General features: G+C 42.3%; 1 protein-coding gene across 2 annotated transcripts; it reads right to left on the bottom strand.

Moving 5' to 3' along the window:
• Positions 1-9,898: 9,898 nt before the first annotated feature.
• SLC18A1 (solute carrier family 18 member A1) lies at positions 9,899-52,968 on the bottom strand. Of its 2 annotated transcripts, XM_040239155.1 has the most exons (15): positions 52,623-52,968; positions 49,811-50,171; positions 49,162-49,220; positions 43,800-43,883; positions 42,840-42,932; positions 40,513-40,602; positions 40,226-40,269; positions 35,790-35,850; positions 35,613-35,708; positions 16,053-16,131; positions 15,028-15,079; positions 12,424-12,487; positions 12,026-12,145; positions 11,702-11,835; positions 9,899-10,435 (listed from the first exon to the last, which is right to left on the bottom strand). In XM_040239155.1, the coding sequence occupies exons 1-15, from the start codon at positions 52,744-52,746 to the stop codon at positions 10,322-10,324; spliced, it is 1,575 nt and encodes a 524-aa protein (XP_040095089.1). In that variant the 5' UTR covers positions 52,747-52,968; the 3' UTR covers positions 9,899-10,321. The 2 variants fall into 2 exon arrangements, with proteins under 2 accessions (XP_040095089.1, XP_040095094.1); XM_040239160.1 differs by lacking the exon at positions 12,026-12,145.
• Between the last annotated feature and the right edge of the window lie 19,121 nt (positions 52,969-72,089).

The following is a 72,089-nucleotide window of genomic DNA, read 5'->3' on the forward strand; positions in this document are numbered from 1 at the left end:
AAGTCTGACACTGATTCCACAGTTTCCCCATCTATTTTCCATGGAGTGATGGAACCAGATGCCATGATCTTCGTTTTCTGAATGTTGAGCTTTAAGCCAACTTTTCCACTCTCCTCTTTCACTTTCCTCAAGCGGTGTTTTAGTTCCTCTTCACTTTCTGCCACAAGGGTGATGTCATCTGCATATCTGAGGTTATTGATATTTCTCCCAGCAGTCTTGATTCCAGCATGTGCTTCTTCCAGCCAAGCATTTCTCATGATGTATTCTGCATATAAGATAAATAAGCAGGGTGACAATATACAGCCTTGATATACTCCTTTTCCTATTTGGAACCAGTCTGTTGTTCCATGTCCAGTTCTAACTGTTGCTTCCTGACCTGCACACAGATTTCTCAAGAGGCAGGTCAGGTGGTCTGGTATTCCCATCTCTTTCAGAATTTTCCACAGTTTCTTGTGATCCACACAGTCAAAGGCTTTGGCATAGTCAATCAAGCAGAAATAGATGTTTTTCTGGAACTCTCTTGCTTTTTCCATGATCCAGCGGATGTTTGGACACAACGGAGCGACTTCACTTTCACTTTTCACTTTCATGCATTGAAGAAGGAAATGGCAACTCACTCCAGTGTTCTTGGGTGGGCTGCCATCTATGAGGTCGCCCAGAGTTGGACATGACTGAAGCGACTTAGCAGCAGCAGCAGCAGCGGATGTTGGCAATTTGATCTCTGGTTCCTCTGCCTTTTCTAAAACCAGTTTGAACATCTGGAAGTTCACGGTTCATGTATCGCTGAAGCCTGGCTTGGAGAATTTTGAGCATTACTTTACTAGCATGTGAGATGAGTGCAATTGTGCGGTAGTTTGAGCAATCTTTGGCATTGTCTTTGGGATTGGAATGAAAACTGAACTTTTCCAGTCCTGTGGCCACTGCTGAGTTTTCCAAATTTGCTGGCATATTGAGTGCAGCACGTTCACAACATCATCTTTCAGGATTTGAAATAGCTCAGCTGGCATTCCATCACCTCCTCTAGCTTTGTTCATAGTGATGCTTTCTAAGGTCCACTTGACTTCACATTCCAGGATGTCTGGCTCTAGGTGAGTGATCACACCATCGTGATTATCTTGGTTGTGAAGTTCTTTTTTGTACAATTCTTCTGTGTATTCTTGCCATCTCTTCTTAATATCTTCTGCTTCTGTTAGGTCCATACCATTTCCATCCTTTATCGAACCCATCTTTGCATGAAATGTTCCCTTGGTATCTCTAATTTTCTTGAAGAGATCTCTAGTCTTTCCATTCTGTTCCTTTCCTCTATTTCTTTGCATTGATCACTGAGGAAGGCTTTCTTATCTCTTCTTGCCTTTCTTTGGAACTCTGCATTCAGATGCTTATGTCTTTCCTTTTCTCCTTTGCTTTTCAACTTCTCTTCTTTTCACAGCTATTTGTAAGGCCTCCCCAGACAGCCATTTTGGTTTTTTGCATTTCTTTTCCATGGGGATGGTCTTGATCCCTGTTTCCTGTACAATGTCACAAACCTCCATCCATAGTTCATCAAGCACTCTGTCTATCAGATCTAGTCCCTTAAATCTATTTCTCACTTCCACTGTATAATCATAAGGGATTTGATTTAGGTCATACCTGAATGGTCTAGTGGTTTTCCTTACTTTCTTCAATTTGAGTCTGAATTTGGTAATAAGGAGTTCATGATCTGAGCCACAGTCAGCTCCTGGTCTTGTTTTTGATAACTGTATAGAGCTTCTCCATCTTTGGCTGTAAAGAATATAATCAATCTGATTTCGATGTTGACCATCTGATGATGTCCATGTGTAGAGTCTTCTCTTGTGTTGTTGGAAGAGGGTATTTGCTATGACCAGTGCATTCTCTTGGCAAAACTCTATTAGCCTTTGCCCTGCTTCATTCCGTATTCCAAGGCCAAATTTGCCTGTTACTCCAGGTGTTTCTTGACTTCCTACTTTTGCATTCCAGTCCCCTATAATGAAAAGGACATCTTTTTGGGGTGTTAGTTCTAAAAGGTGTTGTAGGTCTTCATAGAACCGTTCAACTTCAGCTTCTTCAGTGTTACTGAATGGGGCATAGACTTGGATTACTGTGATATTGAATGGTTTGCCTTGGAAGTGAACAGAGATCATTCTGTCTTTTTTGAGATTGCATCCAAGTACTGCATTTCAGACTCTTTTGTTGACCATGATGGCTACTCCATTTCTTCTGAGGGATTCCTGCCCGCAGTAGTAGATATAATGGTCATCTGAGTTAAATTCACCCATTCCAGTCCATTTTAGTTCACTGATTCCTAGAGTGTCAACGTTCACTCTTGCCATGAAGAGATACCTCATGTCCAAGGTAAGAGATAGTGATATAAGCGCTTTTAACTCTACCCCACCCTACCCCTCATCCATGGCCCTCCAGACATGACTGGGCAACTGAAAAACAACAACATCCCTCTCTTCCTAAGGGCTCATTAAATGGCCTGTATCAGTCTGGAACCAATGGGAAGAGACGATGAGGAATTTCTGCTGATATGGTGTAAGGAGACAGCAACAGTAGACTGGCCTATGAATCACCCAGGTGAAGGGAAAGCCTGTGCAGTGTGCAGGAAAGTGATTTCTGTAAGAAACTCCTTGGCTTGTGATGGCCGGGACTGGAGGCCAAGGTAGACCAAGAGGCCAGAGTAGAGTTGGGTATGTAAAACTGGCTGCTACCACAAGTTCTGGGGGCTTCCCCGGCACTAGTGGTAAAGAACCCACTGGCCAATGCAAGAGACATGAGATGCAGGTTCTATCCTTTGGTCAGGAGAGTCCTCTGGAGAAGGGCATGGCAACCCACTCCAGTATTCTTACCTGGAGATTCCCATGGACAGAGGAGCCTGGCGGGCTACATACAGTTCAGGGGAGTCACGAAGAGTCAGACACCACTGAAGCGACTGAGCACACATGCATAACTTCTGGAAAGTGCTCAGGATGCAGGGGTCAACACAGTCATTCACCCACAGCCTTGTGTCAACTACAGCTTGGCACTTAGTCAGAGCATTGCCAACAACTGAACAATGAAGGCATTTGCCATCTGCCTCTATGGAGATCGAGCCCCATGCTGCTACAGCTGTTGACCTTCAACAACCTCTGAGGGAGTTCAGGGTAGAATGAGGCACCCTGTGCTCCAAGGAATCTGGTGGGACGGGTCTTTAGATAGCTGGATATTTTTAGGAACAGATTTTGTGATCTCCATCCTTGCATCTCCTCATATCTACAAAAGCACTAAATCCCTTCATGGTGATATCAGATCCTCATGACTAACAAAAAAAAAACCTTTTGTAAAGTGAGTACTTCATGATATTGAACTCCCCCTTCACCAAAACCTTATATATTGGCCTTCCCCAACTGCCGCTTTGGAGCAGTCTCTCAGAGCTATCTGAGATACTGCCTCCTGGGCTGCAGTCCTCATTTTGCCCCAAATAAAACTTCACTCAAAACTCTCAAGTTGTACATCTTTTTTTAGTCAACACTTGCATGCCAAAAACAAGTTCTACTGTGGTCCTGCCCCAGCTAATTGCTAACAAGAACAATCAGGCCAATTACAAAAAAAGGCTTAACTTCAGACTACTCCAGCAAATGTGAAAAACAAGTTCAGGCACAGACCAAACTCTCTTCCAAACTTTCTCAACTCTGGCTCTTTTCAATGTCTTTATAAGCAAACTGAAGCTATGAGCAATTTTTTCCTCCATCTTTCTTTAAATGAGCTAGAAAGATTTTAATTCACATAAGCTTCTATAGCTACCCGATGAAAGGATTCAGAAGAAAGATTTGGGGAAAGTAGATGAAACTACATGAAATAGTAAGAAATTTTTGGAAATCATTGGGATGAAAATGTTGGATAAATAAATACAGGTGGTAAACAGGCACATGAAAAGATGCTCAGCATCACTGATCATCAGAGAAATGCAAATCAAAATCATAATGAGATGTCATCTCACACCTGTCATAATGGCTAATATTAAAAAGACCACAATGTTGGCGAAGATGTGGAGAAACGGGATTCCTTTTACACTGTTGGTGAGAATGTAAATTGATGCAGCCACCATGGAAAATAGTATAGAAGTTCCTCAAAAAACCTAAAAATAAAACTACTATTGATACAGTAAATTCATTCCTGGTTATATATCTAAAGCAAATGAAAACTCTAATTGGAAAAGATAAATCCACCTCAATGTTCATAGCAGCATTATTTACCATAGTGAAGATATGAAAGTAATTTAAGTGTCCATCAATAGATGAATGGATAAAGAAGACATAGCATTAATACATGGTGGAATACTAGTCAGCCATAAAAAGTGAAGTTGTACCATTTGTAATGACATGGATAGACCTGAAAGGTATTACACTTAATGAAATGAGTTATACAGGATAGATAAATACTGCGTGGTATCACTTAATACGGGAAATCTAAAAAATAAAACACAGGAATGAATATAACAAAAAAGAGACAGACTCACAGATATAGAGAACAAACTGGTGGTAACCAGTGGGGAGAGGGGAGGAGGGAGGGGCAATATAGGGGTGAGTGACTAAGCAGTAGCAACTACTATGTATAAAATAAACAGGCAACAAGAATATGTCATATAGCACAGGGGATTTAGCCAATATTTTATAATAACTGTAACTGGGGTATAATCTATAAAAATATTGAATCAGTATGACGTACATTTGAAACTAACGTAATATTGTATATCAACTATACCTCAGTTTTTAAAATCTCAATTAATGTTGACAGAGACCACCTTACCCAAGTGATCAAGGTTAAAATTGCCAATAATAAGAGATATTATGTATCCCTTGATGTGATGCATTGGGAAGAGTTGATCATCTCTGTAGTGCATGTCTCAAAAATGCAAACCTCAATCTAATCATAAGAAGACATCAGAAAAACACAGATTAAAGGATATGATACTAGTGACAAAGGACCCACCTGCGAATGCAGGAGACATAAGAGACATAGGTTCAGTCTCTGGGTTGGGAAGATCCCCCAGAGGAGGGCATGGTAACCCACTCCGGTATTCCTGCCTGGAGAATCCCATGGACAGAGGAGCCTGGGGGGCTACCGTTCAAGGACTTGGTGATTGATAAAGTGTATTCCTATTTCATGTATTATTATCTCATTTAATCTTCATCACACACAATAATAGTATTGCTATTATTTTCACTTTACAAATAAGGGCTTTTTTCTTGTCACATTGGTTCTATGCGGTGGAGTTCTGCCACCAGCTTTCTGCCCTGTCTCCAGATCCCCGACACTCCACTCTTCCATGGTTGATCTCGGGTGAGCGCCAGACCACCTGCACACTGGCACGTCACTCTATTATACTGCACCGGTACACACGGAGCTTCTTGCTTTCCCACGAGGATTTGCTCAGCAATCAGTTGTGACATCCACCCTGTCTGGCTGGCCCTTCAACACCCAGGACCATGCAGTTCTCCCTTTAAGAATAATTGTCAGGGGACTTCCCTGGAGGTCTGGTAGTTAAGACTCCACTTCCAGTGCAGGCAGCACAGATTTAATCCCCAGTTGAGGAGCTAAAGATCCAGTATTTCACTTGGCACAGCCCAAAATAAATAAAATAAAACTTAAAATAATAATTAAAAAAAAGAATAGTTGTCAGTCACTGACCTGGACCAAGAGTCTGAGTAGCCAAAACAAGCAAGATTTGACCCAACAATCTCAATCTTCTTCCTTGTGACTTCGGGAGACTGTGTATTGACTCAGTTAGGAGGATGAATGCAGACCTTGATCAGGCCTCTTGCCTCTGCTTACCCTATGCCCTTCACCCTTCAAAGAAGAACAAAGAAGAAAGGGGGAAAGGGGAGGAAGAACAGGTGGGTGAGGAGGATGGGGAAGAAAAAAAGAGGAGGAGGAGGAGGGAACATGTTCTATTTCCCATAATCTCCTGGATCCAGGAACTGAAGCCTCAAGTCACATTTGTATTTCTGAGGTGCTGCTGGAGTGATGGATGGACTGAGTCTCTGACTCCGGCCCTTCACACGGGCCCCGCTCCTGGCACTCACTGCAGATGGCCCCCAAAATAAGCCAGTGGTGAGATGGAACCACAGAAAGCCAGATTTGCAGGGTGAGGGCATTCTAGAGCCCAGAGGTGTGAAATGACCCATCCCAGGACACATAGCTGGCTAGTGGCCAAGCAGGACTAGGATCAGGTCTGTTTACTCTTGATCTGGTCTTCCTTCTATCACCTTATGACCTCAGCATTCCTCTCTCAAGACCCTCACAGCAAGGGAGGGGGGGTGCTGTGTGCCAAAACCACTTGTTTCAATACTCCCTTTTTTCCAGAGAAAGTTGTGCTCCTCCCAAGATCACTGTACAAGTGAACTCAGCATGACTAATTGGTGTGACACAGCTACCCTGATGCATCAGCCATAAAGCTCAGTCTACAGGGGAAGGACAAACAGGTATTGGATGACAGAGACAGATTCAGGCCACCCAGGAATGCTGTATGCAAGGACTATGGTGCCCTTTCTTCAGGTCAGCCTCAGAGAACTGACTCACATGAGTATTATAGGTTTGCCTCCAGAAACACTTAAATTTTCCTAGAAAATATATTGTTTTCAGTTTGGGCTATGTCTTGGAGTTATGATACTCCATAAAGTAAAACAACCCAGTGGGGATAATATTCTCCAATATTAACTCTTGCCTTGAGCTCTGTAGTGCTTTTTTTAAAATAATTTTTATTTATTTATGTAGTTATTTTTGGCTGCTCTGGGTCTTTGTGGCTGTGAAGGGGTTATTCTCCAGTTGTGACGCACAGGCCTTTCGTTGCAGTGTTTTCTCTTGTTTCCGAGCACAGGCTCTAGGCTGGGGGGCTCAGTCACTGTGGCACTTGGGCCTAGTTGCTTCTCAGTATGTGGGATCTTCCTGGACCGGGAACTGAAAGGGTGTCCTCTGCATTGCAAGCTGAACTCTTAACCACTGGACCACCAGAGAAGCCCTCCATAGTGTATTTGAAATAGCCCCTTGTAGAAGTGTTCTGAGGCTCAATGGCCACCGAGATGGTGTCTCTCTTAAAAGTTTTAGCTGTTTCACTGACTACCCTTTGGGTTTGGTCCCTCCCCAGAAGAATCTCCCTGTCTGTCTTCACACCACTCTCCCTGCCACTCATTTATCCTCTCATGGGCCTCTTCTGTATTTTCTCTCACTCCACAGGTACTGCCTTAATTTGTGGAGCTCTGGCTTCCACTCGGTTTTTGTACTTTGGAAATAAAATATCACCTGACTTGTTTCCAACACTCTGAGAAACCCAGTATTTTTCTGGCCTGTTGGTGATTGGATAGCATCACTGATTCAATGGACATGAATTTAAGCAAACTCTGGGAGACAGTGAAGGACAGGGAAGCCTGGCTTGCTACAGTCCATGGGATTGCAAAGAGTCAGACATGACTTAGTGACTAAAAAACAAATTGAGCACAATAGTTTGAGTTCCACTGTCTCCTTCGTTGCATCTAATTGTTAGTTTGAGCTTCTCACCCTATAAATATGTTTATAGTCTCTGCCTCTGCAGCTCCTCTTTTTCATAAGACTCTTCAACCTTGCCATGGTAGAGGCCATCTAAACTTTATGCTACTTTCACACACACACACACACACACACACACACACAACCACCCCAAACTAAAAACCAAACAAAAAGAAACTTTTTATTGCTCATTTTTGTTGGGTTGGTATTTTCATTTTTAAAAGAATTTAACGTCACCTATGAATGTGAATGTTTACCATGAATTCTTTTCCTAATATCATTTGTAAAAGCATTAATAAAGACTAATTCATTTCCTATTTTTATAGGATTCTCTTTCTTTAAATAATCTTCCATATATAGGCTATATTTTTACCTATTTCTGACCTATAATTGTTTTAAAAAATGTGTCCTGACTTACTTTGTAGTGTTTGGTGTTGACTGTTATCAACATTATTTTGAAAGCCTGACTAAATTGCATCCATTGGTTTTCCTTAAATGTGTTTTAAATTGCTGAATGTTAACTGGCAAGTTAAAGATGGATTACTCCTTCAAAAACTCTATTTCTTTTTTTTCTTCTTGTTCTTTTTTTTTCTTCTTCTTTCTTTTTTTTCTTCCTATTTCTTTAATGTGTGAACAATTTCTGTAACAAGCCTGCCCTTTATAATAAATTGTCCTCCTTGTGGATGTGAGAGTCAGCAGTGTATTGTTGTCATGCTTCCCTGGTGGCTCAGATGATAAAGAATCTGCTTGCAATGCAGGAGACCTGAGTTCGACCCCTGGGTCTGGAAGATCCCCTGGAGGAGGGCATGGCAACCCACTTCAGTATTCTTGCCTGGAGAATCCCACAGACAGAGGAGTCTGGTGGGCTACAGTCCATGAGGTCACAGAGTCGGATGTGACTGAAGCAACTTAGCACACACGCACACGTACACCATCGTCAGTGCCCCTGATGCCTCCACACCCTACCCTGTTCCACTCCCACCTTGTATAAGAATCACAGTGGCCATACACTCAGTCTAAATTTGCAGTCTCCAATTCCATATTTTGAAGAATTATTTCCTAATCCTATCTTTGAGCTCCTTCAAAATCTGAGATAATATTATCCTGACTAAATGGTGATATAAGTATGATGATGTAAGTCGTGTTTTGCAAATCAAGTCAGTCTAGTTAATGCCAACTCCCTAAAAACACATCCATAAATCACATACCCATTATCCAAGTGGTACAAATTCACTGAGGTTCAGCTAGAGTGTGTTCTGATGATTCAGGGCTTGCACTAAACTCACCGAACTCTTGCAGAGGAGTTCCGTCATCAGAGCCAGGCATCATTCCAGAGTAACGCCCGACCACCCCCAATCTAACATCCAGGAACCCCAAGTCTGTGCTTGTGGGTCTTTCCATTCCTGCCTCTGCCTCCACCTCCACCTGAACATGAGCATCCCTGCCTCTTTATTCTGGAATATAAAGTATATACAAACTTGCAGCACTGATCATTTTTATTCGGTGTATACCCACTTTGGAGCTTCCCAAGTGGCACTAGTGGCAAAGAGTCTGCCTGCCAATGCAGGAGACAGACATAAGAGATGTGGGTTTGATCCCTGGGTCAGGAGGATCCTGTGGTGGAGAAAAGGCAACCCGCTCTAGTATTCTTGCTTAGGAAATCCCAAGGACCGAGGAGCCTGGCGGGCTTCAGTCCACGGGGTTGCAAAGAGTTGAGCACAATTGAGCGACTGAGCATGAACGCATATATCCAGTTTGCCTGAAGGGATAGGAAGCTACTTGAAGGTAACTGCTGTGTCTCCCATCTCTTTGAAATCTTGTTTTAGCAACTATTTCAAAAAAAATTTTTGGTAAATGTCAAAATATTTATAGGACCTACTATATTTCCATCCACACTCTCCTATGCTATAAAAGTTTGCCATGTCTGCATTAGGGAACAATTTAGTCGTTAGCAAATGTGAACAATGCCTCATTATAACCCTCGTGTTAGGAAACCCACCGTTGGAAGGGATTTTAGCACAGCTGCTTTACTTCTTCCCATGAAACTGCATTTTCTCTCCTCTTATATTTATTTCTCAGAATCTAAGAAATTTAAGGTAAGGCACAAAAAGCCCACAGGGGACATCATGAGAATGTCAGTAACTCAAGCATAAGAGAAGCAGATTTTTTCTAGTTCCCCTTGGTAATGAGGAATATAGGAGCCCTCCTGTCACTGAAGACAGACTCATTTCAGCAGCTGTAGGTCTGGCCACACAGAAAACACTCAGCTTAGAAACAAACAGCCAAAGGATGTCCCAAGTTGGCCACGTAGCAGCAGTACAGGATTGAGGACGCTTTAATTCATCTAGGGAAACTCAGGGAAGACCACGTCGAGGAACAGAGAACAAAACTCTTATAGACTGTTGGGAAGTTGCCAGAGAAAATCAGATAACAGATGAAATGAGGTTTGTCAGCCACCCCGCTGGTTTCAGGGAACACAGTGCTCACTGCCGCCTCCATGAAATGAGTCACTCCTTGCAGAACCCATCACAGCCTGACAGAAGCCGAGGAAGAAACAGCACTCTGTCCTCCCACCACAGGTGGGCCAGCTGAGGCATCAAAGCTTAGAGGGAGAGCTGTGAGTGACAAAGAAGAGGAGAGAACCTGGGGGCAGCACCCATGGGAGGGGAGGAAAGGAGACACCAGGGGAGATAGAAGTGAAGCTTATTGAACAGTCCGTGGTGATCTAGGTCTAGGAACAAAGTGGTCACTGAAGTCTGAGCTTCATGTGACGAGGTCCAGGGGCCGGTTTCTGCAGCTACTCCTCACAGCCAGGCTCCTCATCGCTGTCCTCCCCCAGAGGAAACTGCCTTGTGTGCTTCTCGGCTGCATACACCCAGGTCTCCATGGGGCAGTCCTGGCTCAGAACTGCCTGCAGCAAGAAGCAGGAAGAGAAATCACTGCCCGTCTCTCACCAGCTTCCCATTCCTCCTCCCACACTAGCTCATCCAAGTCTAGGGCTGCTCAGAAAAGACTCAAGGAACCAGAAAAGGACCCTCGTTCTGCTTCATATACGTGCACAGTCCACCCAAAGCACCAGATGGAGCCATGCTGGTTAGGACAATCATGTGATAAACTTTTCATTGAATCCTAATAGCAGTAGCACAGGCTATAGGAGCCAGCTGAAATGGGCATCACCCCTCATCGGACTTTCCTGTCTTTTTCTGTTCCTTTAAGCAGCCTCCACATCCACACCCTTGGGCTTACCAGGTGGCATTAGTGATAAAGAACCCGCCTGCCAATGCAGGAGATTAAGAGACACGGGTTCAATCCTTGGGTCAGGAAGGTCCCCTGGAGGAGGGGATGGCAACACACTCCAGTATTCTTGCCTGGAGAATCCCATGGACAGAGGAGCCTGGCGGGCTACAGTCCACGGGTTGCAAAGAATCAGACATGACTGAAGTGACTTAGCATGCAGCACACACACCTGCCCCCAACCCACCCAGACCCTCAAGGTGCTCCTGCTGCAGTAAGAAGAAAGTATCTGTTAACTAAAATAATCTGTTGTGGTTCTCTCCCCTGGGCTGTTGGTACTTTAGGAAAAGACCTGATAAGGATAATGACAGATGTGAGTGAATGAATGAATGCATGAATGTGCCCAGTGCGATTCTGTCCACGTTGTGGGCATCATTTGGCAGTTCACACTTTGCTATAAGTACTGCAAGTACATGATGCCTTTGATGGTCCTTGACCCCAATGCATTACAAGCCTCCCATTTTCCTTCTGTACTTAGGACCCTTTCTAACTGACCAGTGTAAGAGAGAAAGTGGTTGTGTAGAGAAGGAAAAAGTAAGGAAGGGGACAAAGGAAAGATGGAGATGAAAGGGGAATCAGAAAACATGACAGAGCAGAAAGCCTATCAAAAAGGGAGGAAATAGGAGCACAAGATAGGGATTTCCCAGGGGGTCCAGTGGTTAAGACTTGGCGCTCCAAAAGCTGGGGGCCTGGGTTTGATCCCTGGTCATGGAACTGGATTCCATATGCCACAACTAAGGTCCCGCATGGCACAACTAAGACCTAGCACAGTCAAATAAATAAATAAAAACAGATATATAAAAAAAGAAGCACAGAATTAAAAGGAACGAGAGAGACATGAAAGAAACAAATTATTTCTTGAGCAGTAGTTAGAGCCCCTTACGAGCTTCTCCTCCTTGGCAGGGGGGCTCCTCAAGTAGTAGCAGAGGGGAGCGTAGATGATGTTCGCGACCCCAATGATGACCATGAGCCAGGGGAAGCCAATGGCCCGCACAATGGCACCCCCGGTGGATGGACCTGTGAGAAATAAAGCAAATCTGCAAGCACCTATTGGTTCTTGATCACTTGGAGGACACCATGCTAGGGGCTAAAGGTGACCCAGAGGATGCCCCAGGGCCAAATATCTCACTTTCGGCAGGTAAACAGTCCATAAAGGGAGATTTGGGTTACCAGGTCCTGGTGTTCTCCTGTCTCTCTGCCAACATACCTATTGCAAAGCCCATGCAAAAAGCCACATCAGCGATGGCATAGACACTGCCATAGACCGGGGCATGGCGCAGGTCCACCAAGTGTCCCATGATGGGCATCATAGAGGAATCCACCATGCCTGTGGTCACAGCAAGTAGGGCACAGCCGTCAGTCCTACACACACCCCCCACCCTGTCTGTAACATCCCTTCCTCCCCTCCCGCTTTACTCCACCGTCTCTGCCTGCCGTCTGTCCTCCCTCTTCACTGACACCCGTTCCCCCCAGGAGTCATGAACCTGTCTCTCGACATCCCTGCCGGCTGCTCTCCTATCCCCCCTGCCTTTCCATGTAACCCCTCTGATCTGACCCCGAGCCAACATTCAGGGGCTTCCGGTCTCCTTTAAGGGTACTTCTTACCTATGGAAATGCCAAGCCCTGCATTGGGGCCAATGAGACCAAAAATATCATGAGCCAAAGGAACCTGCAGGAGAAAAGGAGGAAGAATTATCAGGAATCCAGTGGGGGGTGGGGGTGTGTGTCAGGTAGGACAGCACAAAAACAAAGGGTTTTCCTACAAAATGCATTTATCAACCAGGTACTATGTGCCACATGTGTTATCTCTTGATTCTTACACCTCTGATGAAAAAGAATCTTTACCTCCATTTACAGCGATGAAATCTAAACTGGTGCCATTTGGGTTCAATGTCCCATCAACAGTTTCAGAACATAAGCAGTGGATCAAGTGTGAACCTCGGGTTTGACTCTGGAGTCACAGCAATGAATGGCCCATGGACTCTCCCTCCCCTTCCTCTACCCCCTCCACCCAGACACACACTTCTGTCCTCATTATACCTAGAGTGGAGTTTCCTCTCTTTTCTATCTGCAATATCATCCACAGGTGTTGTTGTTGTTATTTTTTTATTTTTTATATCTTTTTAAAAATTGATGTATACTTGCTTTACAATGTTATGTTAGATTCTGCTGTACAATGAACTGGATCAACCATATGCATGCATACATCCTCTCTCTCTTGCCCCTCCCTCCCCCCTCCTCCCCATCCCACCCCTCTAGATCATCATAGAGCACCCAGCTGAGCTCCCTGTGCTATACAGGAGCTTCTCACTAGCTAGCTATTTTACACACAGTAGTGTATATATGTCAATTCCAATCTCCTAATTCATCCCACCTTCCCTTCCCCCCACCCCCAGCCCTGTCTGTGTCTGCATCTCTGGACCTAGAGTCTGTCATTCAGAGTGAAGTAAGTCAGAAAGAGAAATACAAATACTATATATTAATGCATATATGTGGAATCTAGAAAAATGGTACAGATGAATCTATTTGCAAGGCAGAAGTAGAGACGCATACAGAGATTTTAGTAAAACCCTAACTTGAAGCCAGTGGAGCAAGAAGACAAACAAAGAGTCGTCAACAACCAATTATCCACAAGCTAGAGGGGCAGGTGGCGTGGTTTGTGTTGCTGCTTCAGCGGCTTGTGACATTCACTCTCTTACCCTCCCGATCCCCAACGGAAGCCTTGTTTTCCTCTTTTGCTGGGTCCTCCCTCCCTCCCTGGGCATTTGTCTCCCCCACCTGCTACACTAGCATACTCACCCCTGAGAGGCTTTACATACCATTTAGATGTCACTAGCTAAAAACAGGGTTTTAGGAATGAATTAAAATTTTTTTAAATTATTTCTTTTTAAATTTTATGTTTTGATTGATGTGCTAGGTCTTTGTTGCCACGTGGGCTTTTTTTTCTCTAGTTACAGTGAGCGGTCGCTATTCTTCATTGCAGTGTGAGGGCTTCTCACTGTGGAGGCTTCTCTTGCTGTGGAGCACAGGCTCTAAGCGCACAGGCGTCAATAGCTGTGGCACATGGGCTTAGTTTCTCCAAAGCATATGGGATCTTCCCAGACCAGGGATCGAACCCACATCTCCTGCATTGGCAGGAGGATTCTTTATCACTGGGCCACGAGGGAAGCCCATGGGGGATATTTCTATTTTAGTACTAGTACTGATTAAGATTCACAGCGGGCTCCCTATGAGCCAGACACCACTGCAGTTTTGGTCTGGGTAATCCTTCGAGATGGCATCAGAATCCCCTCTACACAGATGTGGTTGCTGAGCCAAGGGAGGTGATGTAATGAACTCAGAGTCACACGAGCAACAAATGGCCAAGCTGGGACTGGATCCAGCCCCCGATCAGGACTTTCTGCCTTTCTTGAGCACTGTACTCAGGGCTTTGCGGCCATCTCATTCCCCCTCAAGCCCCGGAGGCAAGGGTGCTTCTGATCGCCATGCTGGAGAGGAGAAAATGTAGGTTTAGAGGGCTTGGAGGGGGCTCCTGAAAATAGAAAAGCCCTTCTTTTTTTCTTCCTCTACCAAACACTCTGGTGCTAGAGATGGAAGCACAGATAATGAAGGTTCCTCTAGTGGCTTCTGCGATCCTGTCACTGTGAGGTATGTAAGTGAAGGCATAAAATGCACCATTCTACAGACCCCCAAAATAGATGCCAACGTGTATTGCTTCATGTGCACACACCCTAAGTCACTTCAGTCGTGTCCGACTCTGTGTGACCCTGTGGAGTGTAGCCCACCAGGCTCCTCCATCCATGAGATCCTACAGGCAAGAATACTGGAATGGGTTTCCACTTCCTCCTCCAGAAGATCTTCCTGACCCAGGGATCGAACTCCCATCTCTCTCATCTCCTGCATTGGTAGGCAGGTTCTTTACCACTAGCACCCCCTGAGAAGCCCATTGCTTCATGTGGCCATCCATAAAGCCTCAGATTTCTGTCTTCAGCTGCCCCCACTGCCCTCTCCTCTCCTTACCCACCTCCTTTTAGTGGGATGGCGTAGCATCTCCCCTAGGGGCAAATTCCTACCTAAATTCCACAGAAACAGTCTTTCTGACAGTCCTTGCCAAGTCAATCCTCTGCTCATTTCAAAGGAAAGTTGTCTTTAAGTGTCCGACACTCTCCCCACCCTTTGACTCTCCCCAAAAGACCTTATTATACTTACACAAAGTAAGCTGGTACCTACTACCAACATCCCAATCAGGGAGCATAGCCACCTAAAAAAAAAAAAAGAAAAAAGGAAAAAAAAAAAAAACAGCATTTTTCAAACAGTGCTAAGGGTTGAGATTCCTTCCAGTTGCTACCCATCAACAACTCACTGGCCAGTCCTACTATCCCTAATTCCAGGAACCCTTTGGGATGTGAGAAGATAAACACATCTCTACAGGACCAGTTTGTACTCAGGTGAGCCCTTCCCCAGCCCCTTATTCACCCCTCATCTCTTCCCTGGCTCCACACCTCTTCCCAGAGTAGAAGCAGGCAAGGAGCAATGGGACACGGTCTTCCTTCCCTTAGAAGAGGAATCAATTGACTCAGAAGGTCCTTTCCCCTTGGGAATAATGCTCTAACTTAATGTTGCTGTTGCTTAACTCAGCCTATACCTCTCATCGATACATATTCTATCTGGTCTTCAGGGTCCATCTCAAAAACCACAAAACATACCAAACTTCCTTCCTTCTCTGATTTCCTATGGAAATAGTTTTTTAAATTACTTTTCAAATCTTTACATCACACTCCAAAGGTAAAATTAAACCTGTTCTCGCTGTAGTTGGAGGAAAGAAATTCAGACTTATACCTCTTAGCCCCTAACCCTTTTTACACTTGGTGGCCTCTGAGAGTTCCCTGGGGCTCCATGGAAAACAGTTTGACAACAAGTGGCCTCTGGGTACTGTTTTCTCCATACCTGTTCTCTGTGAAGTTTATTTTATCTCTTCAACTGGACAATAAACATCTGGAAAGTAAAGGTTGCCCCTCATATATTCACTGCATCTTCCATAGCAACAAGCTCAGAACCAGTCCTTTCTCTATACTGCCCTCACCAGCTATCCATTCCCACCCTTAGAACAAGCATCTGCCAGTTCTTGTTCTAAATTTTCAACCTCAGACAAGCTATCATCCATCATCCCAGGTGCAGGGAACACCTCAGAAGACTCTTCCATCTGAATTTTCCCAGATCCCCAGGCTACATACCGACCCATCTTGTTGGACAGCACACCAAAGAGGCTGGTGCCAATGAGGTAGGACACACTGGCGGGCAAGAAGGCTAGACCTGCAGAAAGACACAGGTCCTCAACTTAGGCTACTCTGAAACACCTTGGGTCTTACAAGACAGTGTAGTTTCACCATTACCTTCAAGGATCCCAAACCACTGTTTTGTGGGTTAGAGATCCTTGTGCAAACCCAGAGCAGATAACATAGGGCTCCCACGCCTCTGCTGTCCTCAAGAGCAGGGCTTTGTTTAGATTTTCTTGGGCTCCAAAATCACTGAGACAGTGACTTCAGCCAGGAAATTAAAAGACACTTGCTCCTTGGAAGAAATGCTATGACAAACTTAGTGTATTAAAAAGCAGAGACATCACTTTGCTGACTAAGGTCCATACAGCCAAAGCTAAGGTTTTTTCAGTAGTCATGTACAGATGTGAGAGCTGGACCATAAAGAAGGCTGAGCACTGAAGAACTGCTGCTATCAAACTGTGGTACTGGAGAAGACTTTTGAGAGTCCCTTGGACTGTAGGGAGATCAAACCAATCAGTCCTAAAGGAAATCAAACCCCTGAATATTCATTGGAAGTACTGATGCTGAAGTTCCAATACTTTGGCCATCTGATATGAAGAACTGACTTATTGGAAAAAGCCCTGATGCTGGGAAAGAATGAGGGCAGAAGGAAAAGGGGATGACAGAGGATGAGATGGTTGGATGGCACCACCAGCTCAATGGAGATGAGTTTGAGTAAACTCTGGGAAACAGTGAAGGACAGGGAAGTCTGGCATGCTGCAGGCCATAGGGTCGCAGAGTCAAACCAACTTAGCGACTGAACAAACACATTTAACATCACGTCCCCCTCCAGCTCCCCTCCTAGACTTCCTGATGAAAGACTTTGCTGAGCCATTCTCATGTATAAAATACCTATGATTATCAGCATAAGAGCATGAGCTTTAGAGAAAGACATACAGTACATACTTCCTGGGAAGTAAAATTTCTGCCTTATTATTTACCTGCTCTTCTATTGCTCTGACAGTGCCTTTTATTTTTGGCTGCACCACACAGCTTGCGGAAACTTAGTTCCCCAACCAGGGACTGAACCCATGCCCTCTGCAGTGGAAGCATGGAGTCCTGGTCCAGCACTGGACTGCCAGGGAATTCCCTCTGATGGTGACTTTGAATAAGTTACTAAACCTTTCTGATCTTTGGTTTCTACATCCAGTAAACACAAAGCTGTGATTCTATCACACTAGATTACATGAAGAAGCAAATTAAATATTAATAAATGTATGTAAAAGAATATTGTAAACTGAAGCCCTTGTCCCATTGTTTTTTGTGAAAATAGAGTCAAGCACCCTGGATCATGGGCTTTGCTGCTGGGTTCAAACTGTGGCTTAACTACTCTGTGACCATGGGAAATTTACCCTCTCTGAGTCTTATTTTTTCTTTCATTTTTTCAGTATTTTTAATGAGATTTTACTATGTAGCAGGTATTCCAGGAACCAGGATTAGAAGAGTGAATAAAATAGACAAAATCCTAGCCTCCAGGGAGCTTACATTCCAAAGGAGGGAGATAGACAATAAACAAGTAAATAAATAATTGAAAAAAGATGACTTTGACAGTGATAAGTTCTGTGAAGAAAGTTTAAAGTGGTGATATGGAAGAGTGACCAGGAATAAGGGATAACTTAGATTCAGGGGGCTTCTCTGGTGGCTCAGACAGTAAAGCATCTGCCTGCAATGCAGGAGACCTAGGTTCAATTCCTGGGTCGGGAAATTCCCCTGGAGAAGGAAATGGCAATCCACTCCAGCACTCTTGGCTGGAAAATCCCATGGACGGACGAGCCTGATAGGCTACAATCCATGGGGTCGCAAAGAGTTGGACACGACTGAGCGACTTCACTTTCACTTTCACTTTAGATTCAGGGGGTTAGGGAAGATTCCTTTGAGGAGGTAGTATTTAAACTGAGTAGTATTCTCAGTATTTAAACTGAGAATAACCAAAACAGGTTTTTTTAGCAAGAAAAACAAACAAAAACACCTAATGCAAATTGGAAGGCTTATTGAATGGACAAGTCTAGAGTTCTGAAGAGAGATCCTAAAGAAAAATAAAAGGGTTCAACTAATTGGTTTATGAATTTGTTTTATTTTTTTAAATTTTTTATTAGCTATTTATTTCTCTGTGTTGGGTCTTAGTTTTGTCATGGGAAATCTTCGCTGCAGTATGCACTATCTTTAGTTGCAGCTTGTGGGATCTAGTTCCCTGTGTCTGTGTATGTGTACTCCGTTGTGTTGGACTCTTTGCAACCCCATGGACTATACCCCTTCAGGGTCCTCTATCCGTGGAATTTTCCAGGCAAGAATACTAGTGAAAGTGAAAGTGAAGTCACTCAGTCCTGTCCGACTCTTTGCGACCCCATGGACTGTAGCCTACCAGGCTCCTCCATCCATGAGATTTTCCAGGCAAGAGTACTGGAGTCGGTTGCCATTTCTTTCTCCAGGGGATCTTCCCAACCCAGAGATCGAACCCTGGTCTCCCATATTGCAGGCAGATGCTTTAACCTCTGAGCTACCAGGGAAGCCCTAAGAACCCTAGAGTGGGTTGCTATTTCCTTCTACAAGGGATCTACCCAACCAGGAATCTAACCCAAGTCTCTTACATCTCCTGCACTGGCAGGCAAATTCTTTACCACTAGCGCCACCTGGGAAGCCAGCTGACCAGGTATCAAACCTGGGCCACCTGCATTGGCGGGGTGGAGCCTCAGCCACTGGACCACCAAGGAGTTCAGTTCAGTCGCTCAGTCGTGTCCGCCTCCTTTCGACCCCATGAATTGCAGCACGCCAGGCCTCCCTGTCCATCACCAACTCCTAGAGTTCACTCAGACTCACGTCCATCGAGTCCGTGATGCCATCCAGCCATCTCATCCTTGGTCGTCCCCTTCTCCTCCTGCCCCCAATCCCTCCCAGCATCAGAGTCTTTTCCAATGAGTCAACTCTTCGCATGAGGTGGCCAAAGTACTGGAGTTTCAGCTTTAGCATCATTCCTTCCAAAGAAATCCCAGGGCTGAGCTCCTTCAGAATGGACTGCTTGGATCTCCTTGCAGTCCAAGGGACTCTCAAGAGTCTTCTCCAACACCACAGTTCAAAAGCATCAATTCTTTGGCGCTCAGCCTTCTTCACAGTCCAACTCTCACATCCATACATGACCACAGGAAAAACCATAGCCTTGACTAGACAGACCTTAGTTGGCAAAGTAATGTCTCTGCTTTTGAATATGCTATCTAGGTTGGTCATAACTTTTCTTCCAAGGAGTAAACATCTTTTAATTTCATGGCTACAGTCACCATCTGCAGTGATTTTGGAGCCCAAAAAGATAAAGTCTGACACTGTTTCTACTGTTTCCCCATCTATTTGCCATGAAGTGATGGGACCAGATACCATGATCTTCGTTTTCTGAATGTTGAGCTTTAAGCCAACTTTTTCACTCTCCTCTTTCACTTTCATCAAGAGGCTTTTTAGCTCCTCTTCACTTTCTGCCATAAGGGTGGTGTCACCTGCATATCTGAGGTTATTGATATTTTTCCCGGCAATCTTGATTCCAGCTTGTGTTTCTTCCAGTCCAGCATTTCTCATGATGTACTCTGCATAGAAGGTAAATAAGCAGGGTGACAATATACAGCCTTGCCATACTCCTTTTCCTATTTGGAACCAGTCTGTTGTTCCATGTCCAGTTCTAACTGTTGCTTCCTGACCTGCATACAGATTTCTCAAGAGGCAGGTTAGGTGGTCTGGTATTCCCATCTCTCTCAGAATTTTCCAGTTTATTGTGATCCACACAGTCAAAGGCTTTGGCATAGTCAATAAAGCAGAAATAGATGTTTTTCTGGAACTCTCTTGCTTTTTCCATGATCCAGTGGATGTTGGCAATTTGATCTCTGGTTCCTCTGCCTTTTCTAAAATCAGCTTGAACATCAGGGAGTTCACCGTTCACATATTGCTGAAGCCTGGCTTGGAGAATTTTGAGCATTACTTTACTAGCATGTGAGATGAGTGCAATTGTGCAGTAGTTTGAGCATTCTTTGGCATTGCCTTTCTTTGAGATTGGAATGAAAACGGACCTTTTCCAGTCCTGTGGCCACTGCTGCGTTTTCCAAATTTGCTGGCATATTGAGTGCAGTGCTTTCGCAGCATCATCTTTCAGGATTTGAAACAGCTCAACTGGAATTCCATCACCTCCACTAGCTTTGTTTCTAGTGATACTTTCTAAGGCCCACTTGACTTCACATTCCAAGATGTCTGGCTCTAGATGAGTGATCACATCATCATGATTATCTGGGTCATTAAGATCTTTTTTGTACAGTTCTTCTGTGTATTCTTTTCACCTCTTCTTAATATCTTCTGCTTGTTAGGTCCAGACCATTTCTGTCCTTTATCGAGCCCATCTTTGCATGAAATGTTCCCTTGGTATCTCTAATTTTCTTGAAGAGATCTCTAGTCTTTCCCATTCTGTTGTTTTCCTCTATTTCTTTGCATTGATCACTGAAGACGGCTTTCTTATCTCTTCTTGCTATTCTTTGGAACTCTGCATTCAGATGCTTATATCTTTCCTTTTCTCCTTTGCTTTTCGACTCTCTTCTTTTCACAGCTATTTGTAAGGCCTCCCCAGACAGCCATTTTGCTTTTTTGCATTTCTTTTCCATGGGGATGGTCTTGAAACCTGTCTCCTGTACAATGTCACGTACCTCATTCCATAGTTCATCAGGCACTCTATCTATCAGATCTCGTCCCTTAAATCTATTTCTCACTTCCACTGTATAATCATAAGGGATTTGATTTAGGTCATACCTGAATGGTCTAGCGGTTTTCCCTACTTTCTTCAATTTGAGTCTGAATTTGGCAATAAGGAGTTCATGATCTGAGCCACAGTCAGCTCCTGGTCTTGTTTTTGTTGACTGTATACAGCTTCTCCATCTTTGGCTGCAAAGAATATAATCAATCTGATTTCGGTGTTGACCATCTGGTGATGTCCATGTGTAGAGTCTTCTCTTGTGTTGTTGGACAGAATGTGGCCCACTTGAGAAGAGAATGGCAAGCCACTTCAGTATTCTTGCCTTGAGAACCCCATGAACAGTATGAAAAGGCAAAATGATAGGATACCAAAAGAGGAACTCCCCCAAGTCATTAGGTGCCCAGTATGCTACTGGAGATCAGTGGAGAAATAACTCCATAAAGAATGAAGGGATGGAGCCAAAGCAAAAACAATACCCAGTTGTGCATGTGACTGGTGATAGAAGCAAGATCTGATGCTGTAAAGAGCAATATTGCATAGGAACCTGGAATGTCAGGTCCATGAATCAAGGCAAATTGGAAGTGGTCAAACAAGAGATGGCAAGGGTGAACGTCGACATTCTAGGAATCAGCGAACTGAAATGGACTGGAATGGGTGAATTTCACTCAGATGACCATTATATCTACTACTGCGGGCAGGAATCCCTCAGAAGAAATGGAGTAGCCATGATGGTCAACAAAAGAGTCCGAAATGCAGTACTTGGATGCAGTCTCAAAAACGACAGAATGATCTCTGTTCACTTCCAAGGCAAACCATTCAATATCAGTTATCCAAGTCTATGCCCAACCAGTAATGCTGAAGAAACTGAAGTTGAACGGTTTTATGAAGACCTACAAGACCTTTTAGAACTAACACCCCAAAAAAAATATCCTTTTCATTATAGGGGACTGGAATGCAAAAGTAAGAAGTCAAGAAACACCTGGAGTAACATGCAAATTTGGCCTTGGAATGCGGACCACCAAGGAAGTCCCTACCAATTCAATTCTTAAAGCCAGGGGAATGGCTGGGATGACCCATGAAAGATCAGAGAGAGAACACGCATCTATGGTCTGAGCCTTCAGGGACTCCTTCCTTTAAGGTCAACAAAAGAGGAGGTGATTGCAAAGGTGATAGTAGCCAGTTAAATAGATGAGAGGAGATGGAATCCAGACGGGAAAGGAAAACAAAAGGAAAGAAAATAAAAAAGAAGTTTGGCCTCTGAAGGAGTTGGAACATTTCAACCATACAGAGAAGGCCCTAGATGTGCACACAGGTCCAAGTATATCTAGTGATGAGAACATGCAAGGTCCCTTTTTGTTGCTTCTATTTCCTCAGTGAATGACTAGGAGTTGAGAATGATGAGGTGAACGGATGAGAATGTGGAGGAGGTTTGAATGGAATAGTGTAAGCCAGTCCTTTCAAAAAGTAGGAAGAATGAAACTAGGGACTTAAAAAAAAGATTATTTTAAATGTGATAGTGTGAAAGTCCACTTTAGATTCATGGCCTTTTTTTTTTTTCCCTTGTCCTTTTAAAAATTTTTTCATTTCTTTTTTTTTTTTTTTTTTAATTTTAGATTTATGGCCATCGATACAAGGTGAAACCAATAGCCAAGTATGTGTTTCCTATAGCCCCATTTCACTGCTCAGGTGCAGGCAACGAGCGGGCAACCAGATAGACTTAACGAGACTTAAGACTTCTCATGTGACAATCTCAGAGGAAGAGCAGATGGGACAAAGGCATTAACAATGCTTTCAAAGGAGTGACATTAATGATGGATGTGGATTCATCATATGAACTCCAAACTGAGTAAAGAAAGAAGTGCAGGGACTTCTCTGGTGGTCTGGAGATTAAGACTCTGTGTTTCTGATGCTGAGGATATGAGTTCAATCCCTAGCTGGAGAACTAAGATCCCACATGCCTCACAGCCAATAAATAAATAAGAAAGAAGTGAACACACGAGTAGTGATGTAAACAGAGAAAGAACTGAATGGACTGCTGATCTCAGTGTAGCCAAAATGTGTTAATATAAGGATCTTAGAAGACCTAATCCCCTCGTGGTATTGGAAAAGACTCTTGAGAGTCCCTTGGAGTGCAAGGAGATCCAACCAGTCCATCCTAAAGGAAATCAGTCCTGAATGTTCATTGGAAGGACTGGTGTTGAAGCTGAAACTTCAATACTTTGGCCACCTGACGCAAAGAGCTGATTCATCTGAAAAGACCCTGATGCTGGGAAAGATTGAAGGCAGGAGGAGAAGGAGATGACAGGATGAGATGGTTGGATGGCATCACCGACTCAATGGACATGAGTTTGAGTAAACTCCTGGAGTTGGTGATGGACAGGGAGGGCTGGCATGCTGTAGTCCATAGTGTCACAAAGAGCTGGACATGACTGAGCAACTGGACTGATACTGATCAGAAGATCTGAGCAGGGAATACGGAAGGTGATAACCTGGAGTTGACATTTCAGAGGTGTTTCAATTAATGTTAATTTCAAGGTCCACATTACAGAAACGTTTGATTGGTTATTGTGGAGAGAAGATCATTGCAAGAAAGTAGATTAAGGAACAGGCTGAGATGTTGGTAGAGTTATCCACCTGGATACTAAAGTCATCAATAGTGGTGACAGGAGTAAAGGTGAAAAGAATATGAACCAGATGTTGGTGGATTTAATGAAAAAGAAGGGATACCTCAGGGATCAGTAGATAATTGCGATGAAGAGGGGTGGGGTGGTACAATCTGATGACATGATCTTCAATGGAATTAGGGTCTTTTTTTCTTCAAGGCTGTACCAGGCAGCATGAACCAGTGGGGTCTTCGTTCCTTGACCAGGGATCTATCTAACCTCTGCACCATGCCTTTAGAAGCACAAAGTCTTAACCATTGGACCACCAGGGAAGTCCCTGGGAATCAGGGTTGAAAGAAAATGAGGAAGAAATGACTTAGAAACAGCAAAAGAAAGCCAAGTCTAAAGGAATGTGTGTGTGTGTGTGCATGCACACATGCACGCGCTTAGTCACTCAGTCGTGTCTGATGATTTGTGACCCCATGGACTGTAACCCACCAGTCTCCTCTGTCCACGGGATTCTCCAGGAAAGAATACTGGAGTGGGTTTGCCATTCCCTTCTTCAGGGGATCTTCCTGGGTTTCCTGCTTTTCAGGTGGATTCTTTACCATCTAAACCACCAGGGAAGCCCCAGAACTTCCATCAATGGGAGTGTGGGAAAATGGTGTTCTTAGAAAACATTTAGGTCTTAGGACAAGAAGATGAAAGAAGTGTTCAGAGAAGAGGCTGAGGGCATAGGTATCAGGGAGTGTTCAACAGGAGGATTCCTACGTGCTGTTTCTCATAAGTCCTCTGTTCTTTATCAGTGGAACAGCAAGCTGCTCCCAGGACTGAGGTCATTATGTGAGACAGGCTTGAATCTCCTTCAGTAAACATTCTCTTTACGACAAAAGTGCTTAGTCTCGATCTTCTTTCTTGAGATATGGATTGTCTCCTGGCCTGGTGACCATTATTAATCCCTTATTCCCTTGGTAACGGTTGCTGTCCATTTGGTTTTCTGATCTTTATCATTGTCGAAAGAAATTTCTTGTACAACAGCCTATATATACTCACAGAAAGATCATTAAAGCACCTTTGCTCCATCAGAGTTTGGGTCCCTGTGTCTTTCTTTCTTTCTCTCTCTCTCTCCCCCTCCCTCCAGCTCTCTCTTTCAGTTTCTTATCATTGACTCCGGACCACCAGGTTCCGGTCCATTAAAGGACCCCAACAAGTGTCGCCCAGAACAGGGACTCTGGTATACCTGGCATTTCTGACAGAGTGACTCAAGAGACCTATTGAGGTCGGTAAGTACTAAGACACGGGTCAAACGGCTGGAAAGCCCCATCATTTCTCTACGTTACTTCACCATTTGTTTAAAGCTCAGGGACTTTTGGTTTCGCGCCAATGAATAGAGTCTTGCTTTCAAACAATGGTTGAGTGTAATCCTTGGTTCCCTTATAAAGGTAGTTTTGATTTAGAAATTTGGCACTGAGTCAAAGAAAATGTTGAATGAGCCGCCAGGCAAGGATAAAATATTCCAATTGATTTCTGGCCCCTAAGGGGCTCTCATTAAAGCTGTAATTCTGCCATTTCAAGGTAAATTCTAGCCCTCCCAATATTCGACAACAGACAGAACACTTATTACATGAATATAAATTAAATGATAAAACTTTACAAAAGGCCCAATTAAAACAACATAAAATATTTCAAAATTTCCCTACAAGCCCTGCCCTGGCTGAACCAGGTGCTCCTCCTCTGCCAGCAGGCACAAATCCAAAAGTCTCTCCTTTGCCAGAACCTAATGATTCTAACAACGACTCTCTTGAGACACTTTTGACACCAAAACCGGCAATACTTGTTTAGATAATAATGATACGTCCTTAACACAGACTCATACTTGCAAAAAATTGGCACTTACTCTCTCTCCTCCACAACAGAGGCTCTCTGAATTACTGGCTTTGCAATCACAAGTTTCTGACACTGATGGTTTCTCCGTCTTTCCAGTTTGAAGAAATCCTGAGGCTCAAGGGCACATAATACCTCAATATGATGGTATTAATCTTTTTTACATGCAACAAATGAAAAAGGCTGTAACTATGTATGGCCCGCATTCGCCTTTTACTAAAGAGCTTCTAAATGTTGTGGCATCTTCTATTGGAAACTTTATTCCCTATGATTGGTGAACTTTAATAAAAGCTCGCTTAAACCAGGAGAATATCTTCAATGGACAATGTGGTTTTATGATATAGCCAGAGATCATGCTAACAATAATGCTCAAGCTGGCACTCCCCCAAACCAAATTACTTTTGAAATGTTAACTGATGCCAGACAAGTTGATACCATAGAAGCTCAAATACAATGCCCTCCCTTGTTGCATGAACAATTAAAAACAGTGGCCCTTGAAGCTTGGGATCGAATTACTCCTCAAGAAGAGCCTACAGGTAGCTACACTAAAATATTACAAGGACCTAATGAAAATTATGGTGATTTTTTAACTAGATTAGAAACTGCTATTTCCCATACTGTAATTGGAGAAGAAACAAACAAACAAAAAAACAGCTAGAGAAATTACTTGCTTATGAGAATGCAAATCAGGAATGTCAAAAATCTATCGCTCCAATTCGTGAGACTGGGACTATAATTGATTATTTGAAGGCTTGTCGCAATCTTGGATCAGAAACTCAAAAGATGCAAATGCTAGCTGAGACAATGGCTGCTGCCTTTAGAAAGGGAAATGAAGGATGCTTTACATGTGGAGATAAAAACCATTTAAAAGGGGACTGCCCTAAGACGGCTAATAAAATACTTCCAAGAATCTGCCCTCGCTGCCATAGAGGAATGCATTGGGCCAAATACTGTAAATCTAAATTTGATATTGAAAGAAAACCTTTTCCAGGAAACTCCAAGCAGGGGACCCCCCAGGTCCCCTTCAACAAAAACCAGGGGCAAATTCAATCTTTTCCTTTAAACCCTCAAGATCTGGCGGTACTGCCGTCGATATACCAGCCTTAAGTAATTTTTTCCTTTACCCTCAAGCAGTCCCTTCTAAAATACCTACCGGACTTTTTGGACCCTTGCCCCCACAAACCTTTGGTCTTTTACTTGGCCAATCTAGTTTGACTTCTGAAGGAATTACTCTTCATCCTGGAATAATTGATTCAAATTATAAAGGAGAGATTCAAATTATGATGTCATCTCAGATTCTATGACAATTCAAAAAGGGAGACAAAATTGCTCAATTACTTCTTTTACCTTACATTTCTATTAACTCCTCTAATAACATACAGGCAAGCGGATTTGGCAGTACAGATCAAAAACAATCTTTATGGACATCATTGGTATCTGAATATGCCCAACCAAATATAAATATCAAAATTAATGATACAAAATTTTCTGGTCTCCTCGACACTGGATCTAATATTAATATTACTATGATTTCCAAACACTTATGGCCCAAATTCTGGCCTATACAAAAAAATCTCTTGCCAAATTGCAGAAATTCTCAAATCAAAGTACAAGAAATTTATCAAAATGTTCAAATCTACCCATATGAAGGACCAAAAGGCCAGCCTGCAACATTAAGACCTTATGTGATAGATACACCCCTTAATCTAATAAGAAGGGACTTATACAATGGCAAATTCAGATATACATTCCACATTTTTCCTAAGGGCCACTGCTCATTTAACAAACAAAGCAATTATTAAAATAACTTGGAAAAATGATAGCCTATTTGGACAGAGCAATGGCCCCTTATGAAAGAAAAATTACAGGCTGCTAAAGAACTTATAGGCACACAATTAGAATTAAAACATATTGAGGAATCTTGCTCTCCTTGGAACTCTCCTATTTTTGTTATAAAAAAGAAATCTAACAAATGGCATCTCTTAACAGACCTTATAAAAGTTAATGCATCTATAAAACCTATGGGTGCTTACAACCAGGGATCCCATCACCTACTACTATTCCTCAAAACTGTCACATTATTATTACTGATTTACAAGATTGCTTTTTTAATATACCTTTTTTAATATAACTTTACACCCTTTAGACAGAGAGATTCACTTTCTCTTTCCCTTTCCCTAATCACATAGGGCCTCATAAGAGATTTCAATAGACTGTATTATCTCAAGGTATGCTTAACAGTCCTACTATTTGTCAAAATTTTGTAGCCAAGACTTTACTTCCAATGTGACAGCAATTCCCTCATGCATATATCGTTAATAATATACTGTAACTACAAAAAGGAGAAATGATATTTTTGACACTGAATGGCCATGATATTCTTTATAATCCAGAAAAAACTGACTAAAATAAAATCTTTTTTAAAACTGGTTTTCTTACACATGCAGTTAGGAAAAGGTTAACTTGTTAAAATACTTTTTTGGAGCTCCAATTTTGCCTGGGAAACAAAAACAGGCCTAAGAAAAAACCTAAAGTTAACTCTTATCATGTCCTTGGGATACACAGCCCACTCTATCTGGGACTCCAGCCATAAACAAATTCGTGGAACTCAGGGAAAAAAAAAAAAATATATATATATATATATATATATATGTGTGTGTGTGTATATATATATATATAAGATATTTTAAATTTCAAGCAGAAAACTATGTCTGCCTGTCTATCTAAAATTATCTATGTCTCAATGTATGTCTTTGTTTTTGGATAATATGAAGTTAATGAGCTCTATTTAAATTCAAGTTCACATGAACTGAAAAATATTCAATATTAAATATAATGCTTATTTAAATATAAATATAATTTAAATATAATTATTTGCCAATCTAACTAAGACATGTGTTAAGTCATCAACATTGTATAATACTTTTATTATGCCTAGGTTTAAGGTAAAACTAAATTTGTCAACAAAAAAGTAACTATATATATATAAATATATAAATGAGATGAAAACTTTTAGATAAACTCTATTAAAAATAATTATATTTTAAAAAGTCTATCTAAAATAATCTCTTAGGATTGGGGTAACTTAAATTTCTAGAATTGTACTAAACTAAATGATAAAAGTTTATTAAATAGCTAGGTCATTTCCAAATAAAGTAAGATTTTAAAACATTAATTACTGAACACTAACTTCCTCTTACAAAAAGTTTTTCTTACAGGAAAACTAAAGAGATTTTAGACTATTAATAAATATATATATATTATATAGAAAAATATATAATATAATATAATATATAATAAATATATTCACCAATCTATAAAATGCTAATATACAAGACACTTCATAGTTGCTAAAGAAAAGTAAGATATATGCTTTTAATAAAAAGATATAAGAAGTGGCAAATAAAATGATGAATACAAAAATATAAAAAATTTCATTTATGACAAATGAAAGAGAATCTTATGTCAAATGGCTGTAACTCATTGCCCTGAACTTTCTTCCTCTTCCTTCTTACTTGTCTCAGTCGATACAAATTCTTCTTTTATATGGGCCACACCTCTCTAAGGTGAAACTACACAACATGTTATAATCCACCTGTTACCTTACTTTGCAATAATGAGAACACCTAATTCTATAAAAACAGACAATGACCCTGCCTATATTTCTAAGCAGTTCAAACAGTTTTTACATTCATTCTCTATTAAACAGGTTACAGATATTCCTTATAATCCACAAACACAAGACATAGTTAAACAAACACATTACAAACTGAAACTACAAATAAAAAATTAAATAAGGGGGAATACACAGGAACACTTTTATCTTCCTTATCCAGAGCAGACTTTACTAGATTCCAACGCAATATATTCTTTAAGCCTATAACTATTGTTAATATAGCTTTATTTGTTTTAAATTTTTTAAACTTACTGCAAGGAGATATTTTGACAAAAGCAGAAAAACATTTCAAGACATTGAAGGACATCTCCCTTCCTCTGCCCATTTGCTATCAAGATGGGTTAACTAATCAATGGAAATCTAGGAAACTAATCTTACAGGGAAAGGGGTATGCTTCTATTTCTCCAGATGGATCCAACGAACTCACATGGCTTCCTCTTCGGAAGATTCGACCTAAGGGGGCCCCCAACATTCAAACTAGAGACGAAATAGCAAAAACCCCAGGAGGAAGAAATTCCAATATAAGCCATGGCGGCTTTAAAAATTTCCAAAAAACGCCACACTTGACGTCATCGTCCTTATGAACTCTCTACTTGGAGACAGATAAAAACCCTTACTAACCAAGTTGAAAATCTGATTTCTCAGTAGGGAATGCCTTGGAATCCTGAAAATATTTTTGTTGCTATGCTTGCTTTGCTTGCTTTTGCTTCCCCTGCTCAGGCTGACTTGATTGATCACACTTATTGGGCTTATATACCAAACCCCCCCTTTTTTTGTTGTTTTTTTACATTTAAATTTATTTATTTTAATTGGAGGCTAATTACTTTACAATATGGTATTGGTTTTGCCATACATCAACACGAATCCACCACAGGTGCACACGTGCTCCCCATCCTGAACCCCCTCCCACCTCCCTCCCCATACCATCCCTCTGGGTCATCCCAGTACACCAGCCCCAAGCATCCTGTATCCTGCATCAAAACTGGACATGTACCCCAAACCCCCCTTTTTATTGTAGGTTATAGAATGGACAGATATAGGACCAACTGTATCCACTAATGACTGAACACATAAGCCCCCTCCATGGAGCTTGGAGGGGTCCACCCATCCTGAGAAAGAAGGAAGACTAATTAACATTTCTCTAGGCTATGAAATCCTTCCTTTATGCATGGGCCCAACAAAATTATGTATTAATGTTAGTCGACAAACATGGGCTTTCGTCCTGCCCCCAAAAAAGGAACTTCTACACATTGTTTGGACTGTTTACTGTCCTGTCCTTTTATAAAAACCATTTCAATACTACCAGAACTCTAGGAAAAGGGCAAAAGTTAAAATGTAAGGGGTTTACTTATAAAGACTTTAGATATACTTCTGTTTATTGAGATAAATGTCAAGCTAAATCAGGGAAATTAATGTTTATGGCCAATTACACCACTGTTGATTGGGGACCCCACGATATGTGGGTATCTAGCTGCTCAGATGATATTAACAGCACTATGTGTGACTACACTACCAAGTAGCATAGAAGATTACCAACAGTTCAATGAAACACTTCCATGAAAAGGACTCCTTGGCTGGCTGGATGGTGAAATACCACCTTCTCGCCCTCAAATCATCCTCGATAAACAGATTGGGCCTAAACAATGGGACATCTGGAAAATTGCTGCGAGCACCGAAGAACTTGGGACTTAGACTGGACATTTCACAGGTACCAATCATAGTCACAGTAATTATTTCTTTCCCTATAATCAATCATATTTCATACAAGCCTGTGTTCCACTTGCTTTTGTTGTAGCTATAGGAAATTTACAATTCAATAAGACTTTACATTCTGTAACTTGTATAAATTGCAAATTATATACTTGTCTTAGCTCTTCTGTTTCCTTAAGAAATGAATCTCTTTTGATTCTTCGATCTTGACATAGTCTGTGGTTACCAATAAATCTCCAGCGGCCCTGGGAAGAAGGTCCCATGGCTGGACTTGCTTCGCGGTTACTTACTAAATTGCTCCAGCGATCTAAACAATTCATTGGATGGCTGATTCTTGGCATTTTGGGATTAATAGCTATTTGCACCACAGCTGCCATCACAGGCGTTGTTTTACAAACCTCAATTCAAACACATAATTTTATCCAAAACTAGACTAAAGATGCTCATACTATGAGGGCCACTCAGGCTCAGATAGATGAGGATATTCAAGATGAAATACAGGAATTAAAAACAGCCATCAAATGGGTTGGAGATCAATTAACAGATGTACAAAAATGGTGATGCTAAAATGTGATTGGAATTCTACTCAATTTTGTGTTATTCCTATTCAATTCAATAATAGCACCTACAACTGGGAACAAACCAAATTTCATTTACAAAACATACATGATAATGCCTCTCTGAATGTACAATTATTACAAAAAGAGATCTTTGAAACCTTTTCTAATAATCTGCCCTCTTCCACTAATTTGGAAACTTTAGCTGAACAACTAGCTGATCAACTATCTGGGCTAGACCCACGCGGATGGTTCCAAAGCATTACTCACAGCATCGGGTCTGGAACTGTAATTTTGGTGGTTGTCTTGACAACTATATTTGTCATCTAGTGTTGCCTTCATGCAAAAATTGTTAAAACTAAACAAACTCTAATGGTCAGAACCCTTTTTACAAATATTATAAATAAGGGGGAATTATCAGGGAGTGTTTAATAGGAGGATTCCTACGTGCTGTTTCTCATAAGTCCTCTGTTCCTTATCAGTGGAACAGCAAGCTGCTCCCAGGACTGAGGTCATTATGCGAGACAGGCTTGAATCTCCTTCAGTAAACATTCTCTTTACGACAAAAGTGCTTAGTTTCGATCCTCTTTCTTGAGATATGGATTGTCTCCTGGCCTGGTGACCATTATTAATCCCTTGTTCCCTTGATAACGGTTGCTGTCCATTTGGTTTTCTGATCTTTATCATTGTCAAAAGAAATTTCTTGTACAACAGCCTATATATACTCACAGAAAGATCATTAAAGCACTTTTGCTCCATCAGAGTTTGGGTCCCCATGTCTGTCTGTCTTTCTCTCTCTCTCCCCCTCCCTCCAGCTCTCTCTTTCACTTTCTTATCGTTGACTCCGGACCACCAGGTTCCAGTCCCTTAAAGGACCCCAACAAATAGGGACACTTGCCTGTGGCAGAGACTTCCACAGGGCCCAGGATTTAGGAGGGCAGTGGAAAATTGGTAGAGATTAAGAAATCTCTGAAATGTGAGAATAATAATTCCTACCAGACAGGCTAGCAACCAGGCATAAGTGACCATTAACGTAAAACAACCGTTTGGCAAGGCTCCTGGAACAGAGTAAGTGCCCCCCTGAGTATCATCCTTAACTAGCACCACCGTAACCAGTGGGTAGCACGCTCAAGGCTTGAACCCAGACCTTCTCCCTCTGACGGCAGGTGCTTCCACCACCCACACCAGCAGTGTGGCAGCACAGATGGCTCTGGGATAAAGAGCTGCATGGAATCAGCAGCATGAGTTTCCTTCAGTCTTACTAGCTTCCCTCTGTCTCTCTGTATGGAAGGGAAAAAGTGCTAATAGAAACTGACATGATGATTACAAATAAACCAAAAGTCAATAGTTCAGCAGTTACTGGCTGATGTCTTGTTTACTTTTAATATCCTCTTCTATGGACTGGAGGTGAAACACACTTTAATATATTTGTCTAGTCTATCTGTGCAGGTGGCAATCTGTTTCAAACTGTAACCATGTATTTATGTTTCATTGCTTTAAAAAAAATTAATGGTATAGCTACTCAATTGTTTGAGGCTTCCCAGGTAGCTCAGTGGTAAAGAACCTGCCTGCCAATCCAGTAAATTTGGGTTTGATCCCTGGATCAGGGAGATCCCCTGGAGAAGGAAACAGCAACCCACTCCAGTATTCTTGCCTTGGAAATCCCATAGACAGAGAAGCCTGGCGTGTTACAGTCAGGGGTCACAAAAGAGTCAGACATGATTTAGCAGCTAAACAACAACCACTCAATTGTTTGCCTCATATCTGGAAATGGGCACTAGCAGGAAGACCACAGGCCTGCTAGATCCATCTGCTTGACATCATTTCAAGTGATGTGGGATTTCCTGAATGAAATTTTCCTCAACCAACGTCGTTTGTTCTTTAGGATCTGAGTGTAACTTGCAATTCAGTAGCATTTTGTGCAAATGAGGTGTTCCATACTGTATCTCTACAGATATATTTCACAGCGTATCTTCAAGGGTTGGGGATTACACATAGCTGTGACTGCTAAAGTGATTTCAACAAAAACAATGATGAAAACAGAAAGGGGTTTTATTGCCTGAGTATATACTCTATCCCAAGCACCATGCTAATGCCTTTAGAATATGTGTGTGGGCGCACTAAGTTGTGTCCGACTCTTTGCAGCCCCATGAACTGTAGCCTTCCAGGCTCCTCTGTCTATGGGATTTTCAAGGCAAGAATACTGGTGTGGGTTGCTGTTTCCTACTCCAGGGTGTCTTCCCGACCCAGGCATCGACGAATCTCTTGTGTCTCCTGCATTGGCAGGCAGATTCTTTACCACTAGCGCCACCTGGGAAGCCCTTAGAATACATAAGTCTATTTAACCCTGAAAACAACCAGAAAAGTGCCTCCATTAAAAAAAAAAAAAAAAAAAAAAACTGGAGTTTGAAGACATTAAGTAACTTATCCAAGGACACACCCAGTAAGTGGTCGAGTCAGGGTTTCAACGCAGGTGGGCATATTTCCAAAGCCTGAGCTTTTTCCTCCACTGGGTGAGAGTAGTGGGCACACAGCGGGCCACTGGGAGAGTGTTCAGCCACAGGCTACAAATTGTTCCTCCCAACAATTTGGAGAAAGGTCTGCATGGAGAGCAGTCTTTTTCTGTGTGGTCACTGACGCCATATCAGCATCATCGGAAAACTTACCAGGAATGCAACTTGTTTCTACTGAATTGTTGGAAGGGAACTGCAATCTGAATTTTAATACACTCTCCAGGTGAGAACCTCTGTATTTAGCCTTACAGATGCAGAGGGCACTGAAGAAAGTTGTAAGGGATGGTGGAGGACAAGACCTCCTCAGTCTTTCACTCACTCTCCTGAGCACTTTCTACCGCAGCCTTGCCTACACAAGACACTGTCTGACATCAAGCCTGTGCATTTCACTGGGTCTCACCAGCCTCTCTCTCTGTTTTTCTGTATCCTGACTGGAAACAGTGCACCCTAACAGAAACTGTCAGGGTGATTACAAATAAACCCAAAGTCAGCAACTCACCAGTTACTGACTGATGGCTAGTTTGCTTTTAATATTCCTGTGGGGTGAAGAAGGGTTGGGGAGGGCCCATTCTGAGCTATGGCTGGTGGCCTGTTTGCCCAAGAGCCCAAGCGTCTGGAGTCTTGGGGCAGGAGATGTTTATTTGCATTGAGCACCGACTCAATTAATTATCATGGTCAGAGGCAGCTGCAGCTTGGAAAAATCCAATTTGGCACTAGGAGTGCAGCTGGGAGCCTTGCTTAGATTTAGTGCTTGTCATTGCACATTAAGCTATATTAGGTCCTTATCAGTTCCCCTTCTGGCCACATAAGCTCTCCTCCCGGCAGTGACTGAGCGATCAGCACATAACCTTCTCTGTTGCCTTTCCTTAGGCTTCCTGGAAAGATCCAGGGCCTCCTCCCTCAGATGAGTCATGAAGACATCTGTCCGTGGAGCAGAGGAAGCTGGAGGGCCCCCTCACAGTAGAGTGTACTCCATTAGCACCTTTCTAGAGGTTAAAAAAAAAAAAAAAAAAGCAAAAGGGTAATCTGGGGGACAGTGAGTGGGAAAGATGAAACTGTAAGATTGATCAAAAAGCCCATTTGGGTTTTTCCATAACACAGAAAAACCCAAACTAACTTTTTGGCAAGCTCAATATCAATGATGGTGATGGTGGTACTTGCTAATATTCTACAGGTAAAAAGCATTTTCACAGATTATGTCACTTATTCCTCAGTTGTTCATTCACTAAGTCATGTCTGACTCTTTGTGATCCCATGGACTGCAGCATGCCAAGCCTCCTTGTCCCTTACTATCTCCTGGAGTGTGCCCAAGTTCGTGTCCATTGAGTCAGTGATGCCATCCAACCATCACATCCTCTGCTGCCCTCTTCTTCTTTTGCCATCAATCTTTCCCAGCATCAGGGTCAGATTTACCCTCTGAACTCTTAGTATTCTGATAGCCATTTTAGTGATAGGAAAGTGAAGCTCAGAAAGCTGATGTGATTTGTACAAGTTTGCATAGCTAATTAATGAAGCTGAAAGGAAAAGCCAAGGTCATTTGACGAGCAGTCATTCATCCACACAGCTAGGTGAGTTGCCCCTCCACCACCCCTGTCAAGCCCTCCCACTCTGTACTGGGGACTGCTTCTTGAAGGAACTGCCTACCCAATCAGGCCAGATTCACAGATGCAGACAGGAGAGGTAATTTGATGAAGGAAGAATGCTGTCCCTCTATGACTCTCAAGATCTGGCCCTGATGATGCTTACCAATGACCTCAAAAAAGGTCCCTGGCCCATACCTCTGCCAAAATTAACGTTGAGGACCAAGGTCACTTACCTAACTGCCACTCAGGAGCACACATGGTCTGCAGCATCCAGATAGGCAATGTGGGCTCCAGCATGGCCACCCCCATGTTGGCAAAGCAGATGGAGCCTGGGGAGACAGTCCAGTGAGCCCGTGAGGCAGTCCTGAAGCTCAGATCCTTCCTCCCAAAGGGAGGCAATGTCAGCTTACCTGCAGCCACCAGGATATAAGGGTCTCTGAGAAGCGTGAGGAGTGGAGTCCCCTTGGCACTCTGAGAACACGGACAAAAAAAAACTTCATATACAGTGTGTATGCCTCTCCTGTTTCACAGAATCTGAGAGCATGCAGGCAGGACCTTAGAGACCACCTACATCAGCTCCCTTACTGCCGAGATCAGCCACCCACAGGTCACGGAAGGAGAAGTGACGCACCAGAGTCTCAGAGTGAGCTGGTGGCAACCACATGGCCCCCGTGTGAAAGGCGGTCACAAAGGGTGGACGACATATTCCAGACTTAAGTCTTGCCTTCAAATGACCACCAACCAGATCAGAATGGGTTGTCAGCAAGGCTGCCACCGGACAACAGGTGTCTGGATGCCTAGCCCCTCCACTTGATCTCCCCAGCACTGACATTTATCCAGGGATAACCATAGGCAGATCACTGAGCTCCAGAGGTGAGCCCAGAGGTGACAACTCACAGAGCTGCTCAGGCCTTCTGAATGCTTTGTTCTGACAATGTGGAGCCATACTGGACTGGCATTGCCAAAGAAGCCTGAATATATAGATTAAAATGTCAGCCTGATTGTCCAATTATAACACTGCCTGTCCTTCAAAAAACTCCATTCCAGCTATATTTAGTCATCTACATTCCTTCCAAGCATACCAGCAAGCCCTTGGTCGTCATGGTTACCTTTCCCTAAACTCCCTTCCTCCTTTTTCCAATAGGTGCAAACCTCAAGCATTCATCAAAGTCAAGCTTAAATGGCCCCTTCTTATCCACAGTGTTCCCTAACTCAGTAGCTGGAACTTTTCCCTCTTAAACTTCCTAAGCACTATGTCCTAATCCATGGTATTTACCACTTTCTATCTTGATTTAGTAGTTTATTTACTCCAGTGTTCACCGCAGCACTATTTACAATGGCCAGGACATGGAATCAACCTACATGTCCATCAGCAGAGGAATGGATAGAGAAGATGTGGTACATATATACACAATGGAATATTACTCAGCCATAAAAAGGAATGAAAAGATGCCACTTGCGGCAATATGGATGGACCTAGAGACTGTCAGACTAAGTGAAAGACAAATACCATATGATACCACTCACATGTAGAATCTAAAAAAGGGTACAAATGAAGCTATCTACAAAACAGAAATGCAGTTACAGATGTAGAAAACAAACTTATGGTTACCAGGGTAAAAGGGGTGGGGGAGAAATAAAACAGGAGATTGAGATCACCACATATACACCACTATATATAAAATAGACAACTAATAAGGACCTACTGTATACCGCAGGAAAGTCTACTCAGTACTCTGTAATGACCTATATGGGAAAAGAATCTAATAACGAGTGGACATATGTATACGTATAACTGATTCACTTTACTGTACACCTGAAACTAACACAACATTGTACATCAGTTACACGTCAATAAAATTTTTTTAATAGCTTAATGGTTGACTCGATAAATAGATTTAATAGTTTTGATATGATAACCCTCTCTGCATACACACAGGGATGGATTATAATATTCAGAGATACTACAACTAAAAAGATCATGCCTTCTCCCATATATAATTCAAAGTAAAGAGGCAGATTCTAAATCATAAAATGTACCTAAAGAAGTTCAATAAACCTTTTGACTCAACAGTCTTACTTTTTGAAATTTACTCTAAAGATTACTTCCAATTTTAGGAAAATGCATATATACAAGATTATCAGCAATACATGAACCGTGAACTTCCAGATGTTCAAGCTGGTTTTAGAAAAGGCAGAGGAACCAGAGGTCAAATTGCCAACATCCGCTGGATCATGGAAAAAGCAAAAGAGTTCCAGAAAAACATCTATTTCTGCTTTATTGACTATGCCAAAGGCTTTGACTATGTGGATCACAATAAACTGTGGAAAATTCTGAAAGAGATGGGAATACCAGACCATATGACCTGCCTCTTGAGAAATCTGTATGCAGGTCAGGAAACAACAGTTAGAACTGAACATGGAACAACAGACTGGTTCCAAATAGGAAAGGAGTACGTCAAGGCTGTATATTGTCATCCTGCTTATATAACTTATATGCAGAGTACATCATGAGAAAAGCTGGGCTGGAAGAAGCACACTCTGAAGTCAAGATTGCCGGGAGAAATATCAATAACCTCAGATATGCAGATGACACCACCCTTATGGCAGAAAGTGAAGAAGAACTAAAAAGCCTCTTAATGAAAGTGAAAGAGGAGAGTGAAAAAGTTGGCTTAAAGCTCAACATTCAGAAAACGAAGATCATGGCATCTGGTCCCATCACTTCATGGCAAATAGATAGGGAAACAATGGAAACAGTGTCAGACTTTATTTTGGGGGGCTCCAAATCACCTCAGATGGTGACTGAAGCCATGAAATTAAAAGATGCTTACTCCTTGGAAGGAAAGTTATGACCAACCTAGATAGTACATTAAAAAGCAGAGATATTACTTTGCCAATGAAGGTCCGTCTAGTCAAGGCTATGGTTTTTCCAGTGGTCATGTATGGATGTGAGAGTTGGACTGTGAAGAAAGCTGAGCATCAAAGAATTGATGCTTTTGAGCTGTGGTGTTGGAGAAGACTCTTGAGAGTCCCTTGGACTGCAAGGAGATCCAACCAGTCCATTCTAAAGGAGACCAGTCCTGGGTGTTCATTGGAAGGACTGATGCTGAGGCTGAAACTCCAATACTTTGGCCACCTGATGCGAAGAGCTGACTCATTGGAAAAGACCCTGATGCTGGGAGGGATTGGGGGCAGGAGGAGAAGGGGACGACCGAGGATGTGATGGCTGGATGGCATCACCGACTCAATGAACATGAGTTTAGGTGAACTCCGGGAGTTGGCGATGGACAGAGAGGCCTGGCGTGCTGCGATTCATGGGGTCACAAAGAGTTGGACATGACTGAGCGATTGAACTGAACTGAACTGAACTGAACTGACAAGATTATTAGGCTTCCCTAATAGGTCAGTTGGCAAAAAATCTGCCTGCAGGAGATCCCAGTTTGATTCCTGGGTTGGAAAATCCGCTGGAGAAGGGATAGGCTATCCACTCCAGTATTCTTGGCTTCCCTTGTGGCTTAGCTGGTAAAGAATCTGCCTACAATGCGGGAGACATGGGTTCAATCCCTGGGTTGGGAAGATCTCCTGGAGGAGGGAAAGGCTACCCACTCCAGTATTTAGCCTAGAGAATTCCATGGACTGTATAGTCCACGCGACATGGGGTCACAAAGAGTTGGACACGACTGAACGACTTTCACTTTCACAAGATTATTAATTGCAGCACTATTCATATCTGCAAAATACTGGAAATTACTGAAATGCTCAAACACAGACGATAGCATAAAACATGGAATGCATACAACTGTATGCCAGCCAGAAAAGGAACCACTTTTTAAAAATATGTAGAACGTTACCATCCAAAAATCAAAATTATTCCAAAAAGTACTAAAAGGCAATCATTTCTCTAGTCATACTTTTGATACCACAGGGGTGGGGGTTTCATACCAAGGAATTCTCCAGTTCTCTGGACCAACTGAATGTCCTGACAATTCAGTTCAATTTTGACACTAATTACTTGCCTGCAATTCAGGAAACCCAGGTTCGAACCATGGGTCCAGAAGATCCCTGGAGAAAGGAACGGAAACCCATTCCAGTATTCTTGCCTGGGGAATTCCATGGATAGAGGACTCTAGCAGTCTACAGTCCAGGGTGTTGCAAAGACTTGGACATGACTGAGCAACTAACACTTTCACTTTCACGGTGTAGACCCCACAGACTGAATCCCACTTCAGACACCAAACACAAGTAGCGCACCCAAAGGATACCAACAGTACTGTCTGACTTGGCTACAAAATCAAGATCTTTGGATCAAACTTTCCCATATTGTCTGTACTTTCTTATTTCTCTTCATAGTCTGATATGAATTTCTCAGAGCCATTTCTGTCTTGGAGTCAGATAAAGACCAACTCTGATATTTAACTGCTACAGAATGACAGTCTGTAAGGCTGCTCTGGGGGAGAACGTTGTTTGGATGGCCTCCAAGGTCTTCGTTACCTCTGAGCTGTTAAGATGTTATAACTATGAATACTCAGGTCCCAATGTCATTGTTATCCTGGTTCTGAATTACTATATATGACTCAGTAGTAGCAGTCATCATTGTCATTGTGAAAGGTTTCTCTGACTCTTTATAAGGCCCTTCCTCCATCTCAGTCCGATATCAAGCCAGACTTCCTCCCGTTCCCCAACATGATCCTAAATACAACCCCCTTGGGCATCCAGGACAGTTCTAGCTTTCTCCAGCTCCACTCCCCTTTCTCCTTGTGGCTTAATAGGGATGGTCCAGGCAAGCCTGGATCACTGCACTCAACTATTCTCTCTCTGTCGGCAATGGAGCTTGGTGTTCACTCACCTCAGGAGAGACTTTAGAAGGCTGTAGGATGCAGAGTTGGAGTGCTAAGAAAGGAAGAGAGAGAGAGAACTAGTTCAGTGTGTCCACTTACTAGTTGGAAGATCCAATGATGGTCACAGTGTCAGTACTCTGCTCCTTACAGATCTAATTCCCTGAGCTGCTTCCCTCTTTCTTACAATGGGGCAGCCCCCGATCCACCCAGACATGTCTACCTGGACACCACAGCATAATCCATTTCCAACCTGACTGGGACTCTCACCTGTCCGGTGCCTCTTATGGTGACTCACCTCCATCCAGAAGAGCCAGGAAGGCCAAGATGAGGAAGGGTACAGTCTTCCCGAAAAACACATACGTCACACTTCCAAAGGGAGCTCCTACTGAAAAGGAAAACAGCCATGGATTCCAGAGGTGAGGAGCAGTCCCCAGGGACATGACCCATTCATGTTCATCCAGTGAGCACTTCATGAGGGCCTACAAGGGGCTGAGCATTGCAGGAGAACATAAGCCTTTGAGGATTCAGAGATGAAGAAGACCTGCTTTCAAGGGGTTCAGTTTCTAGTGGAAGAAATGTGTGAGTAGACATGGGGGGGTGACCCAAATAATTAGAACATGATGAAAAGTAAAGGTTCCATGTAAAGAAATTAAACTCCAATAATAAAAATAATAATAATTAAAATGTTTTTAAAAAGGGGAAAGAAAAGTAAAGTTTCTGTCTGCAAAGTGCCAAGTAATCAGTTTCTTCAGTCATGTCCGACTCTTTGTGACCCCATGGACTTTAGCCCAACAGGCTCCTCTATCCATGGGATTCTCCAGGCAAGAACAATATGATGGGTTGTATTTCCCTCTTCAGGGGATCTTCCCAACCCGGGGATCAGATCCACATCTCCTCCATTGGCAGGTGGGTTGTTTACCACTAGCACCACCTGGGAAGCCCATGTAATCACAGTAGAGTGAGTTCAAGCGGCCATAGGGGCTTTGCTAAGTAGTTAATACAGGTGGGCATAAAACATGAGTGAAGAACACAGAGGTGTCAGAAAAAAGAAGTGTGGATCAAGGTATAAGAAACTCCCTGTCACCAGAATAGAAGTATTTGGGAGACCAGGAGAGTGGGAACTTCTGGTGGCTCAGTGGTAAAGAATCCACCTGCCAATGCAGGAGATGTGGGTTAAATACTTGGGTCAGGAAGATCCCCTGGAGAAGGAAATGCAACCCACTCCAGTATACTTGCCTGGAGAATCCCATGGACAGAGGAGCCTGGTGGGCTACAGTCCATGGCGTCACAAAGCGTCAGACACAACTTAGCAACTAAACAACAACAACCCTGTTACTAAAATAGGAGTGTTTGGGAGACAGGAGAGTGGGGAAGGTTGAGACTAAACAGTCAAGGGCTCCATGTATGCAAATAAAGCATGTGTTTGGTCTTGTGGGCAAGAGAAGCACCAGTGGGGGAGGACCACAGCTCTGGGCATAGGAAGCTTCTTCCGGAGGCACGTTGGAGGAAGGAGGCAACACACAGATCAGGCAGGCAGCTGATGCCATGTTCTAAGTGAGATGTGAAGAGGAACTGGCCTTGAGCAAGGAGGATATAGTGGGCTTATTCATTTCGGAGTGAAAGGTGATAAAAGAGACAAGGAGGCACCCAAGTTTTAGCTTGGGTGTTTGGGGAACTGGATACTAATACACAGTAGAACTTTGGTTCCCTGTCCTCACCATGGGGGTAAAGAGTAGGACCAGGGGAGAGATGTTTGGTGTCTTCTTCTCAATTAGCTTGCAAACCCTTAGAGGGCAGGAACCACATCTGAGACTTCTGAGCTATATGCCCTTTGTGCTAGCATTGTACTTGGCATGTACATAATGCCCTAGGAAAGACTGAGGGCAAGAAAAGGGGTAACAGAGGATGAGATGATTGGATGGTATCACTGACTCAATGGACATGAGTTTGAGTAAACTCAGCGATATAGCAAAGGACAGAGAAGCCTGGAGTGCTGCAGACCATGGGGTCACAGAGTTGGACACGACTTGGAGACTGAGCAACAACACAGGGTATATAATACGTACTCAGTAAAAGTGTGTGTCTTGTTAGACTAATCGAGTAAACTAGATTTCAAATGAACCTCGAAGAAAGTATAACCTCAGGATTTGGAGCTTGGGATTAGAGCCTAGAAAATCTGAGTTCATATTCTGGCTCTGGCATTTTTGGCCATGTGACCTTGGATGGCTGTGAACCTTTTTAATCCTCATCTGTGTAATGGGGACAATTATTCCTCCTTCACACTGTGGTGGTGAGGATTTTAAAAAGATTCTGTATATATTTAGCACAAAATCTGGCAGATAGCATGGTCCCCAGTTGAAAGCACTGGCCATGTATGGAAGCGGAGATGAGGCAGCAGCTGCTAACATGTGACGATTCACTTCCTTGAGTAGACTAGGTGTCTGGACCATCCCCAGCCCCTTATGGGCTATTCAGCTTCTTAAAGGGAAAGAGATTCTGCTTTCCCTGGGCAGAATTTCAGAAGAAATCAAAACATGGTTGGACAGAGAAGGAAGGAAAATACTGTTTTCCAAGACCTTGGAAATACCTGCCTCCTGGAAATATCTCCCAGATGCCACTCACCCAGCACTCCCAAGGCCAGGCCCCCCAAGGCAGTTCCCATGGCCTTCCCTCTCTCGTGGTCATCAGCATAGACACAGGCCAGCATTCCAAGACCTGAAAGGAGAAAGGCAGGCAGAATTAGCATACTGTCTCTGCCACTCTCACTGAGTCCTTGGTCTCAGCCCAATTATATCTCCAGGAGTCATCTTAACTAGAGTTTCAATTGGAAGGGTTTTACAGAACCTAACTCATAGTATTTTGTACATACTGTCCCCAAGGGTCCCCCAAATGCCCACATGACTCACCCCTTCTGCTCAGAATATTATTGGAAGTGCAAAAGTCTCTGAATGCAGAATACTATTACCCAGTGATCCTGTATTTCATATCACTTTATCATTTCCTGGTACATTTCCCTGAATCCATGGATAGGGAGTAGGTCAAGGGAATGAAAACCCATGGACACAGAACCCTGCTCTATTCGATGAAGGTGCCCATGGAAGAGTATGAAAGCACCTGGGAGAGAGTATGGGCTGGGCTCTTACTTCCACTTACTTACATGTACAATGGAATAAAACCTCTACTTCATAGGATTACATGAAGTCACGTATTTGATAATACTTTGCAAACTGGGATGTTGTCACCAATAGTATCAGTATTACTGTTTCTATAAAACATTAAGAGAGGGACAGAGGAAAGACCACAAAATGGCATTAAATTAAAACCTTGCCGACTGTAACTTTTGCCTCGGGCTTGGTCTGACCTGAGCAAACTCCACCTAAATATTACCAGAGAAAGTTACATCAGGCTTAGGGATTTAGAGGCCCTGCCAGCAACTCTATAATTATCTTGTTTTTGAATCACAATTTCTGCATTTTCTGATGACAGTTTCCTTAATTTCTTCATATAAATTTTATAGGGTCTGAAAGTATTAATAGCAAGAGATGGTAAGAAATGTGTGTGTGTTTAAGATGTCAGCATTACCTGCAACAGATGAAAATGAAGATCCAATGCCTTGAAGAGTTCGGGCCACAAAAAGCAGAGTATAGGTACCAGAAAAGGCAAACACTGGGCAAAGAGAATAGCAAGAATTCCTCAGTTAGCAAATGGTCTGGCCACCAGTAGATGGGCTCATGATATTACAGACATGAGCCATTATGCTCATGTTTTAATAAAGAGGGATCACTGCTCCCTGTTTTCAGAGCTGCTTTTCTAACCTCTCCCTTAATTAGGATTGCATTATAATTGACATGAAGACTGAGAAACAAAAGAAGCATAAACTGCTTCAACACATGGTGGACAGAAGGCTGGGTGCCCACATTTCCTGCTTAAAGCCCAACATCCTGCCCACTGGAGCCAGGGCTGAACATGTAACCCAATGCCCTGGACTGAGTACTAGTCCCTAGACCCTACTTTTGGATTCTCCATATGCCACAACCTGATTTGATCTTTGCCATAGCTGGGTCCTATTGGGTCATCTGGACTGGGAGACAAAAGCTATGTGTACTTTGAAGGTCCATGGGTATTGGGTAGAAAAGAATATCTTGTGATTCAATCAGATCCTTCCCCTCATATTGGAAAATCTTTTCGCCAAGTCAGATCAGTGAGTATTTATTAAGTAATACTGAGCATGCAGCTGTGCTGGACTCTGCAGCAATGTGAAACAAAGAGACCACCCAGGTCATGCCCTTGAAGAGATGCAGTCTACTGAGACTAACAAGCACGCATGGAACTGAGGGCCAAACAGGAGTATGTTATCAGAGGCTAAATTACAGAGTGTTGGAGGTAAGGTGATGAGTCCAGACATGTCTCATCCCAGATTCTAAGACAACACCGCAGAAAGGGAGAAGACTCGCTCCCACAGTGTCTGCATCAGCAACGTTGAACCCCTTTGCCCATTCATTACAATGGCTCTGCTTATAATCTTCCCCCATTACTTCCCCAGATGATCACACCGTCTCCCAAACATGCAAATGATTGGCCTCTCCCCGCCACACTTCCAATGACCTCTCCCAGGCTTTCTGATTTCAATCTGTTCAAGGTCTGCTACCCCTGTGTCCTCTGAGAATAGTTAGACCAACTCATCCCTGTTTGCCCAGGACCTTCATGACTTTATTTTATTTTTATTTATTTATTTTATTGGTGTATAGTTGCTGCTTTACAATGTTGTGCTAGTTTCTGTTGTACAATGAAGTCAATCGGATATATATATACACACATATATTTCCTCCTTCTTGGACCTCCTTTGCACCCATGCATTCCACCCATCTAGGTCAAAAGGCATGTGAAAAGATGATCAACATCACTAATTATTAAAGAAATGAAGATCAAAACTTCAGTGAGGTATCACCTCACACTGGTTAGAATGACCATCATCAAAAAATCTACAAACAATAAAGGCTGGAGAGGGAGTGAAGAAAAGGGAATCCTCTTGCACTGTAGGTGGGGATGTAAATTGATGCAGCCACTATGGAGATCAGTACGGAGGTTCTTTAAAAAAACTGAAAATAAAACTACTTTACCTTATTTTCTTTTTTTGGCCACACCTCACAATATGTGGGACCTTAGTTCCCCAACCAGGGAATTGAACCTGTGCCCCTTGCAGTGGCAGCACGGAGTCCTAACCACTGGACCACCAGGGAAGCCTCTAGGACCTTTGAGGTTTTAAAATCCAAAGTCTCACATCCTGGGAAGCCCCTCAATCCCAGGCAAACTGGGGGGTTGGTCCCCCCTGTTTAGGAAGACCAAAGTAATTTTGTACCCCTAACACAGGCCACCATGTAACTCCTAATTACATTAAGTTTGTTTTCCAGCTAGGGGCCCTTAGGGAGAGTGATGGGCATTAGCAACCTCATTTAGTATTTAAAAACCCTGAAGGGGACTTCCCTGGTGACACAGTGGATAAGAATCTGACTGCCAATGTAGGGAACATGAGTTCAGTCCCTAGTCCAGGAAAATTCCATTTGCTGTGGGGCAACTAAGCCGGAATGCCACAGCTACTGAGCCTGCACGGCTAGAGCCTGTGCTCCACAGCAGGAGAAGCCACAGCAATAAGAAACCTGAGCACTGCAATGAAGAATAGCCCCCTCACTGCAGCTGGAGAAAAGCCAGCGCCGCTACCAAGACCCAGTCCAGCCAGAAATAAAACAAATAAATACTTAAAAAAAAAAAGACAAAACCCTGAAGGAATGCTACATAGGATCCCCTAAACACCAAATGTTTGCTAGAGTTAGGCCAACTCAGCATAGCTCCACTGGTTATGGCATCGAAATAATAATTATTATTTAATACACACAGTTTGGTAGATAAGAAAGCTTTCAAAACGTGTTCTTGGCAGAGAATCAGGCGAGGACCTTATGCTAAAAAGTATGGGGTCCATTAGCACACTGCATTATCTTATTTTGCAGAGTGTTTGTCGTGTCTTCCAGGCAAGCATCAAGTGCCCAGGGAAGCCCCTGGGATCCAGTGGTCAAGAATCGCTTGCCAATGCAGGAGGCATGGATAGCATACCTGGTCCAGAAAGATCCCACATGCTGTGGGGCAGCTAAGCCTATGCACCACAACTACTGAAGCCTGTATGCCTAGAGCCTGTGCTCTGCAACAAGAGAAGCCGCTGCAATGATGAGATTGAGAGAAGAGCCCCCACCCACCACAACCAGAAAAAGCCCGTGCACAGCAACGAAGACCCAGCACAGCCAAAGTAAAGCAAATAAATAAATAAATCTTTTTTAATGGAGTTTATTAAAAAAAAAAAAAAAGAATCTGCCTTCCAATGAAGGGGACATGGATTCAATCCTTGGTCAGAGAACTAAGATCCCACATGCCATGAGGCAACTAAACTCATGTGTGGCAATGACTGAACCCATGCTCTGCAACTAGAGAGCCCATGTGCTGCAAACTACGGAGCCCATGCACTCCAGAGCTCGGGCACCACAGCTAGAGAGAAGCCCACGCAACACAACGAAAGATTCTGCTTGCCACAGTGAAGACTCAACGTAGCCAAAAATAAATAAGAACTCTTGGAGTTCTTAGAACTCCAAGAACCACAAGAACTCCAAGATATGTAGAACCACATCTTTTCATTCTTTACACTCCCTCAGTGACTTTTCAGAGAAGGCGATGGCACCTCACTCCAGTACTCTTGCCTGGAAAATCCCATGGACGGAGGAGCCTGGTAAGCTGCAGTCCATGGGGTTTCGAAGAGTCGGACACGACTGAGCAAGTCGACTTCCCTTTCACTTTTCACTTTCCTGCATTGGAGAAGGAAATGGCAACCCACTCCAGTGTTCTTGCCTGGAGAATCCCAGGGACAGGGGAGCCTGGTGGGCTGCCGTCTATGGGGTCACACAGAGTCGGATGTGACTGAAGTGACTTAGCAGTAGCAGCAGTGATTTTTCACCATCAAGGCATCATATATATGCACCAGAGAAATGAATTATATCCATCTCATTTGATGAAACAGAGCACCTTATTATTTTTTAATTTACTGCTTAGCATAGGTTGGGGTTTCCCTGATAGCTCAGTTGGTAAAAAATCCACTTGCAATGCAGGAAACTCCAGTTCAATTTTGGGGTCAGGAAGATCTGCTGGAGAAGGAATAGGCTACCCACTCCAGTATTCTTAGGCTTCCCTTGTGACTCAGCTGGTAAAGAATCTGCCTGCAATGTGGGAAACCTCGGTTCAATCCCTGGGTTGGGGAGATCCCCTGGAGAAGGGAAAGGCTACCCACTCCAGTATTCTGGCCTGGAGAATTCCACGGACTGTATAGTCCATGGGGTTGCAAAGAGTCGGATATGACTGAGCAACTTTCACTTTCATCACTTTCAGCCTAGGTTGAGCTCCTAGAAGTTCAATAAAGATTTCCAACTTTAAGCTCTTCATTTTCTGTGATTCAACTAGAATGTCACAAGTAGGCTGATGTTCTCAGATAGAATTTCACACACAGAGCTCCTGTACTTTGTACCTTCCAGCCCTGAATGAAACAAGTTCCTGTTAAGCACTCATAGAAAGGAGTCAAGTTCTATGCTGGAAGGGATGGAAACTTCAGGAGGAACAATAGGAAAAATAGAAAAGTAATAAGAAAAATAAGAGAGAGGGACTTCCCTGGTGGTCCGGTGGTTAAGAATCCACCTGTCAACGCAGGAGGCATGAGTTCCATCCCTGGGCCAGGAAGATCCTACATGCCTCAGGGCAGCTAAGCCCCTGCACCAACAAAACTACTGAGCCCATGAACTCTAAAGCCTGTGCTCTGAAACAAGGGAAGCCACCACAATGAGAAGCCCTCGCACTGCAAGTAGAGAGTAGCCCCCACTCGCTGTAACTAGAGAAACCCCACACACATCACCAAAGACCCAGCACAGCCACAAATAAATAAATAAATAAAAATTGGAAAAGAGAAACAAGAGGGAGAATGGGTGTGCTACTTGGAGGAGAGGCAGCAGAGGCACCAAGCTGCCTTCCCTTTATTAACCTCTGCCCACCCCCTCACCCTCACCCCATTTTCATTCTTTCTTATTTTTTCAGGGTCAATTTCCAGGTATATTTTATTTCACTTAATATTCTCATTTTATCTCCATGTTATTGGGAACATTTATCTGATGCTGGGTAGACCATTTGTCTTTCTCTTTCTTGTTTCCTTAGCAAATTTATTTTCTAAATCTATAACCTTTAATGGCCTTCCTTGAAGGCAGTAAACTTTTTTGAATTTGCCAGTTGCTATTGACCAGTTTAGATTTTTTGTTAGTTGCCCTTTACCCTTGTAAATCAAAATACTATGACCTATTCTCAAAGATGGGAGGTTTGTACTAAACTCATTCAAGGGATTACTCACACACACACACACAAACACACGTACACATACACACACACACACTATATTATACATATTAAAACAGCCTTCACCGTTATCCCCAGCTGAATGAAGTGAACTAGCTGTTCTTTTACAGTGTAATATACAAATGCCGGGCTTGCCAGTTGGCTCAGTGGTAAAGAATCCACCTGCCAGTGGAAGGAGGTGCAGAAGATTCAGGTTTGATCCCTGGGTCAGGAAGATCCCCTAGAGGAGGAAATGGCAACCCACTCCAGTATTCTTGCTGGGATAATCCCAAGGGGTCACAAAGAGTCAGGTACAACTGAGCAACTGAGCACATAGTTGCTGCCACATAGACTAAGTTGTCTCTCCTGCTCTGGTCCCCATAACAAAACTGTAAAGCATTTAAATCAGTGTCATAGGCCGCTTAGTCAAATGACTAATCAGCTAACTTGACTCTGCTATCTTCTCTGTAATGCATGTGATAAAATCAAAGTTAATCAATGAAGGGAAGAATAGTGGGAACGAATTACTTACTAATTGTGGAGATAAACATGATAACAAAGCCAGCAAACATGGGGACGTGATATCCGATCCTAAAAGGGAATTAAAAAAAAAAAAGATACAAGTCCAATAGCCATCCATATACTTGCACTATATTGTTTCATGCAATTGGGAACAGAAATGTGGTTATTTGAGTGTCTCTGAATGCAGGTATAGAGATGGAATATTACACATGAATACATACAAATAAACAGGCAAATTTACCTGTCAGCCAGGACCCAAATCCTCTTTTCCAGAAAAGATAACCTAAGCAGAGTACATATCTTTTTGAAACATCAGAATAATCCCAAACGATGAAGTACTAAGAGGCCAGCACTCTAGACTGCAACAGGCTTGTCCTATTTCCACCCTTTCCCCATTTAAACCATGTTCCAGGGCACTGAAATAACACCAATAGAATACTCCTGTTCACTGGTTCTCTTCTTGCTACTCAACAGTCAAAGAAAACCTGAAACCCATGGTATTACACCAATATTGCATTGTCCTTCCCAAACAGCTGACTGCCTGGGATGCAGACAAGTAATCACCTTTTTCCCTTCTAACCACCTTTATGATATCTTAGCCCGTCCTCCTATTTCTGAGTCTCTGAGTCCCCTATATGGCACTGCACCCATCAAGATACCTGTTGGTAAGAGGTCCCATGAAGGGATTGACCAGAAGCTGCATCAGAGCCTTGGAAGCAAATAGAACCCCGACCCATATGTTCTCTTCCTTCAGGAATTCTGTGGCGTGAAAGCAGTTGTTTCCATGTGCTGCATTGGCTTCAGTGACTGGAGGGGAGACGGTACCAGAAATGCCACTTGTCCTTGCTGTGCCACTGGGGACACTTTCTTCAACAGCCACGGTGTTGTTTTCAAAGAAGGAGAAGATGGTGGAAAAAGCCGGAGTGAGGGCAGGCTGGGAAGTTATGGTGGAGCCGAGGTATCGAGAACTGTTGATGTCTTTGAACTCTATGGCATAGAGGTAGGTGGGCACAATGGGCACTGAAAGTGAAGTACAAGTCATGAGGGCTAAGGCCAGATTGTCTTTTGACTGTTAGTCAATTCAGGGACATTACCACGCAGTCCAGATATACGTTCGTGGAGATGTCTAAGTGACACTATCTGAAGTCTACTCAAAGGCTGTGCCAGGAATTCCCTGGTGGTCCAGGGGTTAAGGACCCACCTTTCAACTGAGGACACGGGTTCAATCCCTGGCCCAGGAACTTAGATCCCACATGTTGTGGGGCAGCTAAACATGTGTGCCACAACTACTGAGGTCCATGTACCCTAGAGCCTGTGCTCTGCAACAAGAGAACCCACCACCATGAGAAGTTCATGTACTGCAACTATAGAGTAGCCCCTGCTCACCACAACTAGAGAAAGCCCGGGTGCATCAGCGAAAAACCTGTGAGCCACAAAGAGAACCCAGCACAGCCAAAAAAAAAAAAAACTGTGCCTGCCCAAATTATCCTATTAGCTCAAGTGCCTGAATTCCAACCATGATACAGCTGGTCCTCATTATTCATGGATTCCATATTGGCTTATTCACTCACTGGCTAACATTTATTTGTAATCACCAAAATCAATGCTCACAGAGCCAGTATGGTTTTTCTTAGACACACATGCAGAAAACACTGAGTCATCAGATGTCCAGTTTTGCAGCTGAGGCTGAACCAGGCAGACTCTGCCTTCTTGTTTCACTCTCACACAGGTATCCGGAGCATGAGGTGGGGAGGGCAAGAATGTGCAGCTCTGGGGCCAGTTGCTCAGAGCTTGGGCCCACTCAGCACCTGTTAGTGGAGCCGCCTCAGGCAAGTCACTTAACAGTTCTGAACCTCACTATCTCTTCTTTAAAAAAAAAAAAACAATCTACCAGGACAGATAACATTTTTTTTAATTTAAAATTATAATCTATATGGGGTATGCATGTATATGTGTGTATTTTCCCAAGGAGCAATTATTTATTAAAATATTGATTGACTAAATGCATGCATGCATGTGTGTACACCAAGTCAGTTCTGTTGTGCCCGACTCTATGGACTATAGGCCACCAGACTCCTCCATCCATAGGATTCTCCAGGCAAGAATACTGGAGTGGGTTGCCATGCCCTCCTTCAGGGGTTCTTCTCGACCCAGGGATCAAACTCGAGTCTCCTATGGCTTCTGCATTGCAGGCAACCGACTAAATATTGACTAAATCCAGTGCTCAGGGACTTTCCTGGTGGTCCAGTGGCTAAGACTCTATGCTTTCACTGCAGGGTCATGGGTTCGACCCCTGGTCAGGAAACTAAGACCTGGCATGCCCCAAGTGAGGCCATAAATAAATGTGAATATAGATAAATAAACCCAATGTTCACAGAAATTTTATAGAGCATGATTACCACAAATAAGAACTGACTATACTGGATTTACAATTTGTCTCAAGAAGATTCTTGTTTAGAAGCATATATTTTACCCAAGGGACTTCCCAGGTGGTGCTAGTGGTAAAGAACCGCCTGCCAATGCAAGAGACATAATGAGACATGGCTTCAATCCCTGGGTGGGGAAGATCCCCTGGAGGAGGGCATGGCAACCCACTCCAGTATTCTTGCCTGGAAAATATCAAGGACAGAGGAGCCCAGTGAGTTACAGTCCAGAAGGTCTCAAAGAGTCGGACACAACTGAAGCGACACGGCATGCATGCATGCATTTTATCAGAGGGGAAATATGTTGGCACCCATTTATATACCAGCATAACTAAATGTAAAAAATAATATACTACCAACTTAAAAAGAAGAACTGGGAGGGAATGAGCCACAGGAAAGTAAGATTTCAATAAGGAGTTGGAAATCCACATAGAATATATTGGGCTTCCCTGGTAGCTCAGCTGGTAAAGAATCCACCTGCAATTCTGCAATGCAGGAGACTCAGGTTCGATTCCTGAATCAGGAAGATTCCCTGGAGGAAGGCATGGCAACCCACTCCAGTATTCTTGCCTGGAGAATCCCCATGGACAGAGGAGCCTGGCAGACTACAGTCCAAGGGGTAGCAAAGAATCAGACATGACTGAGCAACTAAGCATAGCATAGAGTGTGTTATTTTGACAGAACAGACAAAAGTAGCACAGTGAGAAGATACTCACTATCCCAGAGGCCTTTGGAATAATTAGCACCCTGGAAAGGAGTAGGAGGAGGAAGAAAAGGATTTCCAGTTCTGGCCCCAGGTCAGCCTCTTTGATTCGGTCAGATGCTCTCTGAACCTCCTTCTTTTTGAACCTCTGGAGTCTTTCAGCAAAGGTTGGTAAGTTTCAGACTCCATTTCCTGCTGTTTCCTCCAATCCCTAGCAATCTTGGTGTCTTCAAGCACAAAAGGAAAAAGTCTCCAGTCCATTCATTGCAGAGTTCTAACAGGGCACATGCTGCCCCCTGGGGCACAGAGCAAATTAACCCCCAGCACCAAGACCCCCAAACGTACCCACCACAGTGAACAGCATGTTGTCCAGGAGCAGAGCAACAAACACCACCAGCAGCACCAGCTTCCGGGATTCTCTCCCCTTCCTCAGTAACTGCTGAGGAGCATCCAAGACTGTCCTGAGCATGCTGAGGGCTGGGCCAGGGCAATCTCACCAGGTTCTCAGGGAGGATTGTGTTATAGTTACAAGTCTTTGCTGAAAGAAGGGAAAAATTCTCTCTGGAAAAGTGAAACTCATGATTAAAATGAGAAGCACAAAGAGTTCAAGTGATAGGATGGTATTTGTTTTGTTTTGTTTTTTTCGTTTTTAAAAAATATTTTCTTGAAGTATAGTTGATTTACAATGTTGGGTTAATTTCTGCTGTACAGCAAGGTGATTCAGTTATACCTATGTCTATATTCTTTTTCATATTCTTTTCCATTATGGTTTATCACAGGATACCGAATATAGTTCCCTGGCCTTGTTTATCCATCCTATAAATAATAGTTTGCATCGGCTAATCCCAAACTCCCCAAGATCATATGGTATTTGAACTTTTCTGTGCTCGCATCTCTCTTCTCTTCTTATCCATCTCCATAACCCATTCCTGGAATGCCTTTCAAGAAAGCATTGCTTATCAGCTTTTTATATCTGGAACTTTACCCTGCACATTAAGCAGGCTTTATAGAGTATCATGGAGTTCTGTGTTTCTCAAACATCAGACATTTGCCCACCACCTTGGTAATTTATGGCATATCTGAGGACTACTTGTATTGTTATTTACTTAATCTTTTCCTCTATAGCCACTTTTAAAAGATGAAACACTATTGTTTAAAAACATAAATTTATGTGCTATGTCAAAAAAATAATATTCTACGTCTATGTACCACCTCAAAGTAGCCCATGTGCCACAGTGTTATTAAAACTTTTGCTGCCAGTGAGAAACAGTGACCTCGACCAGCCTTTTCATCTCGCAGATGAGAAATCTGAGATTCAAGAAGCTAAGAGGTGTGTCTCAGGTCACACAATTAGTAACAAACTAGAACAAAATCCCAAGTTTGTTTTTTTTTTTTAACCTGCAGGGAAGTACCCCACCACCTTTCCTTGTTCTGTGATACTAGAATCACACCTATTTTTTTTGTTTAAGCTTACAAATGCCTGCTCAGAAATGTGTGCTACTCTGTGTAAGTAAAATCCTAGCTTTGATGATTCATTTTCTACTTAGGACTTCACCTCTTTAGTCAGCAAGAAGTCACACTACTTTGTTAAACTTCAGATAATAACAGTTGCTGGGAAGAATTCCATTTTCCTTTATGTTGTTTCTGTTGTAGCATCAACAATTCCAATTTTATAATGTTTGAAATAGATTACTGTCAAGAAACATATCAGGTTCAAAAAATTGTGTTCCCCTTAATTTGAAACCTATCTTAAGAAAATAATCAGAAATAGTCAAATATTCTCAAGTAAATAATTAAATGTTTAAAATAAATAATCCTATTTATGTTAGTGAAGAAACGATACATTTTGATGGTAGAATATAAATAGTTCTCAAAAATAATGTTTTCAAATAATTTTGATGATTTAGAAAATATCATTAGTATGTTAAGAAAAAATATTAGACTGTATTTATAACCTGATCTCAATTATATAAAAAATATAGATGCACCATTTTAAAAGAATAGAAAGATACACACACAAGAGCCACACAAGAGTTATTATAATCAATGACAAATTATCTTCTTTTTGAGTTATTCTATAACTTAATTATTTCTACAATTAACTAATTCCATAATATAAGAAATAAATAATTTTAAATGATTATCACTGGGGTTCAGTAGTCAACTTCACATGTTGGAAATATCCAAGCAGTGAGCTGCTCTATTCTAAGGCAAGGGCTGGAGGAAAAATACCATCCACACTACAGATCCAAGTGACTGAGGAGTGCCCATGGAACCAAATTTTCAGATCAGAAACTAAGAAATAAGCAGAAAATGCCCACAAATCATTTAAGAACCTTCATTTCTCTCAATTTAACAAAAAGCTATTTCTAAATACAAATTGACTTACAATATATAAGAAATGCATACATAAGAAAAAAAGAAAAAACTAAAAGAAAAACAATGGAAAACTCAAATATGTAAAATGGAATAAAATAAGTACTCTGAGAACAGACCAAAAATATAAAAATGATCAAACCCAAACGGAACAACAACCAAACAAAACCAGGAATTTGTCAACAAATCAGCAGTAAATTTAGTCATAATTCTCTATTCAGAGACACAAATTATAAGGAAGGATTAAATGTGGCCAGAGAGAGAAACAGCTTACCTTAGAGTTCACCTTGTATGAGATTCTCAGTGAGGTCTTGCCAGCTGTTAACAGTTCAGCAGGGACTATTCTCATAAAGTGTGCCTGCTGGTGGATTTATTGCCACAGGTTATCTGAGGAGGCCATGTGTGCCCTTTGTCCACAAAGATTTAATTGGAACCTTAGCTCCCTGCGTCACAGGGAGGAAAGTACCGCTGAAGAGCACAAAGAGCGGGGAGAAATTATCCTAAACAAAGATGCACTGGGCTACACTGTTTTCCATCCATGCTTATCTATCATCAAACACATTAACTTTTGTCTGGTCTGAATACAAATTGGAAGACACAACGGAACCAGGGTACAGATCCTGTCCCTGGTTACTTAGGCAAAGAGCTCCACATATCTGGTTGCTTTCTGGAAATAAACAAATATTAGAACACCCACACGACCAACAGAAGAAAAAAAAAACACCAAAAAAAAAAACCCACACAAAAAAACTGTAATTCTCAAGTTTAAATATCCAACTCCCATGGCCTCTTTGGAGGCATGGATTGTGCACTTCCATCTTTATACCCCAATGCTAGCTCAATGCCTAGCACATAGCAGCCTCCAGTAAATATTTCTTGTGTTGATGACTGGATGGATGGGTTACATGATAGAGTATGGCTCATTATGGAAGCTTGGAGTGGCCCTATAGGTCTATACTTTCATGACATTGAAGAGTCATCATTAGGGCAAAGAAAATGCATGCTAAGTCACTTCAGTCATGTCTGACTCTATTCGACCCCACAGATTGTAGCCCGCCACATTCCTCTGTCCATGGGATTTTCTAGGCAAGATTACTAGAGTAGATTGCCATTTCCTACTCCAGGGGATCTTCCTGACCCAGGGATCTAACTCTTGTGACTCCTGCTTTAACAGGCAGGTTCTTTACCATTAGCACCACCTGGGAAGCCCATGCAAAGAACATAAATAATTTATAAAAGAGCAAATACAACTTTTGAGCAGAGTAGTAGCAGAGCTTTCCTAATTATGCAAGTTGTAGCCTCTCCTAATTGTCTTAATTAACTGGGGAACTTTCAGCTTAGGGCTTAAAAAAGAGAGAGAGAGAGATTTAAAGAAAAACTAGAAAAAGAAATAGGAAGGAAGCAACAGAAACAGGAAGAGGAGAGTATATGAGTTTGCTATTGCTGATATAACAAATTACCACACACTTAATGGCTTATAACAACACAAACATATTATCTTAGAGTTCTGGAGGTCAGAATTCCAATATAGGTCTTACTGGGCTAAAACTCAAGGAGTTGGCAAGGTTACAATTATATATTTTCAGTTAACTGTAGCCATACTAGTACTATAGACTAGCCAAGTTTGGAGTTTTCTCATAAATGCTCATCATTGTTAATAATAGAGCGTTGTCTATCAAACAGAGGTGAGTTCTTATCTTCCTCCTGTTTAAATTTCTAAAGTTAGTGGGGGAAAAGCTGGTGTGAGTATATGCTCAATCACGTCCAATTCTTTGAGACCCCATGGACTATAGCCTGCCAGACTCCTCTGTCCATGGAATTTCCCAGGCAAGAATGCTGGAGTGGGTTGCCATTTCCTACTCCAGGGGATCTTCCCAATCCAGGGATCGAACCCTTGACTCCTGCATTTGCAGGAGGATTCTTTACCACTGAGCCACGTGGAAAGTTCATTATGAATATAGGGAAATATAAATTCAAATACACTATTAGTGTGCAAATAGATACAGTTCTTTTAATAAGCAATTTGGCTTTCTATCTCTTGTCTTTTCTCATTTTCTGCTTTGGAATAATTTTTTAAATTGACATATAGTTAATTTACAACGTTATGTTAGTTCCAAGTTTCGAATGACTCAGTTATATATTAATATGTATATATAAATTTTCTCAGACTCTTTTCCATTATAGGTTATTATTGAGTACAGTTCCCTGTGCCATACAATAGGTCCTTACTGTTTACCTATTTTATATACGGTAGTATGTATATATTAATCTCAAACTCCTAATTTATCTCCCCCATCTCTTGTCTTTCAAATCATAAAATATCCATATCTTTTAAGCTAGTAATTGTACTTTTTAAGAATCTATTCTAAGAAAATAAGCTAAAATGTAGGGGAAATATCACAGGTACAAAATTTTTATCAGCAGTGAGGGAAAAGTTAGAAACATTTCAATGTCCAACTGTAGAAAAAGATTTAAGTGTATGAATTTTAAGGACTGACATGTTGATGCTAAAACAAGGAAAAAAGGTTTATCATGAAGGCTATATGTCAACCTGGAAAAAAATATATATGTTTAGTTGTACCGTCTACGGGGTCGCACAGTGTCGGACACGACTGAGGTGACTTAGCAGCAGCAGCATACCTAAATATTACATTGGGAAGTAAGAAAGTAGAATATAAAACTTCATGTAAATTCACAGTAGTATTGTGCACAATTGTCAAAAGGGGAAAGCAAACCAAGTGTTCACTGATGAATGAACAGATAAAATGTGATATTTGCATACAGTGGAATATTATTCAGCCTTAAATATGAAGGACCTTCTGACACATGCCACATGGATAAACTTTCAGGACCTTAGGCTAAGTTTAATAAGCCAGTCACAAGAAGACAAATGCTGTTTGATTTCACTTATTTGAGCTAACTAGAGTAGTGAAATTTATAGAATCAGAAAGTAAAAAGGTTTCAGGGATCTGGAGGGAGGAGGAAGTAAGTTTTTGCTTTGCAAGCTGAAAAACTTCCAGAGATTGGTTGGTTGCACAACAATATGAATATACATAACGCTACTGAACTGTCACTTTAAAATGGCCAAGATGATATTTTTTTATTATGTGAATTTTATCATAATCAATTTTAAATTTTACACACATTGCAATTTTTATCTATAAAAATTTCATGTGCATAAGACAAATGCGTGCGTGCATGCTCAGTTGTTTCAGTCGTGTGCAACCCCATAGCCTGTAGCTCACCAGGATCCTCTGTTCATGGGATTCTCCAGGCAAGAATACTGGAGTCGGTTGCCATGCCCTTCTCCAACATAAGACAAATACACCTAAGTTATATTAGTGGTTATGCTAAATGGCATAACAGTCCCATCATCTAAATGCTAAATGGAATCTTGTCCCATCACTTCATGGCAAATAGATGGGGAAACAGTGGAAACAGTGACAGACTTTATTTTGGGGGGCTCCAAAATCACTGCAGATGGTGATTGCAGCCATGAAATTAAAAGACTCTTGCTCCTTGGAAGAAAAGTTATGACCAATCTAGATAGCATGTTAAAAAGCAGAGACATTACTTTGCCAACAAAAGTCCGTCTTGTCAAAGCTACTGGTTTTCCAGTAGTCAAGTAAGGATGTGAGAGTTGGACTATAAAGAGAGCTGAGAACCAAAGAACCGATGCTTTTAAACTGTGGTGTTGGAGAAGACTCTTGAGAGTTCCCTGGACTCAAGGAGATCCAACTAGTCCATCCTAAAGGAAATCAGTCTTGAATATTCATTGGAAGGACTGATGCTGAAGCTGAACCCCTAATACTTTGGCCACCTGATGGGAAGAACTGACTCATTGGAAAAGACCCTGATGCTGGGAAAGATTGAAGGCAGAAGGAGAAGGGGTCGACAGAGGATGAGATGGTTGGATGGCATCACTAACTCAAAGGACAGGAGTTTGAGTAAGCTCCAGGAGTTGGTGATGGACAGGGAAGCCTGGCGTGCTGCAGTCCATGCGGTCACAAAGAGTTGGACACGACCGAGTGACTAAACTGAACTGACTGATGCTAAATGGCAAAAACTATAGATTTTTTGTTTATTATGCAAAATATTTTGAAAACATTTAAAAATAAAAAGTCACCAGTAAAAGTAAGAACTCAGTCTGTGTGTCATTAGACTTGTAGATGCTGAGTCCCCAGGACTAATCCACTTCCAGCCAGAGCAACCTGTTGAGAATAATCTAGAACTGAAATAGAACTTAGAGGCTCTTTGACAGTGGTTCTGTTATCACTCCAGTTAAAGTGGCTGGAACACAGCATCATCAGACAGACAACTTTTTTCTCCAGACCAAAGAACACATATAACCCAATTACACTTACATTTGGCTGTGGTCAATGTGGCCTGCCAGAGTAGATGGTCCTGTGACTGCGACACAGAGGGTGCTTTTGTTTCTCACTGCTTCCTCTTTCTCTTGCTGTTCAGATATTTAACAATCAGTCCCAACTTCCTCTTGTATCAAGTGTAGGTCAGCGTTCCAGCCTCAGACTGGAGAGGTTTGGTTCTTGTCAGAGGCTTCTGAAAAGGCAGCCAGGGGATTATTGCATTAATGGCTGTGATCTACATGGCATTGTGTGTGCATGCTCAGCCGGTGTCACGTCCAGCTCTCTTTGACTGCACCAGTAGGCCATCAGGCTCCTCTGTCCATGCAGTTTTCCAGGCAAGCATACTGGAGTAGGTTGCCATTTCTTCCTCCTTCGGATCGTCCTGATTCAGGGATCAAACCTGTGCCTCCTGCTTCTTCTGCACTGACAGGCAGATTCTTTACCACCTGTGGGCCTGCAAATGGGGTCCGTGCCCCCAGACATGAGGATGTCTTTGTCTTGTAAACCGTGGGTAGAGCCTGTTTCAGATAAATGGAAAAGAGACATTTAAAAAACCAAACTCAAAATAAGCTGGAACCTCATTGAATGTATTATAGAGAACTGGTGGTAAATAGCAATAAATAAGTAGACTGAGGATGGGGACGTTCAACCACCTCCCCACGTGCCCACTAGCATCCTTTCTCCCTCAGTGTTCTTAAGGAGAAAGCCTTGCCTATGAAGGCAGCAGACTCGGAGAAACTAGCTCATTTATCCCTGCAACCAGGTCCCTTCAGACTCAGTCTGGATTTCCTTTGGCCAGTGCCACCAAGGGGAGCCTGCCGCTGTCCTATTACAGTGCAGAACATGGTAGGAGAATGCCCTGGTAGGACTTGTCCATGGTGGGTGCTTCTGCCCGTTGCTTCTCATCTGCTTGTTGCTGTTGTCCAGTCACTAAGTCGAGTCTGACTCTATGCAACCCCATGCTTCCTCGTCCATCACCATCTTCCGGAGGTTGCTCAGACTCATGTTCCTTGAGTCGGTGATGCCATCTGACCATCTCATCCTCTGTCACCCCCTTCTTCTCCTGCCCTCAATCTTTCCCAGCATTGGGGTCTTTTCCAATGAGTTGGCTATCTCACTCTTTTTCCTTTGATTCTTCAATACAGTCCTAAGCCTCATGTCTGTAGGCTTGTCTATCTGGAACTCTCTACCTACTATCAACACCCCTTCACCTTCTCTTCTCTGGCCAGGGCCCTCCTTTCTAATTCTTTACTGCCTCTCATCATGTCATTTCAAAGTCCTCCCTTAACCTGGCATCTTCCCCTGAAGACCAGGGGGTACCACCTCTGCCTAATTTGACTCAAGCCTGCTCTGCTCAGGACACACAGCCCCAGCTATACCTTACCAGTCTGTGTTCCCACCTCCTTTCCTTTAGTATCCATTGTATCTATGCAGGAGTTGGTTAAGAACAAAACTGACCAATATAGGGAGGGGGAAGGATTATTATGAGATCATATGAAATTATCTGTGTGCAATTTGAAAAAATTGTAAGAAAGTGAAGTGCTCAGTTGTGTACGACTCTTTGCAACCCTATGGACCATAGCGTGCACCAGGCTTCTCTGTCCATGGGATTTTTTAGGCAAGAATACTGGAGTGGTTTGTCATTTCCTCCTCCAGGGGATCTTCCTGACCCAGAGATCGAACCTGGGTCTCCCGTATTGCAGGTAGACACTTTACCCTCTGAGCCATCAGGGAAACTATCCCCCAAATTGTAAAGCACTATAGAATTTTAATTTTTTATTTTCTTGGGCTCCAAAATCACCATGGACAGTGACTGCAGCCATGAGATTAAAAGACACTTTCTCCTTGGAAGAAAAGCTATGACAAAACTAGACAGCATATTAAAAAGCAGACATCACTTTGATGACAAAGATTGGGATAGTCAAAGCTATGGTTTTTCCAGTAGTCATGTACAGATGTGAAAGTTGAACCCTAAAGAAGGCTGAGAGCTATAGAATTGATGCTTTTGAACTGCAGTGCTGGAGAAGACTCTCGGGAGTCCCTTGGACAGCAAGGGGATCAAGCCAGTGAATCCTAAAGGAAATCAACCCTGAATATTCGTTGGAAGGACTAATGCTGAAATTGAAGCTCCAATACTTTGGCCATCTGATGTAAAGAGCTGACTCATTATAAAAGACCCTGTTGCTGGGAAAGATTGAAGGCAGGAGGAGAAGGGGATGACAGAGGATGAGATGGTTGGATGATATCACTGACTTGATGGACATGAGTTTGAGCAAACTCTGGAAGATTGTGAAGTACAGAAAATCCTGGCATGCTGCATTCCACGGGATTGTAAAGAGTTGGACATGACTTAGCTACTGAACAACAACAATATAATTTAAATAATCTGGGACTTCATGGTAGCCCAGTGGTAAAGAGTCCACTTTACAATATAGAGGAAGTAGGTTCAATCTCTGATGAGGAAACTAAGACCCCACATGCTCTAAGCTTGCACGCCACAGCTAGAGAGCCTGTGCACCACAACTACAGATTTCGTGTGCTCTAGAAACTGTGCACCACAACAAGGGAAGCCCACGGAGCACTCAATATGCCAGCAAATTTGGAAAACTCAGCAGTGGCCACAGGACTGGAAAAGGTCAGTTTTCATTCCAGTCCCAAAGAAAAGCAATGCCAAAGAATGCTCAAACTACTGCACAATTGCACTCATCCCACATGCTAGTAAAGTAATGCTCAAAATTCTCCAAGCCAGGCTTCAGCAATACGTGAACGGTGAACTTCCTGATGTTCAAGCTGGTTTTAGAAAAGGCAGAGGAACCAGAGGTCAAATTGCCAACATCCACTGGATCATGGAAAAAGCAAGAGAGTTCCAGAAAAACATCTATTTCTGCTTTATTGACTATGCCAAAGCCTTTGACTGTGTGGATCAAAAGAAACTGTGGAAAATTCTGAAAGAGATGGGAATACCAGACCACCTGACCTGCCTCTTGTGAAACCTATATGCAGGTCAGGAAGCAACAGTTAGAACTGGACATGGAACAACAGACTGGTTCCAAATAGGAAAAGGAGTATGGCAAGGCTGTATATTGTCACCCTGCTTATTTAACTTATATGCAGAGTACATCATGAGAAACGCTGGCCTGGAAGAAGCACACGCTGGAATCAAGATTGCCAGGAGAAATATCAATAACCTCAGATATGCAGATGACACCACCCTTATGGCAGAAAGTGAAGAGGAACTAAAAAGCCTCTTGATGAAAGTGAAAGAGGAAAGTGAAAAAGTTGGCTTAAAGCTCAACATTCAGAAAACGAAGATCATGGCATCTGGTCCCATCACTTCATGGGAAATAGACGGGGAAACAGTGGAAACAGTGTCAGACTTTATTTTGGGGGGCTCCAAAATCACTGCAGATGGTGATTGCAGCCATGAAATTAAAAGACGCTTACTCCTTGGAAGAAAAGTTATGGCCAACCTAGATAGCATGTTGAAAAGCAGAGACATTACTTTGCCAACAAAGGTCCATCTAGTCAAGGCTATGGTTTTTCCAGTGGTCATGTATGGATGTAAGAGTTGGACTGTGAAGAAAGCTGAGCGCTGAAGAACTGATGCTTTTGAACTGTGGTGTTGGAGAAGACTCTTGAGAGTCCCTTGGACTCCAAGGAGATCCAACCAGTCCATTCTAAAGGAGATCAGTCCTGGGTGTTCATTGGAAGGACTGATGCTAAAGCTGAAACTCCAATACTTTGGCCACCTCGTGCGAAGAGTTGACTCATTGGAAAAGACTCTGATGCTGGGAGGGATTGGGGGCAGGAGGAGAAGGGGATGACAGAGGATGAGATGGCTGGATGGCATCACCAACTCAATGGACATGAGTTTGAGTGAACTCCGGGAGTTGGTGATGGACAGGGAGGCCTGGCGTGCAGCAATTCATGGGGCCGCAAGAGTCGGATACAACTGAGCGACTGAACTGAACTGAAAGCATGCAGTGAAGAACCCAAGGCCACAGTAAAGACCCAGCAGAACCAAAATTAAAAAAAATATATATTTAATATTTCTTCCAATAAATAAAGTGTAAAAAAACTCCAAACAAAACAAACAAACAAAAAAGAATAAGGCTGACCAAAGCCAGAGGCAGAGATATAATATAACACTTGTGACATTTTTCCTTGAATTAAGTTATCTGTTTCTAGACTATAAGCTACATAAGCAGTTTCTTTTCTCTTTAATCTTAGTCAACTTTGTATTCCACATAGCACCTGAAATCTTGCCCAGTAGAGATGCTCTGTAACTATTTATTACTATTGTCCATGATGTCTATGCCTCTCTGAGCATAAGACTGGCTGGGATATTGGAAGCCCCGAAGGAGTTTTGTTGTTTCCCAGAGCCTCATTGCTTAAGAATGAGAAGAAGGAAATTCAACCTTCCATTCAGAATTCAGTCACCAAATGTACCCATCCTTGAAAATGTGAGCAGAATTCCACAACCAGGACTAAGGGTTTTAAAATCCACCACTAACCCTTAGAATCGGAGCCTTAGTCATGGCCCCTTATTAATTTTATTTAAAAAAATTTTTTTTTAATCTCACTGTGAGGTACGTGGAATCTTAGTTCCCCAATCAGAAATTGAACCCATACCTCCTGCTTTGGAAGCACAGAGTCTTAACCACTGGACCACCAGGGAAGTCCCTTCTTATTAACTTTAATTCGTAGACCAGAGTTGGAAGAGCTACCATCCTATAAACCATTGATCAGAGGGTCTATGGAGATATCCAAGACTTCAGTGTGGATATGAAAGGCCAATTGTAATTTCTCATAGGAACAAAAGCCATGCTTTCTATAAATATCTTTCTACAAATACCAGGAAACAGAGAAGAAGCACCTAGATTAGCAGAGTTTGGGTCTTACTTCTGCCATTTATTTGCTGTGAGACTTTGGAGAAACTATCTAATTTTTCTGTGCCTCAGAGAGTTTTTGCTAACTTTGCTAATTTATAGTGCTTTGTTAATTTATTGAGTTCCTGTGAAGATTCAGTGAGTAAATTAACAGCAAGCACTTGGAAGAACAGCCGGCACATGGAAGGTACATATTAGATCCTATGCACTTATCAGAAAAATAATAACATTGACTCTGCTTTGACTTAATTCCTCTATTTGTTGGGGAATTTCCAAACTCTTAAGTTCCCTAAAATCAATTCCTCTTCAAAACGCACTAGCCGCCATGAACTGCTTCAGAGCTATTACGTCTTGCTAACCATGAGAATTTATGCAACCTTACTCAACAATCATGTGGGACATGGAATATTGCTCCCTAATTCAAGTTAGCCCCAAATTCTGTCTAACCAAAAAGATCTGCCTTCCTGTGGAGACTAATTTGACCTCAGTAAGTCCTAGATGACCTTTCTTTTGCCACTTAGGCAATCCAGCAAGTCATCCCATGCTCTTTTACATGTTCTCTCTGTCAAATCGTATGTGTTAATCTTGTCTCTACAATTTAGCCTTTAGCTCCTCAGAAACAGGGCTTCCCTTGTGGCTCAGCTGGTAAAGAATCTGCTTGCAATGCAGAAGACCTGGGTTCAATCCCTGGGTTGGGAAGATCCCCTGGAGAAGGGAAAGGCTACCCACTCCAGTATTCTGGTCTGGAGAATTACATGGACTGTATAGTCCTTGGGGTCACAAAGAGTCGGACATGACTGAGCGACTTTCACTTCACTTCACTTCCTTAGAAACATTCTTTAAAGCAAGGTTTGTTATTGTTTAATCGCTAAGTCATGTCTGACTGTGATCCCATGGACTGTAGCCTGCCAGGCTCCTCTGTCCATGAGATTTCCAGTTGCCATTTCCTCCTCCAAGGGATCTTCCCAACCCAGAGACTGAACCCAGGTCTCCTGTACTGGCAGGCAGATTCTTCACCACTGAGCCACCAGGAAAGCCCCCTAGTAAGGTTACCTTCACTTTAAAGATGTGGCACAGTGTGCAGCAGAAACTAATGTAACTTTGTGAAGCAATTACACTTCAATTTAAAAAAAAAGATGTGACACAGGGTCAGAGAATCTGTCTTCCTGAGGTTACAGAGCTTAGCCCAGCGTTCTCTAGTTCCTTGGAGGCTTTCCAGTGCCTAGCACGATCCTGAGTGCATTACCAGTGCTCACGCAATATGCGTGCATGCATGCTCAGTCACTTCAGTTGTGTCAAACTCTATGCAACCCTATGGACGGTAGCCCACCAGGCTCCTCTGTCCATGGAATTTTCCAGGCAAGAATACTGGGGTGGGTTGCCATGCCCTCCTCCAGGGGATCTTCCCCACCCAGGGACTGAACCTGCATCTCCTACATCTCCAGCACTGCAGGCACGTTCTTTACACACTGAGACACCTGAGAAGCCTCATTTGATATGCATTGCTTGCTAAAAAAAACGTCACTCAAGCTCTCAGCCTTAACGTCATCTTTTGAGAAACCTCTGTGATATGAGAGCCTAGCGGAGGAAGAAGCGAATGTGCGGGCTGAAGCACAAAAGAAGAAAGATGAGCAGAGGTCCAAATGAACTTGTACACCCAAGGAAGCAACAGAAACAAGGGAAGCCAGAGGCAAGGGACATTGGTACTCATTGTTGGACTGCATGCCTACAATCTAGAACTTGTCTCAGTGGATCTGGAATATCTATGGCCATTCTGATCACCTCAACCACCTTTGAGAGACCCACCTTGCTCATATCAAAGTGGTCCCTTTTGGTCCTTTGCCCTGGACCTGTGATATTATAGACTAGTTCTCTTCTCAGTTGTGGTTGAATGTGAACTGTGTACAATAAATCATCTGTTGCGCTGTCTTAGCTAAAGAAAAAACAATTTCACTGCACCTCCTGTCATATTATAAGTAAGCCGGGAAATAAGGCCTTTTTCTGGCAACGGTCAGACTCTGATGTTGAGACAGTATGTGCACATTGCCATGACAACTGATGGAAAAATGGAAATGATCCAAATTAGAATAAACCCCTAGAATTTTTCCTGAAAATCCCAGATGTTCCAAGTCTAGCTTGTCCCCAGGTCATCTTTGCAAGGAAAGAAGAGGCTTCAGACAGACACCAGGTCAGAGTTTGGTCTGGAATCCTCATTTCAGATTATCAGGAGCACCCACCTGTCTTAGAAATAATTTGGTCTTCCAAAGTTTCCCTACATGGAGATAAGAGCAGCTCATCTAGAATTAGCCTGCATCAGAGGGAATCTTCCAGATTTATCCAAAAGCATAATAGGGGACAGACCCAGAACTGGGCAGCTATGGATGCTATAGAGCAAAAAAAAAAAAAAAAAAGCATTGTCTAAAGTCTAGGAAGGTTAGGACTTCCCTGGTGATCCAGTGGTTAACAGTCTACCTGCCAATGCAGGGTACATGAGTTCAATTCCTCGTCCCAGAAGATCCCACGTACTGTAGAGCGCTAAGCCTATGTGCCACAATTATTGAGCCTTTGTGCTGCAACTATTTAAGTCCATGCACCCTAGAGCCGGCGCTCCAAAACAAGAGAAGGCACTGCCATGAAAAGCCTGAGCACCACAATGAAGAGTAGCCCCCGCTCTTTGAAACTAGAAGCCTGCACACATCAACAAAGACCCAGCACAACCATAAATAAATAATAAAAAATTAAAAACAAAATCTAGGAAAGTTAGATTGTCTTCCCAGCCTGGCCACTACCTTGCTTCTGGAACTTGGGAAATCACCTTACTTCCCTGAACTTCAGTTTCCTCATTTTTAAATTGGAGAGGTTAGGTCTAGTTGATCCCCAAGCAGGAGATGCAAGAGACATGGGTTTGATCCCTGGGTCAGGAAGATCCCCTGCAGTAGGAAATGGCACCCACTCCAATATTCTTGCCTGGAAAATTCCATGAGACTGGTGGGCTACAGTCCATGGGGCTGCAAAGATTGGACATGATTGAACAACTAAACACACACACACAAGTTCTACAGTTTTAACAATCAAACTAGTCTCAGAGGTAAAACAATGAGCTCCCATCAAATGTTGAGTCTATGTTTTCCTTCACCACTTTCTTTGTCCCAAATTCCTTCCAGATCTCTGCAATACAGAACTTTTAATTTGCCTGATTACATGCTTATTTTACCATGAGTTGAAACTGCTGCCTATTAGAACGAAAACCATAATATTCTAAACAGGGGTATCTTAATATTCCTAACTTTATTTCTGATTAAAAAGTATAATATAAGATTATATCAATAAAATGACAATTATAAAGAATGCAAATATCCCATAACTCCAAGATAGTCACTGTTAACATCTATGTATATATATTTCTTTCCAATATTTTCTCAAAGGGTGCATGTACATCTATAGATAATAGAGATTTTACTGTGTATGACATTTCCTATAGAATTTCTACTTAACACTGTATTATGAAGAATTTTCCCATATTTAAGATATTTTTCTGTCTGTCCAAGAGTCTGAATAATATTTCATCAAATAGATGCATCCACATTTACAGAAATGATTCATTTTGTTTGAAACATTTGGGGTGAGAAACAGCTGTCTTTGATCTAGCAATAAAAGGAAGTCTTGGACACAGGGCACCTAGAGTTTCAAGGACACTTTTTCCCATGACCATATCATGATAAGGCCAACATCTTATTGCATAAACATTGGTGCAATATGTTTAAACACTGCTCACTCTTAAGTAGTCATGTTCTTATCATAGGGGGCCCTCTGTTGTCTCCATCCTTTCCACAACACAAGAGTGACTCTAGTGACAATGAAAGTAACATGAAGTAGAACCAGAGATCTCAGTTTTCAGAAGGCCAAAGTACAGTTTCAAGCCTATAAAGCTCACTCTGCATCTGATATTCAGAATTAGAAAATACCCAACACAGAAAGAAAACACACACACATACACACATATATATATAATATACAAATATCTATCAGTTCAGTTCAGTTCAGTTCAGCCGCTCAGTCATGTCCAACTCTTTGTGACCCCATAGACTGCAGCATGCCAGGCTTCCCTGTCCATCAACAACTCCCGGAGCCAACTCAAACTCATGTCCATCACATCAGTGATGCCACCTACCCATCTCATCCTCTGTCGTCCCCTTCTCCTCCCACCTTCAATCTTTCCCAACATCAGGGTCTTTTCAAATGAGTCGGTTCTTCCTATCAGGTGGCCAAAGTATTAGAGCTTCAGCTTCAACATCAGTCCTTCCAATGAATATTCAGGACTGATTTCCTTTAGGATGGACTGGTTGGATCTCCTTGCAGTCCAAGGGATTCTCAAGAGTCTTCTCCAGCACCACAGTTCAAAAGCATCAATTCTTCAGTGCTCAGCTTTCTTTATAGTCCAACTCTCAAATCCATACATAACTACTGGAAAACCAGTAGCTTTGACAAGATGGACTTTTGTTGGCAAAGTAATGTTTCTGCTTTTTAACATGCTATCTAGATTGGTCATAACTTTTATTCCAAGGAGCAAGAGTCTTTTAATTTCATGGCTGCAGTTACCATCTGCAGTGATTTTGGAGCCCCCCAAAATAAAGTCTGTCACTGTTTCCACTGTTTCCTCATCCATTTGCCATGAATATATATATATATGTAAATATATATTAATTAGCTTCTCCCATCTCAGGCTGAAAATTTCACACTGATGATCTTACTCTTGTTTATGTCTTGTTACATGGAAATGTATAGACCTAGTGATTTGATTTGCTGTGATTTGTCTCTGTAATGTTTTCCTTGACCCGGATTTTCCAGCAAAGAGAGACACACGTTATATGGGAAAAATTAGGTCACTGGCATGAGCTTTTCTTCCCCTGCCCTTCTATTAATACAATTTTCTTCCTTTTAATTGTTTGTGAAAAACAGTAAGTTACATTTACATCTACAGTAAATTTACATTTCTGTTTGCAATGTTGATTTCTGGAAGTCTTCTTTTAAATCCTTGAAGACAATGACATGAAATCTTCCCAACTGATATAAGGAGACTCAGAGACAAAAGGAATCAAGGACTGATCCAGGGTCACACTGTTCACAAGGGGACAGTCAGCACTGAGACAGGAGCTGGTGACTCTGAGTCCCATGTTCCAACCACATTCCCTGCTGCTGAGATCCACTGGTCTTGCCTTCCTTGGGGTAAAATAAGGATAGGATTTCAACAAACAACAAGAGGATAGTAACCAGCATACAGCCTGACAGGGTGAGTGTTCCTTAGGAAAAACCCTTCATTTAGAAGTATAATGTTAGTGGAGAACTGTTCATCCTTAGGAAAGGAGAAACTCATTAAATCCGGGAATTGGTGATGGACAGGGAGGCCTGGTATGCTGCGATTCATGGGGTCGCAAAGAGTCGGACACGACTGAGCGACTGAACTGAAATGAACTGAACTGAACTGAACTAGATATTTTGGAGAAGGAAATGCCAACCCACTCCAGTATTCTCGCCGAGGGTAATCCCATGGACAGAGAAGCCTGGTGGGCTCTGGTCCAAAGAGTCGCAGAGTCAGACATGACTGAAGCAATGTAGCATGCGTGCACTAGATATTTATTATGTTTATGTGCAAGTTACCTTGCACTAGGTACCACAGATAACTACTACAGATAGTGCCTACAGATATCTAAGTACTACAGATAGAATACACAGAATATTTATAAAATGTGTATGTGTGTGTGCGTGAGTGCATGCGTGCGTGCATGCTAAACCACTTCAGTTGTGTCTGACCCTTTGCAACCCTATGGATTGTAATCCACCAGGCTCCTCTGTGCATGGGATTCTGCGGGCAAGAATACTGGAGTTGGTAGCCATGCCCTCCTCCAAGGGATCTTCCCGACCTAGGGACTGAATCCACGTCTCTTAAGTCTCCTGCATTGGCAAGCAAGTTCTTTATCTCTAGTGCCACCTGGGAAGCCCAATTATAAGATATAGTCCCTGCTTAATACAAACTAGTCAGGGAGATGGGCCATTTATCAAGTTGTGAGAAAAGAGCCTGAGACAAAGGAATTAATATGCACATGATTGATCAAACTATACAATAATAATGCTACTTAAAACATATTTAGCACTTGCTATTTGCCAAACACTTTTAAGAAGACGGTAGCATTGTGATCTTCAGTTTGCAGATGAGACCTAGAGGCAATAAATAAGCAAATGAAATTTTGTTCAAGATCACAGAACTAAGGAAACTAGGACTTCAGCTAAGTTGTCTGGGTCCAGAACCTGTTAAACATAATACTGGATTCTACCCTCTCCCCTAGGTGATGCTCTGTGTGTGAATGTATGTAACTTTGAACATTTAACATTCATTTTAGAACAGAAAAATAAACCTCTGCAATTATCAATTATTTATATCACTGCACTATGTCTTTGGATTTTTAGCAGTGTACAAAAGTGTTTACACTATTGGAATTGGTCAATATCTGTGTTTAGCTCACTATTATTTTATATAAATAGTTCCATATACTTAAATTCCACTAACTTATACATTATATGCATGCCACTAAATATAGAATCCTTGTCTAGATCACTATTGCTATTTAGGTTACTATTTCATTTTCTCTCTGAGTACTCATTTTGGCATAACAAGCTATAAACATATTCCTTTGGTTAATAATCCCATTATGGAGGTTGCTAAAACAAATGATTGGATTAAACACTATGAACAGTTTTATGACTCCCAACCCATACCAGCTTGCTCTCCAGAAGGACTGGCCAATTTACAAAGCCAGGAGTGAGTGATATGTTGGTGCCCTTCTTATTCTCTAATCCTGCCAGTGCTTAAAGAAGAATCACTGGGTTAGTTTTGCTAATTACAGTAGAACCTCATGATATTCCAGCTTGAGTTTCTTCATTATTAAGAAAGCTAGGATTTTCCTCATGATTTCCTATCTATATTTTTCTATGTGTACAATATTTGTTTCACTTTCTCTTTCTTATATGTTAAGGAAATGCTTTTAAAAAATGAGGAACAGTGTTCAAATATTAATGCTCTAATAACTGGGAAATTCTCATACTCAATTCACTTGACTAAGATTTTTTAATTACTTGTGCTACACAGATACCATCATAAGACTCTAAGAAATTGCAAAATAAAAATAAGTGTAATTGTTTAAAAGTTGAAGATGGGACTTCCCTGGTTGTCCAGTAGGGAAGACTCCATGCTCCCAATGCAAGTTTGATCCATGGTCAGGGAACTAGATCCCGTATGTCACAACTAAAGACCCAGTGCAGCCAAATAAATAAATAAATACTTATTTTTAAATTTTATTTAAAATCATTTATTTTACTTTAAAATAAATTTTAAAAGTTGGAGATGGTGCCAAGTAATACCAGATATCTGATACTACCATTCAGAAATATGATTCTATAAATTGAAATACCACTTTTTCAATTAATGACACCTAGCTATTTTATTTTCTTTAAGAGTTTCAGGCTTCTTTGAGATTCTGACAAAGGGTCCTTCTGACCTATGGGTCATCTCCCTGAAAGATACCCATATGCATACACTTTGCACAAGGTCGCACAGATTTCCATGGGTTCCCAGTTGACGATTCCTGTTTCAGCAGTATTATTTGTATCTTTTTTTTTTCTTCAGAATGTTTCTCCTAACTACCCTCTTCACCATATACCATTGCTGACCCCCCTGGTTTGTATCTGGGGTTACAGAGAGGAACAGCAGTGGGCTCTAACCCTAATGCTGCCATGACAGCGACGAGTTCTGTAATGGAGGTAAGGCCAGCGTGCAGTGGAGGTGTGCTGAACGAGAGCCATCAGTCTAGTTTGACTCACCACTGCTCACCCCAGACAATTTCAATAGCTTCCTAACTGGTCTTGATTTCTCCTTTGCCTTTGGCCCCAATTCACTTTTTGCTTACTAGAACAAAATGTCCTCTTAAAGCCTAACCAGATCACATCATCCCTTTGTAAAACTCTCTAATCACACTAAGAATAAAATTCAAACCTTTATCTATAGCTTCCAAAGCTCTACTTCATCTGGCCCAGTCCTCTCTCTTACTACTCTCTGCTAAGTTGAATCCATCCTAGCACCACTTCCCTTTCACCTAAGGACTTTCTCACTTCTTTCCCTACCTGAA

The sequence above is a fragment of the Oryx dammah genome, unplaced genomic scaffold (assembly GCF_014754425.2).
Source record: "Oryx dammah isolate SB20612 unplaced genomic scaffold, SCBI_Odam_1.1 HiC_scaffold_1, whole genome shotgun sequence".
NCBI lineage: Eukaryota > Metazoa > Chordata > Mammalia > Artiodactyla > Bovidae > Oryx > Oryx dammah.

Excerpts from the sequence above, each read along its gene's own strand:
- SLC18A1 (XM_040239155.1), bottom strand. The coding sequence starts at position 52,746 with ATGCTCAGGACAGTCTTGGATGCTCCTCAGCAGTTACTGAGGAAGGGG. Across the intron at positions 43,884-49,161 it reads CATGTTTATCTCCACAATTA|TGTTTGCCTTTTCTGGTACC; the intron begins GTAAGTAATTCG and ends CTCTTTGCCCAG. Across the intron at positions 11,836-12,025 it reads TTGCATGGGCTTTGCAATAG|GTCCATCCACCGGGGGTGCC; the intron begins GTATGTTGGCAG and ends TATTTCTCACAG.